The sequence below is a fragment of the Protopterus annectens genome, chromosome 8.part0 (genome assembly GCF_019279795.1).
Source record: "Protopterus annectens isolate FY-2018-M chromosome 8.part0, PAN1.0, whole genome shotgun sequence".
Lineage (NCBI taxonomy): Eukaryota > Metazoa > Chordata > Ceratodontiformes > Protopteridae > Protopterus > Protopterus annectens.
Window position 1 is genome coordinate 85,798,509 of NC_056741.1, and position 72,089 is coordinate 85,870,597.

Consider the following 72,089-nt stretch of genomic DNA (forward strand, 5'->3'; position numbering starts at 1 on the left):
CCTTTGTACCTTCCCTGCCAACTCAAACTTCTAACTTTGTCCACTAGGTGGTGCCCTTTACTTGATTGTCTTATCTTCCCCCTCTTTAGTTTCCAACCCCTCACTACTGCTTAATTCTGACGTCTCTTTTCCTAATCTCCCTGTCCTATATCTGACTGATCTTGTACCTATCCCTTATCACCCTATCTCCCTTTCCCCTCACCTCTATTCCCCTGTAAAAAGATTCTTGTAGAATCATTACCCACTCACCTGCAACTGTCCAAGAGATCCTCTAAACTCTGTAGTTTACTGATTGTCTCTTAGATTCTCATCCTTTACCTGCTCTAACCCACTCCGTTCACCCTGTGGGCTCACTCCGCTCCTCTCCCTACCTCCAATTCCCACCCACCCCCGGAGTCCTAATCTTATACTTCTCTCGCCACTCCCCCTTCTTAGCTCACCTATCACACACTACCTCACCCTCCTACCCATCCATAACCTATCCTTGTCTACTAGAACACATACTCTTTTTTTCCATCACTCCCTCTCTTCCTCCTCACCATTTCTTTTCTATCCATGCCACCACTACTAAGCTCTAATAATTTAAATAATATACTCCTTTCCTCACGTCTTCCTTTCCTTATACTATCTTACCTTCTAACATCATATGAACAACTTAGCCTTAAAGCCACACACTCTTTCACCCAATACACTAGCCAAACTTCCCAAATCACATTCCAGCCATTTTCAAACTACATCTCTTCTCCTAGCTACCTTCAACCAAGATTTCATAGAAAGTTCCATATTACCTACAATAACCACCCAGATAAAAAAAATCTTACTTCTACTCCAAACCCTCTGACACCAAAATTAGACTACTTCTCTCTCTCATAGCAGATGGCATTCATCCCAACCCTGGCCTAAACAATACTCCTACTATAAATCCCCATACTCTCTCCACCCTCCTGCTCTACCTTTCCATCCAAACCCCCAAACTCTCTCTCTATAGCTCACCTAAACATCTGCAGTATTAATAATAAAATTGCCCAGCTCCATGCTCTGCTTGATATCCACTCATTTGACATCCTTTGCCTAACTTGAAACTTGGCTAAAACCAACAATCCAAGACAGTAAAATTACTCCCCCAGGTTACAACATTTTAAAACTAGACAGCAAATCCAAAAAAGACAGTGGTATAGCAATTCTGTATAAAACGGGCATGCAAATTACTGTTATCCATGGAAAACCTCCCTCTATTAGCAACTCTGAAATCCTTATCACTAAACTACACCTTAATACTCACAAATCTATTAATATTATTTGCACCTACCTTCCTCCTGGAAATAATGTTAACACACTAGAAGAAATTCTTAATTGGCTCTCTATTACATACCCCCAAGAAACCATACTACTAGGTGATGTCAATATAGACTGGAAAACCTGCTCCTCAGGAGTTCCACCCTCCCTCCTAAATCTCAATGGCTTCTCACAAACCATTAACACCCCAACCAGAAAAACAAATATAGCAATAAAGAAAGCATATTGGATTGGATTTTGATTAACAGTCAAGACAAAAATTACATAGTAAAAACTTTACCTGATGACTTAAGTGACCATGCCCTCACTTATTTAATAAGACATAAAAGCCCTACTCCTCACCTTACTAAATATAAACAAATCAGAACAAATAGAAACTTGAACCCTGAATCCTTCCTTGCTGAATTACAAACTACAAATTGGTCTCCCCTTAAACTTCTGCCACTAGATGACACTGTTGCATACTTCAACTCAAAATTCCTATCTATACTAGACTCTCTTGCCCCTTTAAGATCTGTCAGAATTTACTCAAAATAAGCCCCTTGGCTCTCAAAAGATACATGGCATAAAATAATTATGAAAAATAAGCTTTGGACCAAATACCATAGCACCAAAGATCCCAACGACCATCTTAAATTTAGACAAATAAGAAACATTACAAAAAAAGCCATACTTCTAGACAAAAGAAATTACTACTGCCACCTACAACAAACTAACCAGCTAAACCCACAAAAGTTTTGGGCAGGGATTAAAAGACTCTTAAAACCCGGCCACTTCGACACCCCACACACCTTAAACTCTTCCCATAACAACCCAAAACAAACAGCTGATGCCTTTAATATATTATTCACTGAAACTGTCTGGTCTCTATCTAAGCAACTATCCCCTGATATATCTTCTCAGCCCACCTCCCCTTCCACTTCTATTCCCCAATTTCAACTTCAACCTGTACCCACATCCCTCATCTGCTCTCTTCTCCACAAACTTAAACCCTCCTCCCCATCTGCAGACCTTCTACCCCCCCCCAATATCTACAAATTGCTACCAAACCATTGGCCTATCCTATTTCCATTCTGATTAACAGAACCATTACTGAAGGCTACATTCCCTCAATCTGGAAAACCTCACATATCATTCCCCTACATAAAGGTGGTGTCTCAGTAGAGCTTTCTAACTACCAACCCATAGCCCTTCTCTCTCCCTTGCTAAAATAATGGAAAAATGTATCCAAAAACAGCTTTTTAAACACCTGTTAAATAACAACCTCCTATCCATCTGTCAGCATGGTTTCAGACCCTTCCATATCACCCCTTCTGCCCTCCTTTCCTTCACTGACTGCATCAACAAAAATCGGAACAATAATATCCTCACTTCTGCTCTCTTCATTGACCTATCCAAAGCCTTCTATATGGTCAATCACCAGATTCTAATACATTTACTGAAAACATTAGCCTTAGACTCTAGTGCCATAACTTGGTTCCACTCCTACCTTCAAAATAGACAACAAGCAGTACTCTGGCATAATAACTTATCCAACCACCTCCCCATTTCCCTAGGAGTTCCCTAAGGCTCTATTCGTGGCCTCCTTCTGTTTTCTATTTTTAGTAATGATCTGCAAACTAGTATTCCCTTAGCTACCTGTATACAATACGCTGATAATTCCACTCTGATCTGTTCTGCCTCATCTGCCTCTGAACTACAATCTGTCACCCAGCAGACTTTTCTAACCACAGAAACTTAGTTCCTTAAACGATGTCTAATCTTAAACCCTAAAAAACAAATTGTTACTTTTCTCCCCCACCCGCAAGTCTCCTCTTCTCAACTCCTCAGTCCTCTCTAATAATGGCACCAGTATATTTCCAGACCCCTCCACTAGGCTCCTGGGAGTTGAAATAGATAACAATCTATCCTTTGATTTTCACATAAATAACACTATTAAACAAGTCAATAGAAAACTAGGCTCAGTTTATAGAATCAAATCATTCCTTACTCAACTGGCCAGAACTTCCATTGCCCACTCCCATCTGGTTTCAACCCTCCTTTATGGCTCACCTATTTATACTAACCTCTCCAAATCTAACCTCAAGAAACTGTCTACTGCCCATAATAGTATCGCCAGATTTGGCTCTGGTTCTACTTTCAGAACTCACCATTGAAAAACCTTAAAGGAATTAGGATGGCTAGAATTGCAAAATCTGATCTTGTTTCATCAGCTCTCCTTAGCCCAAAAAATTCTGTACAAGCCCACTAATACCCCTATATTCACTTCCCTTATAACTCCTTACTGCAACCTCAAAAGCCTACGTTCTTCTAACAAACATCTCATAGCAACTTGTAAAGCCAACAACTTGGCAGGTAAATCCTTGTTCTCTAACACCAGTGGAAAATCCTGCAACTCTCTTCCTGGCAATCTCTCTTCCATTTCCTCTCCTCACTGCTTTAAAACCCAGCTCAAAACTTTCCTTAGAACCCGCTGGCTCTGCCCCTGCATAAACCCTGACTAACATTTCCATCTAGTTCTAGTACTTCCACCTTTTCTGCCTACTAATTTTTAGTCCACAAGTAAATTGACTGTTAGTATTTTAATGTCCTAACTTTTGCACCTGACAGAACTTGATACTTTAAATGCTCATTAAATAAAATGTTACTCTCTGTAATTTCTGTTTATCAATGAAAAGTATTTTTGGAGCTTTTCTCCCCGGGCCTCCACTGAAAATGGACTCAATATCAAGTTGGACCAGCCCGGTCAACAAATGTAAAATAAAAAAATAAACATATAGATGTGTGGTCTGCATTGCTCTGTGTATCACTCATCTCCACATGTAATTTTGATTTGAAGCTCTTTATTTAAGCTTTGATGACTTCTATTTTGTATCTTATTCTAGTATTACATTTGTTTTAAGTATTTTCTTCAGTTGAAGTTTTAAGAGTTCTTGGCTAGGGTCAGTTAAAAAGTTACCAAAGAATTCCTTTGCAACATGTGAATAGCATCAGTTAATTCATGTGAGGAGCTGAGAGATAGCATTGCTCTTTTATTTAGAAATATCTGTAGTTAGCTGAAGTGTTTGTGTGGTTTGCATTGCTCTGAGTATCAGTCATCTCTGCATTTAATGCTGATTTGAAGCACTTTAGTTAAGCTTTGATGACTTCTGTTTTGTATCTTATTCTACGATTACATTTGTTTTGTTTTAAGTATTCTGTTCTGCTGGAGTTTTAAGAGCTCTTGGCTAGGGTCAGTAAAACGATACCAAAGAAATAATTTGCAAACTGTGAATAGCATCAGTTAATTAGTGGGAGGAGCTGAGAGATAGCATTGTTCTTTTATTTAGAAATGTCTGTAGTTAGCTGAAGAGTTTGTGTGGTCTGCATTGCTCTGAGAATCAGTCATTTCTACATTTAACGTTGATTTGAAGCTCTTTAGTTAAGCTTTGATCACTTCTATTTTGCATCTTATTCTAGTATTACATTTGTTTTGTTTTAAGTTTTCTGTTCTGTTGGAGTTTTAAGATTTCCTCCTTGTTGTTTTCTTATATTTGCTGGCTTTTGAGTTGCCCACCCCTACTATAAATCTCAGTTTGGAGACTCCTCCCAGTCCCATCTCATCAGCTTGTCCTACTGAGTAGACAGCGATCATTTGGGAGGCCTCACACCCCTTATTTTCTCAACCTGAAATTATTGTGTTTCATCCATTCCTACTTAACCTAAAAACAAAAAAAGATTTTACTTTATTTGTGTTTCTTACTACTTAATTACTTTAATTTGCTTTTGCTGCCTGTTCTTAAAATGACTCAGTTGCACTTATTCTGCTGCATTTATTACTGCTTGTTAGTCACCTGAGTTAAATGTAACTGTTATTGTAAGCCTTTTGGTTTAAGCACATGGGCTTCAGGCCAGTTGTTTTACATTAAGGTTTGTGATCTGCACTCTTGTAGCAGGACAGGTAGCTTACATCCTTCTAAGTTGGGAGTTGCTGGTTGAACGCTTAGTGTCTGTTATTCTAATATTGTCTTAGTTCTGGTTGAAGCACTTGGGCTTCAGGCTAGTTATTTTAATTAAGAATGATTGTGGTTTGCACTGTTGTGGGAAGAGAAGGTAGATTATGCCCTTCTGAGCTAGAAGTTGCTAGTTAAAGGCTTATTTTGACTGCTTATTTGAACTGTCACTTTCTGACATTGGTGTGCCGTGTTTGCTGTAGCGTAGACTAGATCCTGACCTGTTGAATCTAGCTTTGTTTGTATAACTTGAGCACTAATGCAAGCCATCTGTTTTGGAGAGGGTTCCCCTGCACCCTAGTGGTAGGAGTGTGCAGTTAGAGAAATTGTGTGAATGAAGACTGCTGGAACAGTTTTGATCTTTAGTATTGGTTAATCGGTTAATCTGTTTAAATCTGTTTGCACTTGTTTGCTACTGTTCTGTTTAAGTGTGTATCTGTTCACCAGTGCTAAATTACCTAAACAGACTTTAAATATCTTTAGCATAGTCTGGTTACAGGTTTTGCTGCATTCACATCTGTTTGCTTGATTCCTGTGTTTCCTGCTATGCCATCTTGTGTTGTCCAGGGCCTGCCTGCACTTACTGGGAGTAAGTGAACTGATTGGCACTGGTCTGGCATAGGGTGTTGATCTAAGAGCTCAGAGACAAGGGTTGATTGGTCAGTCCCAGTGTTCCTATTTTACCTTCATTGTTGTGGTATTTAAATCCAGCATGTGTGTGGGTTTGTGCTTGTGTGCTGTTTTAACCATTTGCAGGGTATCTCAGTTGCATTTTTCCCCTTACCAGCACTCCTGTGTGAGTGAGGTATTCGCTTGCAGCTACTGTATTGATTTTATCCAGCCATACTAACACCTATAGGTACTACCCTCAGATATATTCACTCTACTATCTCTGACCTCTCTTCCACAGATTCTGATAACCATGTACGGACAATTTCCTGTGCTTTCACCTGCAAGTCTGGTTAATATGAGCATCCTGAGACAGTGTATCAACTGCCTTAAGCACACACGCAATCCTCTACTCCTACCACCAAGGAACACAATATGTGAGATATGCAATCACATTAAGAACCAAGAATTCTTGCTGTCTCGGTCACAAGCCAGTACATGATTGACAGACCCAAATGCTTGCCAGAGATGGACTTTATCTGTCTGTCCTGGGGTTTAGGTTTCTGGCAAAGACACTTGCCTCCCCCATAGTACCTTCTTTAGGCAAAGTCATTAGCACAAAATTACCAGCATGAAAGCGTATTATAAATGAAATTTAAAGGTCATGCTGCTAAATGCTAGGAGTCCTAGCATGAAACTGCAGTCACTGCAAACATTCTTTGCCCTGGAGGAAGCTGACATTTGTGCAGTTACTGAAACCTGGTTCAAAGCTGTGGATAGCATGCTAACCTTGCCAGATTACTCATCCTACCATACTTTCAGACCCCAAACGGAGGGCTACAAAGCCAAAGGAGGTGGAGTTTTAATATTTATCATAGGCATAAACTTCTCCAGTCTGTTCAAACAGTATGATGCACAGGAGACACTCCAAGTGCAGTTAACTGTTGACAAAACACCTATTCTAATCATAGCTAGATACAGACCTTCAACTATGACTCAGGATACCCACTCTACCTATATGGACTTACTTGAATCCATCAAGATTCAACCCTCTGCCATGACCCTGGGTGACTTTAATTACCCAACCATAGAGTGCAAGACCTATTCTACCCAAACATGAATGCAAAGAGATTTCTCAGCTTTGTCAGTGCCAGTGCATTGGATCAGCTGGTCAAAACCCCTACAACAGGTGTAAATATCCTGTACCTGGTCCTAAGCAACATAAGTAGCCATTGTAGTACTCCTACAGTGTCATCCTCCTTGGTAAGATTGGACCATAAAGCGATCATGGTTGAAGTCACCATCTTCCCTGCCCCCCCCCCCACTTGTCAGGGTCAAACAAAAACACTTTTCCAAAGCTGACTACAATCTCTTCAGAGCAGGTATAAGCAGATTCACAGCCACCGTTCCTTTAGTTGGAACTAGCAGTAATGTCCAAACCTACACCAAAACACTATGAGTACCTCATAGCTGTATACCTGACAAGACCAAATTATCTCCCTCAAAGTAGAGTAAACCTGTCTAGTGGACAGCAGCAATAGACAAGCTGTTTAACCAAAGGAAATATTTGCTGTCCTGGGCCAGGAAGGAGCAGGTGCCAAGTTGGAAGCAATCTCTCCTTTGTCTGAACAAGCAAATAAGGTGACTGGTGACTTACTCTAAGGCTAACTTTGAGTCCACATTGGCCACATCCACCAAGGACAATCAAAAGGCCTTCTTCACATATGTCTGCAATCTTAGAGGCAACCAATAAGTCTGCTCTGAACTGGTGGTCAATAACACCACATACACATACGCCATAGATATAGCCAACCTGCTGACAGACAGTTTGAGTGAAAACCTCACCCCCCGTCCCCCATCAGTATACCAGGACATTTCCAGCACCTGCCCCCTCCACTCATCATCATGGAGCAGGTCCTTAATGCCCTCTCAAAGGCAAATAATAAAGTCTCCATGATACTTGATAACATCCTTGTCTGTATCTTACATGAACACAGGCATGAGCTCTCAAGTTCCATTAGATGCCCTAATCAACCAAAGCCTGAGCACCAGCTTCATCCCAGCTGAATGCAGGACAGCCACTTTCATCCCTCTACACAAAGGTGGAGCGGCAATTATAGGCCCATCGGCCTAACTAGCCTGATCTGCAAGGCCATGGAATGCATTTTCATGGACCTTATAAACAGGGACATTGGTAACCTCCAAACACGTGAACCCACACAGTTTGGTATTGTCAAAGAGACATCAGGACTGTTAAACTTGGTTGACTTCTTCAAAACAGTCACCAAAGCCATGGACGAGGGGAAGACGGTGAACACTGCCTACCTTGACATAGACAAAGCCTTTGCCACTATTCCCTCTCGGCCATAACACATAAACCTTCCCAGCTAGGTATCAACCCATATGTTACAAGATGGGTAGCGAACTGACACACTGATAGAACCCACTCAGTCAAAGTAGGGGAAGCCACCTTTAGTAGTAGAATCATAACGAGCAGTGTAACACAAGGATTGGTCTTGGGGACTCTACTGGTTGGCATATACTTTCCTGAGGTGCAAGCCAAAACCGGTGGTCTGTGGCTGACCAAGTTTGCAGATGATTGCAAGCTGGGCACTGTCTTACATTCCCATAGTGATGTGAACATCCCCCAGAATGCAAAGAACAAATAAAAAGGCAATGTAGTATACTAGACCTTCCAAATTTATTGTTAGCGCTTTCAGGCGTAACAATGTATGACCTTCTTCAGACAAAAAACATGAAAGAAAAAACTTTCTTGGTTTAAATAAACCACCAACAGTGACATCATTAGATCACCAATTCATAATTAAAGAAACATTACACATAACTAAAACATAATATGTGTATGTATATATATATATATATATATATATATATATATATATATATATATATATATATATAAACATATATATGTATATATGGTTATGTTTAAATAAACACTATCTCTAAAACATATAAAAATTACATTTAACTACAGTATGAAAATCTTTAACCTGTCTCCAAGATAAGGTAAAAAAGTGAGTTCTTAACAAGTTAATGTCTTTCCAAAGATTTTAATCTTAATAAACATTTTAAGGAACATGACTCATTTAAACCTGGGTACATATAAGCATTGGTTAGGACTTGCCACCATAATTCTCTTTGCTTCAATAACAATTGCCATGGCCCACCTGTATACCCAGAATACAGATATTGACTTCTGGACAGTGTGTACTACTCCTACCGTAATGTAGCTGACATGCAAAATAGTTTGCATGGCCAGTCTTGAAACATGGACCCTGTCCACCACAGTAGTGTACTTAGACCACTAAGCCACAACAGCCAACAGTATGTGCTGCCTTCTTCCTGACAGTATTAACCACACATATACACAGCTCATTGACCTCTGCATATTGTGGACATGCAACAAGTTAGCAAATTGATTGGGACATCCCTGGGAATCTGTGCTCTGCTGCTATTACCCTACAAACATAAATGTTACTCTACTTCTATGGGGACATGTGTGTGTTGGGGGAAGGGGGCATAACTCTCAACTGTACACTTTTCCACAGACTGTCCAGATGTTTGATTTACATTTTGGTTCCATTGAGCATAGTATTGTGCTTGTCTTGGGGAATACTGGCATATCACTAAAGACTGAAGGTTAGAAAGTAATGATAGACATTTGAGTTTCAGACTTCTTACCCTTCACAGACTTACGGCAACTGCAAGACCTGCTGTGATATCATTGTGTAAGTTTGTAAGAGGAATATTTCATCATTGTTCCTATTTGTGGGCCTTTGTCACACATTTCTTTATGGCTTTGTACAGCTGACTTGCTGGGAGAGGCTGAGAGGTGTGTATGGGACAAACACATTAACCTCTATGCATGTGACCTATGAACCTGCAGTTTGTTAGTCTCCCACATATACAACAATGGGTTTTGTCACCTGGGGGAGTACTGCATATTCTGGGGAAGCCAGTATTTGGGATACATTTCCTGTTGTCCCACATAGCTGTCAGTTGTCTGCTGCTATCCTGGTAGGCCACCCCATTCCTTTGCATACATGTAGCAAGACCATAGATATGCTACCACAATGTACTACTCCATTCATTTATTGTTAAGAAGAGGGACTTACCTTGTGCCTGCTGCAGTTGTGTGGACGGTGCTTCAGGGGTGACTCTGTCGGATGCATGCAGTACACAGCCTATACATGGTAAGGTACAGGTAGTGTAATCTCTGGCATCCTTTCTACTGTGTGTGTGTGTGTGTGTGTGTGTGTGTGTGTGTGTGTGTGTGTGTGTGTGTGTGTGTGTGTCTGTGTGTGTGTATGTGTTTGTGTGTGATTCGGAGAGGGGTGTCAGTCCCTGGATCCCTAGGGTGTCAGTGTATGTGCTATGCATTGTCTCTTTGCCAAATTCAGGGCATACTGTGTATGCCCATGTCTGCCTACAGGAACAGGCTCAGGGTGTTCCTCCTCCGATTCCCCCTGTGCTTGTGAAGTCCTTGGCAATGGTAGTGGGTCGTGTGCCCCTTCCCTGTGATGTTCCTGCTGCAGCTGTTTCCACAGGATCATATGGCTGACCTATGTCCATGTGGATTCCTTCCCCCTGACAGTAGATGTTCCATCAAAGACACCACCCATTCCAACATATCATTCATCCAGTCCATTGAATTGGCAACACAGTGGAGACATTCAAGCATGTCAGCCTGTGCCACATCTACAGCCCTAAGCATTTCACTGGAGTACCTATTGGAATGTGCCTGTGCCTCCATGATGGCCCTAAACATATGCCGAGTAGTACAGAAAGACAACTGATATCTGGAGAGCAGACATCCTCCAAGCACTCCTAACAACCCTCTTGTGTGATACCTCACCCACACTTTGGCTATGGCCAGAATCAACAGGCACTGAAGCCACTGTAACCACACTACCCTGATTGTGTGTCTCGCCCTGCACCTGTCCAATATCTCAGGGCTCACTGGAATGGGTTGCATAGGCCTATTGGCTATGTCAGATGAAATTACAGGGGATGGCTGAATATCAACCTCAGTGTCATATTCAACCTCTGCACTGTCAGACCATGCTTCTGTTTACCCACCATCATCATCGGAGTCTGCCAATACTCTGTCATTAGGTGGTAGGAGTCCTACACTTCCAATGTTAGGATCATCTGTGACAATAAGCAACAAACACAGGAAATCAATTAAACCTACACTACTATAGTCCAATATATGCTAAGAAACTAACAATGTTTCCTGTATTAAAGGCAGTACACCAATAAGCACAGCAGTTCTGACATTCACATCACAGTATATGTATTCATTTGAACTGCCCATCAGTACTGACATAAAAATGTGTGTCTTATCATGTGCAGATGAATCTATGCTCCCCACGTTGGTTGGTTCTGGAAGAAGTTAAGCAAAAGGTAAGGACACCATCATCACAATGAACAGTACCACAGGGGATTAAAATTTTGCCCATTATATGTCCATTAACTATACTGTTAACAAGGACATGAATGTCATGTCCACCCAAAGCTTATGTGTAATCAGCCAGAATGTGCTTTTAACTGTAGCAATCTTACAACTATCCTCCCCCAAAAATAATAAATGCTACACAGACCTTAAGTATTGCTGTCAATATTTCATGATACAAGACATATTTAACAATTCAGATAGGGAAGCCTAACTGTAATCTCCTCCTGGGACATAGCTGTCATCCCTGAAGCAGTGGAACCAAAATCAATGAAAAGCTGTTTTGCACTTTCCAGTAAGCTGTCTGGTTCCCTGACAATGGACAGGAACTCTTCAGTTGGTGTCAATAGTGCCTCTTTAACAGGGCCCCCAGTAGTCACCTGCTTGTGTCCTACTGCAGCTGCTGTCCTCCAGGCTGATGATATCATGTCAGTGGCCCTATTGTGCACCTGATCATATGTCCTACTATAGCCACCTACTGCATACACATCAGCCACTATCTGCTGCCAAATTTCCATTCTGCCAGACAAATCCCCACACCCCCTCTCAAGCAGATGCTTCCATGATGACTTCATGTTCAGGGTCACTGAAGGGTGGTTTGCAGGGATTGGGTCACCTGGGTGCCATAGTCTTAGGTGGCATAAAACACAACAGAAGGATAATACACATAAGTATTACATAAACAAAAATCCTACTTAGATATCAGTCATAAAAGGTTCACTATTACCCAATGGAGATATATAAAAGAGTCAAGATATTCAGATATAAAAAAGGAATTTTGTGGTTGTAACATATTGCAATCACACACAAGGCAAGGTTGGATTCAAAGCAAGGAGAGTAACAATAGCCACTTTTGTTTGTCCTAAAACATAAATGAAACTTATCTCCCCCACCCTCAGAACGTCAGGCAAAAGATACATGCTGCTTACAAACTGTTACTATCCTAGAAGGCTAACACCCCTGTGTCACTGACAATGTGAAAATAAAAATGGAAGAGTGTAAAGAGAAAAACAGTTGTAGCAATTGTGATTCTGATTACAGTTAATAATACTGTGCATCTGAGAAAGTAATATGACCTGACAAACATGCCTATGTCATCAGGACACTTCTAAGAAATGCATATAGATAAAAGTACCATTTGCTAATGTATATGTGTGTGTGTGTGTGTGTGTGTATATACACACACACACACACACACACACACACACACACACACACACACACACACACACACACACACACACACACACACACACACATATATATATATGAAACACATTTCTATTAGTGACATTTTAGAATATCCAGTATATGTCTTCAATAGTAGATTTAATAGATTTATTAAATCCTATTTTAGATTTCAAGATGACATTAGTATTATTTGGCAAGAAACACAAGACATACTTGAAGAATTCCTGTTATATATAAACCAAACTACAACATTTATATTCAGCTTTATAAAATTACCAAGTAACATGCTGAAAGTAGCAATCTCTGTGATACCCCCACTTGTAAAAATGTTTCTTATCCAAGAAAGACCTGCTGCCTTACACAGCTAACTACTTGTTTCATGGGGAAGACATGATCAAAGTAAAAAATGAACAGCAAACAAGAAACAAGCTCAAGATAAATTGCTTAAAGGATTCATGCACAAGTTATGGACCACACATGATAGATTGGCATTCTGTTTAGTTTATGGGTAAGCCTGCAAAGATGACTGCAAGTCTCCAACAAAAGATGACTGCAAGTCTCCAACAAATGTAATGAGCTTCTGAAAATACTGCAATCCTGTCCTTTTATTACAAATACTGTCATTTGCATTTCAATACCCAAGGCTTATACATTATCTAGTTATGTAAATATTCTCGACATGGCAACAACGAAAAGGCTTTCAATGCTGGTAATTCTTTAACAGTATGCTTATTAAAGCTTACTTGCATCTTACAATCTCTGACAAGCTTACCTGATAGTCATTAAATCATTGCTACTTAAATAGAGCAACAGGGCACTGTGACAGCATGCATTTCCTGAATAATATGAAGCATAAATCAACAGTATAAAAATATGACAGAAAACCAGAACATTCTGCAAAATCAAGGACAGATGAAAAGCCACAGTCGTACTTGTGGTCTATCTTTGATGGGGGAATACTCTGCACACTTACACTGCATAACTGCTCCTTGCCTTCCTTGGACACATCCAGAGACACTACAATGGGGAGTGGGGTGCAACAAGTATGTCACAATTTGAAATGTCTCTGGCTGACAGTGATGGCTCTGACACTCATACCTCTCAACTTCAGAGCAAGAAATCTGGACAAAGCCATACATAGAATTAGAAGTGGGACACAGGCCCAAAAATAAGGACAATTTTTAAATATTGCTCTTATTAACTCAGATAATAGAACAGTAGTAGGTCTTGCATTAGTACGGATTTTCTGAAGGGTATGAAATCTGAAACTCAAATGTCTGTCATTATTTTCTAACTTCAATCTTTAATGACTTGCCACTAATTTGCCAGAAAACCACAATTTTACAGACCAAAATGTGATGCAAAAATATAAAGTTGCCACACAATAAAGCTGGAAACCTGTCAAAAAAGGGACACTTTTTTTAATATTAACACTGTTAACTTGAGCAGCTAACAAAATAACAGCATCTACATGCATTTCTGAAATAAAAGTAATCTATAACTCTGATCATTACAGTTATATAATTGTAAACCCTCCACGTTTTCTTCCAAAACTGCCATTTTGAGGAGGGATTATTAGGGGAGAGCAACATTTTGAGCCACAATTGGGGACAATGGAGATGTTTAATATTCCTAATTCTACAAAGCGATTTGCACATACCCCTCAACCTCTTAATCAGGAAATCTGGACAAGGCCAAATATATTGGGGGAACATACAAACACTACTAAAAATTGCTCTTGTATAAACTTAAGACAGTTGGTAGAATAACAGGTCTTGCATTAGCATGCATTTTTCTGAAGGTTATGACATCTGAAACTCAATGTCTGTCATTTAGTGACTTCATTCCTAAATGCTTTGCTAGAAAACCACAAATTTTATGAGGAACAAACTAAAAATAAGAAGCAAATATCTATTCATTCTGCAAACATATGGACAACTGAGAGATATAGTTCAACTGGGGCTGTCTGAGTTAGTTACCCCCCTCCTCACAAAATCATGGTCAAATGGAGCCTCCCCTTGCAGCCATTCCAAAGATTTCATTTGAAAGTTTTGTTTTGCATTTTACAGCACAAACCCTAATAGATATCTGTTAAACAAAGCAATGCAGTCTCACAATGAAAATAGACTTAGCATTAAAACTTCTCTGCCCTTGAAACTCACATGCATTGAAACAGCATTGAAACCCACATTCAAAGAAAATACATTTTGCCAGTGGCAGATAAATATTAACTTTGGACTGTTTTCAAAATCATAGGCCCCTTGAACATGAAACATACACATGCTCTTTGATACACCTTCCTGACTGTATTACATTATATTCCTTGTACAATACAGTACAGTTGTTAAGAGGGCATTTTAAATTTATTGTTTTGAACATTTTTCCAGTAAACAATGAAACAAAATGCATATGCCAATGACAAAACTGCCCAATTCAGAACATTTCCATCATAAAAAGTCTACTCAACCTTCTATAGTTTACTAGTATCAGTAAATATGCACAATCTCTGAAGTAGTAAAATCCACATTAAAGAAATCTGTAACTAATAAAGAGGTTGCTGCTAGCAAACAACTTTATATGTCATTGTTTCATCTACAAATAAAGTGCATCTTGCCCTTGAAGAATAAATTGCCTATGTTGCATGCATTCAAAAAATGATAAGCTAGTAATACCACAATAGGGAATGGATAGCAAACTGATAACAGGTTCATAGTTACTAGGTATCTTTGCCAAAAAGGACTGCAGCATCCACCCCCTTTACAACACAGTACAGTATAAGCAATGCATCTACCTACTGTTGGAGTAGAACCCACAGTCTTCTGCATCAAACGCAAGTACACTACCTGTTGTGCTATTAACAGTGCAAGCAGACTTAGCATAAGCAGCACTAAACTTTTGTTCTCCTGCAGCTCTCAGCTCCTTGTAAAATCTACTCGACACTCAGCTGTAATTTCTGAACTTTGCAGTACAAGAAATCTGGAAAAAGCCAAAATTTGTTGGGGAGGGGGGGGGGACAAAAGGTCAAAAACCAGGGACCCATTTTAAACATTGCTTGTATAATGTTGGAAAGTTGCTAGAATAAAATGCTGTGTTACCACCATACATTTCACTGCCATGACTTGAACCCAGGGGACTCTGTGCAAAACAGTCAGAGCAACATATCACTATGCCAAATCAGCTGTTTTGTGAAAGAGGAAGATGGAAACTTAAATCACTACCATTTAGTGAATTCAGTTCTCACCATAGCACAGCTGTCAACCTCTTAGCAAAAAACACCTGAACGAAGCCAACAGTGGGTGAATACAGCCCCCAAACATTCAGTGAATTCACTTCTCACCATAGCTCTCAACCTATAAGCAAAAAAACACCCGGACAAAGCCAGTAATGGGGGAATATAGCCCCCAAACATATTCAGTGAATTCAGTTCTTACCATAGCTCTCAACCTTAGTACAAAACCTGGATGAAGTCAATAATGGGGGAATACAGTCCCAAAAATAGGCACAAATGTCAAATATCCATCTTATACACTTAGAAATTTGCTAGAATAAAAGCTTTTGTGTTACCATGCACTTTCTGAAGAATATGAAGTCTGATATTCAAATGTGTGTCAATTTTTACATTTGTTAACCAGGAAAGTCTGACTTGGAACAAAACCTAATTTTTAGCAGAGGCCCATGGAGAAACACTCCAGACAGACACATGTCTTTGTAAGATGGGAGGACACTAGAGGAAACAAAAATAGGGAGGGCATACAGACTCCACATAGAAGGTAAGGCACCCCAGCCAAGAATCAAACCAGAGAACATGTAGCTGTTAGGCAACAATGCTACCATAGCACCAATGCACTACTGGCTTTGCAAGGACACAAAAGTACAGAAACCACAGATTTTATGAGGAAAACTCAGAACAAGTATGAGGGAAAAATCTGCAGCATTTTTACAAATGGTGGTGGGTAGGGAATTCAGGCTCTTCCCACTTGAGCCCATGGTGCAGGGTTCAAGCCTTATTCTCTACCCACCCCCATGTAGTACCTGGGGCATTACACACACCTGGATAGATGTAGTAGATCCCTTCATTGCAGCATTGCATTAAATCCACAGCCATTGCACTGCAAGCCTGCCTGCGCCCTATGTCCATTGGAGCATTACAGCCCGCGAGATGTTCTTCCCCTGACAAGACTCCAGCCTGCTGACATTGCAGTCCGATCCCTTCCCAGCAACAGTCTATGCAGTTACAACTGCATAGACTTCTGGGATCTCTGCTCTTGAATGTTTCCTAATCCAGCCTGCTGCTGAGACAGTCTGCGCATGCTCAAGACTGTCTCAGCAGCAGTCCGGATATCGGAAATGCTGCTAGTGCGCATGCGCAGGTCCGCTATTTGCGATCATTTTTTTATTTTATTTTCTTCTTTTCTATTTTCTTTTCTTTTTTTACAGCTGGGGGGCTGCAGTCTGGCAGTCCAATAGCACAGGCCGCCCCTGGTGGGGGGCATAGCCCCCCAATGGGGGGTACAGGGGAGCGAATTTATTTGGTGTTTGTGTGGTTCATTTTGAAACTTCGATGTTCTGAACATCAATGTTCTGGTCTCGATGATTAGAATGTCGATGTTCTGAACATTCATTGTTTCAAAGTGAATATATTTATATATATATATATATATATATATATATATATATATATATATATATGTATCTATATATATATATATATATATATATATATATATATATATATATATATATTTATATATATATATACATATATATATATATATATCTTCTTTACATGATTCCCTTTTTATGGTGTAGATTCAGGGCTGTGAGAATGATGAAGAAGCAAATGAGGTGTGAACTTATTAGAATTGCTGAATCTCAAATACTTGGCTATGTACAGCAGATGCAAACTGAGTTTAGGTACTTCCTTAGAGTTTGTTGCAAACAGACTGCAACTGTGCATGATTACTGATAGAGAGAATGAAAATACAACAGCAGTTCTGACTCCTTACCTCCAGTGGGTGTGTCAGCCAGGTTAGACTTACAAAGTGTAGAAGTAATTGTATCAGTATTTGGAATATAAGTAAGCAACACAAATTTCACAGTTACTGTTCAGTAACATCTGACCTCTCCTTAATTTCTTGACAACTGTATATTACTGCCATTTAATATCCTCATACAATTTAATGACAATTATATTGAATGCCTTACAGACTGCACATCTCAGATTACTGGTCAGATAAAAGAAGAATGCACAACAAACACAGAGAAATAAGACAGGGCTGCATATATGTAAGCAATAGTCAGAAATGGTTGTGTAATCACTCAGTACACTACATCTGAAATTAATACATGTACAAACAATTGTCAAATGTTCTGATAGTACTCTGAATTATGTTGCAATTGTTTGTATGCACACTGATGTTCATTCTCTACTGAAAACCTGTTTCTGTGGCACAGAGGGATGAGGCACCCTTAATGTGTTTTGAAAGTTCACTGGACAGAGAGTTCAACTCCAGCCATGTGTAGAAATATGTCATGTGTACCAACATACATTGTTGCAGTGTTGTTGATTTAATGTATTTATTTTCATTTGTCATAATTTTCCTTTTTTAAAGGCAGTGTTTGCATGGTGTGAGGCTTAGCTCAAGCAAGGGAGATGGGGAAACAATGAATATCATGTCTAGCTGTGCTTGCTTCATTTGCGCACCATTTAGCAGTGAGGAAACGTGGACTAGTGGCCTATACAGGAAGCAGACAGGGCATAGACAGTGTAAAGGTCAAAAAGGATATATTGTTGCAATTTTTTGCTTTCCATCACATGACACCACTTAGCAATGTTGTGTGGCTCTTAGCAAGTTTCCATAACACCTGCAGCTTTTAAACACCTGAAGACAGGAAACAGACAGTAAACAATTTCAAAATAGATTCATCCTTTTAATTCTGTTGAGCACCATACAAACATGCTAAGCAGCATTGTACAGCAGTTAATATACAAAAGTTAAGTATGAATAGGGAATTATGCAACTTTTATTTAACTGTCTGTCATCTATGCTATATTCTACTTACTTATCTTCATCTCTTAAGCTTCTACAAGCAAGCTCCTAAGGTGAAACACCACACATTCAAACATTTTGGTCATAGGAGATACAATTGTGAGTCACACGTACACCCCCCCCACCAGGTTGAATAAAGAGAGGGTTACAGTCAGTTACCTGTCAGGGCTAGGATTCTCCAGATCATACAGGCACTCAGGTCACTCATCCACAAGTACCAGTATAACTCAGTCATAGTCCATGTGCATGTGAGTGACCGGAGATGCCTCTGGACTATATGAAGAGATATAAAATGGACCTCTCTGAATACGTGTCACAGGCAGGTTTGAACCTTGCATTGAGCAACATTCTACCCTCACCAAGAATGCTACCACAATACAGACAAAACAATTGACTTAAATAATTGGCTTAGCTCCTGGTGTCATTCCAAATGGATCCAGTATTTGTCAGCCTGGTATGACATGATTGACAGACCAATCTGGTTCTCCAGAGATGGTATTGTCTCTGCTACACGTTTGAATACTGGCCAAGGTATTAGCAGCCCCATAGTGCCTTTTTTAGGCAGTGCATAACCAACAGACCTACCAATGTAACAAATTATTTTAATGTCAAGCTGTGGGCACTACTGCTCAGTGCTAGAAGTATTAAAAAGAAACTGCACCTCTTGGAAGTTCTCCTTGCCCTGGAGAATGCTGATATATGTGCAGTCACCAAGAAGTAGTTCAATGCTGTGGACACAATCATGACAGTGCAAGCCTGCGATGCCTATTACACATCAAGGCCACCCTCTGAAAAGGAAAAAAATAAAACAGGAGGTGTCTCCATTTACATAAAAATAATCACACCTCAAGATTGGCAAAGCAGGATGACTTCCATGAGCTACTCCATATCCAACTGACCATAGGTGAAATATCTCACCATATCATTGCTAGCTACAGGTCCTCAACCATGAAACCCACTCTGCATACTTGAAGTTACTAGAATCACATGCCATTCAGCCAAGCACATTACTCATGGGTGATTTTAACTACCCCTCCATAAACTGCGAAACATACATGACCACTAACATGCAGGCTTAGAGATTCCTGGACTTTGACAATGGAAATACAAATGGTCTAGAACAGCTGGTCTGCATTCTCACTAGGGCTCAAATATCCTTGACATAGTACTCACAAATGTGGGGGAGCAGTGCACTCCCTATTGTGATGCCCTCATTGGTAAGATCAGATCACAAATTGGTCTCCTTTGAAATAAATGTAACGGTAGGACCCCCATCGAACCCTAAAACTCTAAAGAATATTTCTAAGGCAAATTACCTTATATTAAGTAATAGCACAGATAATGTTAAACCTCCCCAACCCCAAAATACAGAGGCCTATACAGAAGTATAGAAAAATGTCCTGCACAATTAGTTAAACAACTGCATAGAAATGTCAGTTCCTGTCCACACTAAACCCAAGCCTAACCAGCAAAACAAGTCACCCTGGTGGACCCTGGCATAAATAGACTATACAACAGAAGGAATAAATTCCTGTCTAGAACTAAGTGGGAGGGTGCACAACAGAGAAAAAATCCCTCATTAGTCTTAACAGACAAATCAGGGATCTAGTCAAGTCTTCAAAAGCTAAATATGATACTAAAATAGTTACCCAAGTAAAGGATAACCACAAACCATTTTTAATTATGTCCAGAATCTTAAGGGAAACACTACACAATGTGCTTAGTTAGTGGTAGATCTACTTATACCAACCAGAAGAAATACTACTAGTAACATGACTGAACATTATTAAGTCAAATTGGTCTATATTGAGCTTAGACAATGATATTTCAAAAGTTGTTGGTCATTTTGCTTTTAAGAACAAGAAATATTGTCATTATATGTATATTTATTAATACATCAGCATGTTTGTTCACCCAGTCACTCAGTTTGAGTATAAATTTGAAGTTAAAGCTAACTGTCGAATCAGGAATTTGATTTATCTGGCGACATGCACAGTTTGCCACTGTTTCTATGCAGGAAAAACTAACAGGTCACTGATGGAACGAGTCAGGGAGCATATGCACTGTATTAGGAATGGTGACACCAAAAATGCACTAGCCAGACACTGCATGCAGAATGAAAATGAACATGGCTTTAGATTTCACGTTGTTGAAATTATTTCTGAAAATATACATGGAGGTGATGTGAAAAATTTCACTGAAAGCAGAGAATTGCATTGGATTATTTTATGGCAAGCTGATAAATACCCATTTCTAAATGACAGGGTTTCTATTAAACCTGCACTGAAAGCACAATGTCCCTTTAAATGATACAAGCGGTAGTTAAGTTTTTAGTCTTCTTTGCTGTTTATTGGCTGCTTTGAACTAGAATGAATATATTAAAAGTATTTGCTGATGTAGTTTTTTATATGGTCTGAAGAAGCACTAGTATTTGGTGTGAAAGCACTTACCTCATTAAACTTTTAACATTTTAGTCTTCCAGTCGTGTTTCTGTGCCTTGATTGCTTCAATTAAATTTGTTGTTGGCTTGCTGGCACAGTTCATTCCCTGGGGATTTTCTTCTTTGTTTTTTGGCAGTTGTTTTCCAAGTATGCTACCTCTCAACGAAAATAGACTAGATATTTGATCTCTTTATTTTTTACATTAGTCTACCTAAAGATGGCTCTCTCAAGGACATGTTTCATAGCCTGATGAAGTTTGTCATTTCTTCTTTGTTTATCTTGACTTTCTGTTGTTATCATTTGTATCTGCTATATACAGGCTCTTTTGTACTTGTGTACATGACAATTTATTGAATAATGGCACTTCAGAGTTGTGTACTGTTAAATGTTGCTAGACTAATTTTATATCATTGCTAGCTGACTTCAGAGTTGTGCACTGTTATTTTTGTTTCATTGTATAGTTTTTCAAATCTCTGCTGAAGGTGTTTTTCCCCACCTACCCCTATTTCTGCTGTGTCTTAAGTTGATATAACTTGTTTTACATCCTGTGTGTTATATGACTATCTCAAGGATTACGTGCATAAAATTAGACCCTGTTAGTAACAGCCTGCATATCATTGCTGGAGCCTTCCTGTGTCCTGACAGAGTGCTCTTCAAACTATCCGGAGATATTCAGAGCTAAGTATATTTTTCTGGTACTTCAGAGTTGTGTACTGTTAATTGTTGCTTGACTAATTTTATATCATTGCTGGCTGACTTCAGAGTTGTGCACTGTTATTTTTGCTTCACTGTATAGTTTTTCAGATCTCTGCTGAAGGTGTTGGTTTCCTCTATCCACCCTCCCTATTCCTGTCTTGTTGTTTAAATTTGGAGGCTTTTGCAGCTGCCCGTCCCCACTGTAGATTTGATCTGGGACACTCCCCCCAGTCCCATCTCTTTACCTCATTCTATCAAATAGACTCCTTCTGCACTTGTTTTTAGTCATTTTTAATTTAATTGCATTTTTTAAACTCTTTAGTCTAACATTGCTACATACTCAAGTGTGATAGCTTGCACTGCATTTGAATTGTTTTTACTGTTGTTTTAGCTACTTTTCTGATTTAAGAAAAATCTAAGCTTGTTTCCTACCTTTCCTGTAACTAGTGTAGTGCAGATTCAGATTTGCTGTATCCAGGACTGTATGTAAGCTTCTGAGCCCCCCAAGCTTTCTGTGTTGGAGGGAAGCCTTCTAGCTTATCAGTGGGAGTGGTAAGCACAAGGTAACCTATCTATCACATAAGGAGTGGTTCTGGCCCAGAAATTGTAGTTATTGGCCATTTGGGCAGTTTTTCCATCTCTCTCAACTTTCTGATTTAAAAGCCCACGTTTGCACTTGTTTCCCCCTTTTTCCTGTAACTAGTTTAGTCCAGATACAGATTCTTAGTTTTAGCACTTGAGTTTGCTTATTTGTGATCAACATTTGTTCAGAACTTGTTGTAAGCACTAAATAAGCTACTAATTACTACAGCACTCAACCTTCCTCATTACCTAGAGGAAAACAGTTTTGGTACGTACTTTCCTCACTTGCTTAGAGAAAAACAGCTCTTGTACTCACTTTCCTCACTTATCCAGAGGAAAGTATTTTTTTATTCAGGCATGTCCAAGGGTCAGCTCCCAGTGTTCTCTCCTGTCTACCTGATGAATCTGGGCATATTGGGGCAATGTAGAAATTGCCTCAAGTACACAGACAACCCTCTCCTCCTACCATCCAGCACTACAGCCTGTGAGAGATGCACTTATCTAGGCAAACTGGAGATAAAGCTCTCTCCAACCAAGACTGAACTTAACAGTCAAGAGGAGAAGGTAAACACTTGCACCACACCACACTCATCACCTAGTCTCACTAAATCTACACCACCAAAATCCACACATAGAAACACAAAAGCATTCACAGAGGCTCTCAATAATAATCTGCTCAAGCAACAGAGACCTCCAAAGCAGAAATGCAAGCAACCTCCACTGCCCAACACAACCCAAATGACACATAGCCCGCAGACTCAGTGTGCCACCCAACCACAGCCAATAAGGCAAAACAACGTACCCAACACACTAGTCATAGGTGACTCTATAGTCAGGCACACTGGTGTCCCACTCACCAGGATAAACAAGGAGAAGGTTACTGTCAGCTGCCTGTTGGGTGCTAGGATCTGCCACATAACCCACACACTCAGGTCACTCCACAACAAGTACAAATATGACTCTGTCATTGTCCATGTTGGTGTGAACGACTTGAGACATACCTTCCTGAACTACATGAAAAGAGACATGGAAGAGCTCTCTGATCTTGTAGCCCAGGCAGGTATGACCCTAGCCCTGAGTAGCATTCTGCCATCACCCAGAATGATGCTGCAGTACAAGTACAAAATGATTGACTTCAACAATTGGCTAAGCTTCTGGTGTCATTCTAAAGGTATCCAGTATCTGTCTGCCTGGGATGACATGGTCGACAGACCATGATGCTTTGCCAGAGATGGCCTTCACCTGTCACCCCTGGGATTCTGGATACTGGCTAAGGTTCTTGCCACCCCTATAGTGCCTTTTTTAGGCAAGGTTCAAATGACAAATTCACCACTGTAACAGGAACAGGCAAGCAAAACCTGAGGGTGATGCCACTCAGTGCTAGAAGTCTAAATCTCAAAATGCACTCACTCGAGGCACTCCTTAAAATGGAGAACATTGATATTTGTGCAGTGACTGAGACCTGGTTCAAGGCTCCAGAGAGCACCCCTGCACTACCAAGCTATAACTCATACCACACTTTTCAGCCATGTAACCTGGACCGGAACACCAAAGGCGGAGATGTGTCCATATTCATTAAGGATATCCACACCTCCAGGCTAGTTGATCATCATAATGCATCTGAGGTTATCCAAGTGCAACAAACTCTGGACAAAACTGCAATCCAAATTGTAGCTTGCTACAGATCCCCCACCATGTCCCAGGATTCCCACTCCTCTTTTCCTGATGTACTGGAAAATATTAGGGTTAAACCAAACACCCTAATAATGGGTGATTTCAACTACCCCACCATTAATTGGGAAAACTACTCATGTACCAACTCCTTCACTCAACGCTTTCTGGAATTCATAAACTCCAGTGCCCTGGATCAACTTATCCACACCCTCACCAGGGGCAGCAATATCCTAGATCTAGTCATTACCAACATGAGTGACCAGTGTTCCACACCTGAAGTCAATGCCTCATTGGTCCGATCCGACCATAAGCTAATCACCCTAAATATCCACATCCTGCCCCCACCCCCCATTAAGGAAATCATGGTAAAAAATTTCTCCAAAGCCAACATTATGCTTCTTAAGACAGAAGTGGTGAACTTCATGACACCCATGCAGATGGACAATACAGTTATGACTACTGAATCCTACACAATTGCACTTTATAAGCACTTACACGAGTGCATGGACTGTGCTATCCCAAACAGAACCAAGACGCTATCCTGCAAAAAAAGGAAGACAATCTGGTGGTCCCCTGCCATAAACAAACTGTACAACAGAAGGAAGAAACTGCTGCAAAAGAGAGTAAAATCCCATGAGTGGAGGAGCTCTCTGGTCAGCCTCAGTAAGAAGCTGCAATCCCTGATAAAATCCTCCAAAGATAGTTATGAAAACAAAATCACCACTGATTCTAAAGACAACCACAAAACATTCTATAGCTATGTCAAGAATCTCAATGGCAACACTTATATCTGCTCTGAGTTACAGCACAATGGCACTAAATATACAGACCCAACAGATATTGCCAACATCCTGGCAGATAGGGTCAGTGCTAGCATTACCCCCCCTCTCACCCCCTAAAGGGCCTATCTCTATACCGGAAGAATGCAAGGTTCCGGTAATCACGGCTGCACAGGTAAAAACACACTCTCCAAAGCCAAGAACACAACATCCATGGGACCAGACAACATCCCAGGCTGTGTTCTACATGAACTACAGAATGAACTGGCATCCTGCCTAAGTACCATGTTCAATCATAGCCTCACGTCAGGCTTTGTGCCCACTGAATGCTGCACAGTGACAGTTATCCCACTCTGCAAAGGGGGAGCCACCACGAACCCCAGGAACTACCACCCCATTAGCCTGACGAGCCTGGTCTGCAAGGCCATGGAACATATCATCATGGAACTTATAAACAAAGACATTGGTAATCTCCAAACTATGGACCCCACCCAGTTCGGGTTTGTAAAAGGCAGATCATGTCTCCTAAACCTGATAGACTTCTTTGAAGCAGTCACCAAAGCTGTAGATGAGGGTTAGGTGGTTCACACAGCCTATCTAGATCTTGCCAAGGCTTTCAACACCATCCCCCACTCTGGAATTATAGATAAACTCACTAAACTAGGTATAAATCCCTATGTCACAAGATGGGTTGCCAACTGGTTCACTGACAGAACCCACACTGTGAAAGTAGCAGACTCCAAATCTGACTTCAGACAAGTGACAAGTGGAGTACGACAGGGTTCAGTCCTGGGTACTCTCCTGTTTGGTATCTACTTCGCTGAAGTACAGGCTAACACAGAAGGTCTTTGGCTAACAAAGTTCACAGATGACTGCAAACTAGGAGCCATAATCGAAACCCTAGGATATGGACATCCTACAAAAGGGCCTCACTGAGACAGATGCTTGGTGTCAAAGCCATGGCCTCAAGCTCAATGTCAAAAAGTGCATTGTTATCCCCTTTGGTAGAAACTCTGTACCCATGAACTACAACATAGGCGAAATCACCGAAAGTGTGATAAGAGACCTTGGGATACAGGTGGACGGTAGTCTCTCTTTTGATAATCACATCGCCACAGCAGTCAGGAAATCCTTCTAGGTGGCACACCTCATCGTAAAAGGTTTATCATCCAGAAAAAAAGAGGTCATTGTTCCCCTCTACTCATCACTCATTAGACCCATTATAGAGTGCAACACCCTTTTTGGTATGTACCTCACAAGATATCTACAACAACTGGAAAGGCCGCAGAAATACCTCACAAAGAGGATTATCGGCCTCAAACAGATGCCCTACGCAGACCATCTCAAAAAACTCCAGCTTTACTCCGTTGCATATCGCCTACTTAGAGGTGATCTCTGCCTAACATACAAAGCTATGTCAAACCCAGAGCTGGTGGACATGCTCCACTTAAAGAAATCCCAATACCTCCTATACATGCTCTAGGGACCTAAACCATGTCACCACAATAAACAGAACATGCCGGAGGGATAGATTACTGTCCCAGAGACTTCCCATACTCTGGAATAAACTACCTATCTATATCAAACAAAGCTCCTCATTAGCACTCTTCAAGAAAAATCTTGATGATTGGATGGGATATAGGAAATTCACCCCGGGGATCACTTCTGTGGCTCTGCTCCACAGTGGCACAGGAAAAAAAATATCTTGGGTGGCAAAAGCCAGGATACCTTTTTGGCTGGGCTTGTATGGCCCTAGGGCTGATAGCCTAGTACCTACCTATGAACCTATGACTTAAATTTTTTATATATTTGCTGACATTATATTCTGATCTGTGCTGAAACCTTGTTTTTTGTCCCAGATTATTGCTGTGAGTTGGTAAAACTGGTCTAACAGCTTTTGTGTTATCTGATTGTCTCAAGGCTTGCTTTTATAAAAAATATTCCCTTTTTGTAAACCCCTGCATATCATTGCTAGAATCTCCTTGTGTTCTGACTGAGAGTGCTTCTCAAACCATCTGGAAATAGAGAGCTGATAAGTATATTTTTAGCACTTTGTTCAGAGTTCTGCACTGTCTTATTTTTGCTTGACTGAATTATTTATATATTTGCTGACATTGGATTCTGATCTGTGTTGAAACCTTGTTTTATCCCAGACTATTGCTGTGTGTTCTTAAAGTTGGTTAAACTGGTCTAACAGGTTTTGTGTTATCTGATTGTCTCAAGGCTTGCTGGTATAAAATATTCCCTTTTTGTAAACCCCTGCATATCATAGCTAGAATCTCTTTGTGTTCTGACTGAGAGTGCTTCTCAAACAATCTGGGAATAGAGAGGTGATAAGTATATTTTTAGCACTTTGTTCAGAGTTCTGCACTGTCTTATTTTTGCTTGACTGAATTATTTATATATATATATATATATATATATATATATATATATATATATATATATGTGTGTGTGTGTGTGTGTGTGTGTGTGTGTGTGTGTGTGTGCTGATAATGTGTGCTGATTTGTGCTGAAACCTTGTTTTTTCCTCCACCTACCCTAGTGCTGTTGTGTTTTTAAAGTTGGTGGCTCTTGCAGTTGCCCACCCCTACTGTAAATTTTATCTGGGGCACTCCTCCCAGTACCATCTCTTTAGCTCATTCTACCTAATACAGAGATCATTTGGGAAGGCCAACCCCTTAGTCCCTTAACCTTGAATTATCTTCTGTTCCTGCTGTCTCCCTTTTTACTTAATATAAACAAAAATTATTCCGCTGCTTATATTTTTCTAATTTGTGTTTCTTCCTACTACTGTTACTTCATCTTGCTTTGCTTCATCCTGCTACTTGTTGCCTGTTCACTAAAGTGTTCAACTGCATCTTTTTTGTTGCATTTAAAACTGACAGGCTTGGCATAATGGTTAAGTGTTTACTTTGCAGACACAAGGTACAAGGTTTGATCCTCACATAGGATAACTGGCTATTGCTTGTTTATAGCCTGTCTAAATTGTTAAGTGTTATTCTAAGCTATTAGTTTTGGTTTAAGCACTTAGACTTTAGGCCTAACCCTTCACTCTCCCTGGCCTTTCTCCCTCAGATTCTGATAAATATGGATGAACAATTTCCTACAGTTTCTCCTACCAGTCTGATTGATATGGGCATCCTGAGACAGTGTAGCAACTGCCTCATGTACACAGACAACCATCTACTACTATCACCTAGGAACACAATTTGTGAGAGATGCAATTACATTAGGAACCTAGAGTCCAAGCTTTCTCCCCCTCAAGCCAGTATATCTGGCACTGGAAATGTTGTCAGCACAATCACTACACCTCAAGCACCATCCACACCTAGACAACACACACCTACATATGCAGAGGTCCTCCACATAAACATACCCAAACAAAGGAAACTTCCGAAGCAAAAACACAAGTGATCTCTACAGCCCTCCACACTATATACCATGCATAGTCCACACACCTGTGCCTCACAACCACTAAGGCTTCACCATAAGCCAAACATATTAGTCATAGGAGACTCCATTGTGAGCCACACAGATGTGCTTCTCACCAGGCTGGATAAGGAGAAAGTCATGGTTAGTTGTCTGTCAGGTGCCAGAATCCACCATATCACACACGCACTCAGGTCTCTCAACAACAGGTACTGTTACAACTCTGTCATAGTCCATGCTGGCATGAATGACTTGAGATGCACCTCTCTGGACTACATGATGAGAGACATGATTGAGTTTGCTGATTGTGTCCCAAGCACATATGTCCCTAGCCTTTAGCAGCATTTTGCCATCACCCAGAATGATGCCTCAATACAAACAGAAAATTATTGACTTTAACAATTGGCTTAGTTTCTGGTGTCATTCCAGGGGGATCAGGTACCTGACAGCCTGGGAAGATATGATCAACAGACCATGATGCTTTGCCAGAGATGGCCTACATCTGTCTCACCTGGGCTTAAGGTTTCTGGAAAACGTTCTTGCCTCCCCTATAGTGCCTTTTTAAGGAAAAGTGATGAGGTTAAAACTACCAACATAAAAATTTCAACAAAACACAAATTAAAGGTCATGCTGCTAAACGCTTGGAGTCTAACCATGAAACTGCACTCATTGCAAGCATTCCTAACCCTGGAAAATGCTAACATCTGTGCAGTCACAGAAACCTGGTTCAAAGCTGTGGAGAGCACACCAGCCTTACCTGGTTACTCATCCTATCATACATTCAGAACCCAAACTGTTGGCAGTAAAGCCAAAGGAGGTGAAGTTTCAATATACATTAAAGACATGCACACTTCCAGGCTAGTCAAACAGCATGACACACAGGAAACACTCCAGATGCAGTTAACCATGCCAAGACCCCTATACAAATTATAGCTAGCTACCAGCCCCCAAATTTGACTCAAGATGCCCAATCTGCCTATTTGCACCTGTTTGAATCTGTCAAGATTCAAGCCTTTACCCTGATCCTGGGTGACTTTAACTTCCCAAACATAGACTGGAGTAACTACTCATGCCAGAACACAAATGTTCGCAGATTCCTTGATTTTGTCAATGCAAATGCCTTGAAACAGCTAAGTGATACCCCCACAAAGGGTATAAAATTGTTGACTTAGTATTAACCTGCATAAGTAACAACTGCAGCATCCCTACAGTATCATCCTCTCTGGTAAGATCCAACCACAAAATGGTCACTTTTGAAGTCACCATCTCCACCAACTCCCCTCTAGCTAAAATCAGACATAAAAACTTCTCCAAAGTTGATTACACCCTCCTGAGGGATGTTATAAACAGTTTCCCAGACTCCTCCCCCTGTGTAGGAACTGGCACCAGTATCCAAAACTATACCAAAGCAATATAGGAGCATTTATTTAGATGCATGGAATCAGGAATACCCAACAGGACTAAATCATCCTCCACAAGGAAGAGTAAACCTGTCTGTTGGACATCTGAAATAAATAAACTCTATAACTAAAGGAAAAAAATTGCTGTCCGAGACCAAGAAGGAGCAGGTACCAAGCTGGAAGCAACGTTTCCTTAGCGTGAACAAGCAAAATAATAGCACTAGTGAAATCCTCCAAAGCAAACTTTGAGTCAAAATTGGCCACATCTACTAGAAACAATCATAAGGCCTTCTTCACATATGTCCACAGCCTCAAAGGAAGCACTCAGATCTGTTCAGAACTGGTGGTTAAGGACACCACATATACAAATGCAGTAGATATAACAAACTTCTACTGTTACTAAATGAGGCAAAAGAAACAGAAACTAGTAGTTCTTTTGCCTCATTTAGTAACAGTAATAGGTTTTGTTTTGATTTTATTTAGATATAATAAACTTGCTGGCTGACAGATTCAGCAGAAACTTTACCCCTCTGTCCCCCCATCAGTAAATCAGGATATATCCATTATCTGCCCCTTTCCCTTATATCTATGGAACAGGTCACCACTGCCAACTCAAAGGCAAAAAAATACAGTCTCCATGGGACCTGATAACATCCCAGGCTGCATCTTGCATGAACTCAGGGAGGAACTTGCAGTACCACTAGGCATCCTTTTCAACCAAAGCCTGAGTACTGGCTTTTTCCCAGATGAGTGGAGGACAGCCACTGTCATGCCTTTGAAAAAAGGTGGAGCATCCACTGGTCTGGAATATTATAGACCCATCAACCTACCTAGCCTGATCTGCAAGGACATGGAATGGATTATCATGTGCCTCATTAACAAGAACATTGGCAACCTCCAAACACTTGATCCCACACAGTTTGACTTCATCAAGGGGAGGCCATGTCAGCTAAATTTGGTCGACTTTTTTGAGACAGTCACCAAAACAATGGATGAGGGGAAAATGGTGCACACTGCCTACCTTGACCTGGCCAAAGCCTTTTACACTATTCCCCACTCAGGCATAATAGATAAACTCTCTCAACTAGGCATCAATCCATATGTTACCAGGTGGGTAGCAAACTGGCTCACTGATAGAACCCCACGTAGTCAAACTAGGGGAAGCCACCTCAAGCATTAGACTTGTAACAAGTGGTGTACCTCAGGGTTTGGTCTTGGGGCCTCTGTTATTTAGGATATATACTTTTCTGAGGTGCAGGCCAAAACCAGTGGGCTATGGCTGACCAAGTTTGCAGATGACTGCAAGCTGGGTGCTGTCATCAATTCCCCTACTGATGTGGATATCCTCCAAGAGGTCTCACTCAGAAAAATGACTGGTGCCAGTAACATGGCCTCAAGCTGAATACTAACAAATGCATCATCATCCCCTTTGGGGGGAGTGAGGTCCCCACAAATTATCACATTAATAGCAATGTCTTAAGCACTCCATCAGTCATGAGGGATTTGGGCAACCAGGTTGATAGCAACCTGACTTTTGGCCATCATGTTGCTTCCATTGTATGGAAAGCCTTCTACATGACCCACCTAATAAGTAAGGGTATCTCATCCAGGGACAAGGAGGTTATAACATCCTTATTCTTTGCTTATAAGGCCCATTATTGAGTACAACACCCCTTTTGGCATGTACCTCTCAAAGCACATGCAGTGGCTGGAGAGACCACAGAGGTTTCTCACCAAGAGAATCCAGGGTCTCAAACATCTACCATACACATATAGGCAAAAAGCCCTATCCCTCTACTTGGTTTCATACAGACTCCAAAGAGGTGACCTCTGTCTGGCATACAAGGCATTCATGGACCCCACCTTGATGGGACTGCTGCATATCTACAAGTCAAGTTCCACTCAAGTAACCCACATGCGTGGCCTCAACCTGGTCTGTGACATAAACAAGACTTCATGGCAGGACAGATTTGTGTCCAAGAAACTCCTCCATTTATGGAATGGATTCCCTCTCTACATTAAGCAGAGTACCTCTTTACCCCTTTTTAAGCATAACCTGGATAACTGGATGGGAAACAGAAAATATACCCCTGGGACTCCACCCATGTCCCTGCTGGACAGGGGCATCAGGTGCTGATTTGTCTAAACATGAGCTAAACTCTTGGCTAGGCCTATAAGGGCCTCAGGGCCAATAACCTAGTAACCTCTTATGATCCTATGAGTGGCGTAGTAGAAGTCTTAATGCAAAAATCCTGAAACGTCAAAATGTCAAATTTTTACAATGTTGAGCTTAAAATACCAAACAATAGCATACACATAGAAAATACATGTACTGTGCCAGAAAACAGGCAGTTAGTAAACAATATCACTCCTCTGTTAGTGAAATTTGGAAATTAATGTTATCATGGGGCCTGCGGGGTGGGGTGGGTTGACTCAAGTACAGCTCTTTATACATGCAGAGGAGAAGATATTTTGATTTCAACATTTTAATAATTTCAGAATTTTGACATTTCAGTATTGTAAATTTATTATTATGACTTCCAGGATATTACTTTGAGTAAGTTGACATGGATCCTTTGTACCTTAGTGTTGTCTGCCTTTGCTTCTTTGCTTGTCCTGATCAGTTGCTGTTATCCATTGTATCTGCTGTTGATATGCTCTGTTGCCTTCCTTAATTCATTCAGGGGTTAATTATTTTTCTCCTTGCTCTCAAGACTGTGGTTTTCCATAAAATTCTGTACTTGGTCCACTGTTATTTGCCATAAATATGCTTTCCATGAAGGATGTAATGAAGAATAGAGGTTTACATTACCATTGCTATCACAGTCAAGAAGTAAAATAGTTTTTACCGAGAAATAAAGAGCTTTTTCTTTTTTTTTCAGAGCTCTCTACTAGGGCCGATTTAATACAATATTCTACAGAAATGATGTTGAAGGAGAATACAAATCTAAATTTATATATGATACAAGAGTCCCCAAAAATGAAACGTGAAAAAATAAAGACAATGCTTAAGCTGGGAGTTATTTGGGTATCTCAAACATGAATGGAACAGTCTAATTGTGATTGGCCGTAAGCCAGACAGCTTCATAACAGTTTTTGAAAATAAAATGACACATTCTGATTTTACACTTATCAAATGCCTACAGTAGCTTATAGAGAAGCTAGTCAGAACAAGTGTTTTAACCACTCCAGATTTAAGTAATTAAGCCAAAGAAAAAACAGTATTCTCTACTCATGAAGATCTTTTTCACTATACTGTCTTACCCTTCAGACCTTACACTTAATTACTCATAAACTGTACACCATGTCATGTCTCCTTAGATAGGTTGTCTTGTTCAATTCAATCTCTTCATCTACTGTAAACTATAAAATAGACAGTAATCAGTACTATGTATTCCTCACAACAGATGGCAATCAGAGTAACATGGAAAAGTCAGAATGTACAGTGACAAACCAAGTACTGAATGCTTATGTTAGAAAGTTGGATCCATCTCCCCAACTTGTACCTCTCAAAGGAGGAGCAATAGGTTTGGGAGGTGCCTCTGCAGGTCACTTTATCTGTGCCTGCACTGCTTGCAAGAAAAGGTGATGCCAGTAGCATCACTTAATGCCATGGGAAGCTGTTGCAGGCCATCGGACTTGTAGACCAGGTCATTACAGTGGTCTGACAGGTACTATGTATAATTTGTCTATATCAGGTAGAGGAAGATTTTTGTTTATGGACATCAGCAGGAAGGAATCCTGCTGATATGAGCACGGTAAAAGATTGTGTTTAGTCTGCAAATCTGAACAAAGAGGAAAAGTGTAGACCTCTGTGTACAGATTCATGTAGCAGACATCACATGATGCCCATTATCAGGCAGCATGGATGGAAAATGTAAAGTATCACTAGCATGAACAGGCAGCTTTAGAAGGTTTGTAATATGTATGAATGAATGCACTTTGTGCATGATGTCCCACCAGGACACTGGCATGGACAAGCATGGTAGAGCTGACTGTGGCTGATAACACAGGAAGTTATTAAAACAATTCACCTTCTAGCATGCTACAATACCTTATAAGTATAATCACTGCTCTGAGTCCTGCTATAGCATGATCAAAGAGATTGTTCACCATAATGTGTTAAGCAACCTTAAGATAAGCAAGTTAGGAATCCCATTACAGATACTCGTTATAGTCATATTTGTATACCATAAGCAGAACACACAACTAGTAATGCACTACAGGACTGCATGGTCACACATAGGGCAAGGAAGCAACAATAATAGGGTATATGGGGTAACACAGCTCAAGGCCAGGACATCTCTGTCCTGCTGTGGGGAGTGATCCTGACAGGGAATACAGCACAATGGCAGAGACTAGAGCACAAGGGCAGGACAGGGTATCAGATGCACAGAAAAGCAAGAAATAGTACAATAGACAAGTGGACTCCTGCACATAAGACACACCATGTCCTGTGAGCATTGTAGGGAAGAAGGGGGAAAAGTACAGAGACATTGGGTCCTACCAAGGACAACTTTGCATACAACCATAGTAACATGTATTTGTCAACCATGGCAGTACGTGTATTATGATGGGAATGAGAAAATGGAAAAGAGTGGAAACGTTCAGCGCATCAGCGACAGAGGTGCTACTGCAGGCCCTATACATACATTGCACGTATATCCTTAAAAAGGGAAACAGATGAGTCTTTCTGAAAATGTGTGGCAGGCTGGGGTGCAGGAAGTTAGTGGTATGGGAGCCATTAATAGGACAATAGTACAGATACATTACAGAGTCACTGATAAGATACTGCATTTCAATACCAATGCACAAGAGATTGCTGGAGGAAAGATTCACGATGAAAGGTGGATCTATGACTTAAAATCAGCTCACAAAGGTGAAAGAGTTCTTGGTATCTCTGCCTAGAAATGGAGAGAGAACCACTATACCTAACTGTGTCTTGGATGTGGGAACAGGGCAGGTGATGATTAGTGTACAATAGGTTAGTCATTGCTGTTTCAGTTCTGTTGTAAATTGACCATGTGTGACTGTAGTTATTCAGCAAAACACATATGTATATCTGTTCTTTAGGTGCGTCAGGCATACAAGTACCTCAAATTGCCCACAAGATATATGTGTGCTCATTCACAATGCAAGTAATCAACATAACTAATACATATGATAGATATTGTTGAACTGGCAGCAAATAATTCAACTCACTACAGGCATGATAACTTTGTTTTCACAAGTTAGAATGGTGAAGGGTGCAGCACAAAAGGTCTACACTTGCCTAATGTCAGTAGGCCTCAATCACTTATGGGTGGCACATGGATACTAACTCCTGTATGGTGTTTCTGTCTACATGGTAGCATTTTACAATGTCCTGATCATGCAGATGAGAGTATCTTAACATCTGACAGACCAGATTCAACACTCTGGGTGATGACACTATGCATTGTGGACAATAGCTTCAATGCTGGCCACTAACACTTATTGCACTGCTAATAGTGACACAACTTTTGGCATCATAATCTGATTGAAGCTACTGTACATGGTTTAATTGTGGTGCTCAGTACAAATGATCACCATGGCTCATTGCACATATTTGATATTTTTTTCTGATTCATTCCGTCATGCTTTATGTAACCATTAGCATATGTGAAGGCATTCATTTGTACATTAACATACATTTGCAAGCCATTATGACATCATTCGCTTACTGTGCATACAGTACTATTTCTTTGGTAAAGCGATTGTGTAATGTCTGAAGTTCCGAATCCTCTCCTACTTGTGCACTGTTGCTTGCTATATAGTTTTGCATATTGAGGTGTGCTGTTTATTTCTAAATACCTTCTAAATGTTTTCTTTCACTTTATTTGCTTCTCTACTATAGTTATATGGCCCTTCAGTCCTCACCATTGCTTATTCATTGTAAGTTCCTCCTGACTTTAATGGCAGTAGTTTTAGTTGGCTTTCAGTGAAAATAGTATGAGCAGCAGCTGATTTTGCATTTGGGTTTACTGTTTAGCTTATTAATTTCGTCTGACTTTATCCATTGTGCTTAGCTGGTAAGCACCTAAATAAATATTTAATTTGAACAGAAGTGCTATTAAAGTAGGGAGAAACTGTGGCATAGGACATGAAAGCAACAGTACTAAATTAGTAAACTGGAGTCATGTGACAGGATCACATGAAGAAGCATAACACACAAACCCAGCTGCTGCTTAGAGAGGGAAAGACCCCACATTTCATTCAGCTACATTGTCTTTAATTACTCTTCTTTCTATTGCATACATGAAAGCTGCATCTAATCACTGTCAGTAAACCTCTGTAGCCATTATGACAGATTGTGAATTGGAAAAAAAAGATATATAGAGCTGTAGGGCAAAGTCAGTTTATTAAAAATAATTGTGTATGTGTGTGTGTGTGTGTGTGTGTGTGTGTGTGTGTGTGTGTGTGTGTACACTTGTACACTAAACACCAAAAGTGTGATAAGAGACTTAGGGACACAGGTGGACAGTGGTCTCACCTTCAATAACCACATCACCGCAACAGTCAGGAAATCCTTCTATGTGGCACACATCATTACTAAGGGCTTTTCAACCACAAAAAAGGAGGTCATTGTCCCACTGTACTCATCCCTCATTAGACCCATTATAGAGTATAATGCCCCATTTAGTATGTACCTCAGAAGACATTTGCAACAGCTGGAAAGGCCGCAGAAATACCTCACTAAAAGAATCAGAGGCCTAAAGCAGATGCCATATACTGACCATTTAAAAAAACTCCACCTATACTCTGTGGCATATCGTCTATTCAGAGGTGATCTCTGCTTAACATACAAGGCCATGTCAAACCCAGAGTTGTTGGACATGCTGCACTTAAAGAAATCCCAATCCCTCAGAGACGCACGCACCAGGGATCTAAACCTTGTCATCAAAATGAACAAAACATGCTTGAGGAATAGGTTCCTGACCCAGAGACTCCCCAGACTCTAGAATAGACTGCCCATACATGTCAAGCAGAGCGCCTCTTTGGACCTCTTCAAAAGGAACCTTGATGGTTGGATGGGAGATAGGAAATTCACCCCGGGGATCATGTCAGTTGCCCTGATAGACAGGGGTCCAGGGAAGTAAATACTGTGGGAAGAAATAGCCAGTGACTCAATATGGTGAAAATAAACTTATAAATACCAGGAAAGAAAGACCAGGATCCACACTATCAGTAGATTTAGCGCTTTTGTTTTTTAATAAAAACTTCATCAGAATAACAAACAAGACAAAACTGACCCTTTTTATTCATACATACCCTCCCAATTCACATAATAAATTAGTGACATCACAATTAATTAGTGAAAACCAATTAAAATCCCATAAGGTAGAATCAATAAATGCAATAAAATGACTAGCTGTACTGAAACTTGTGAACATCCAGCCCCACATTACATAAATACAAAAATTATTACATTGTGAACTTTGTTTTTATCTGTTTTTATAGGTAGCCTTCTGTTTTTAATCTAAGAATAGAACTAATAGATATATTGGTGTTTAAACCTGGATGTTGTGTTGCATTAGTTCTCAGCTGCCACCTAAGTTCCCTAGTTTCCAAATAATCATTGAGGGGCCCACCTCTATCCCCTAACGTAACTTGTTCAAGGACTGAGAACCTGAAATTGTGTCCTGCATTGTTTTTAATATGAACAGCCAAGACATTTTTCATATCCTGTGTTTTGATGTCTTAAAAGTGCTGGTACATTCTACTCCTGAGGGCATTGATCGTCTTGCCAATGTAGAAACAGGGGCACTGAATACACATCCCTATATAAACAACCGCCTTACTGCTACAGGTATATTTCTTTTTATGTATAAATTTCCCAAAGTTTTGAATACGGATTTCAGTTCCCTCTATTATATGATTACATTGTAAACAAAACCCACACTTATGCATGCCCTTATTCCCAGAACAGACCTCCTGTGATCTTTCTAACATGTTTTTAATGGTGGTGTTCTTTTTATAGACTATGTTAGGCCCCACTCCCACTATGTCCAAATACTCCTTACTGGTGTTGAATAAATTCCAGTTATGTTGGATTATGTTATTAATACTCGTGAACTGTAGATTGTATTTAAAAATAGCTGTTCTGTTAAATGTTTTACTCTTTCTGTGTTCCCCTTCAAAAGGACTGTCAAGACCTTTTTCTAATAGCGGGAAAAATAATCCATGTTCCCTCTTGGTGACAACCTCCTGTAATATATTGTCCACAAAATCTAGGGGATAACCCCAACTTACCAGCATTCCCTTAAGGATGTGAATTTGACCTAGAAAATCATGATAATCTGACACCATCCTTGCCAGTCTCACCCCCTGCCCTTTTACTAGTGACTTTTTCTGATGTAGAGGGTGAAAACTGGTGAAATGCAAAAGTGTGTTAGAATAGGTGGGTTTCCTAAAAATAGTGGTCTCAAAACAATTGTTCGGTCTATTTTTACTAATGGTGAGGTGATGTCTAAATAATTTATCTTATCATGAGAGATAGTATGTGAGAAGTAAACCTTGTCATCACAATGAGCAAAACATGCTGGAGGAATAGGTTCCTGACCCAGAGACTCCCCAGACTCTAGAATAGACTGCCCATACATGTCAAGCAGAGTGCCTCTTTGGACCTCTTCAAAAGGAACCTTGATGGTTGGATGGGAGATAGGAAATTCACCCCGGGGATCATGTCAGTCGCCCTGATAGACAGGGGTCCAGGGAAGTAAATACTGTGGGAAGAAAAAGCCAGGGAATTGTTATGGCTAGGCTTGTAGAGGCCCTAGGGCCGATAGCCTAGTACCAACCTATGAACCTGTGTGTGTCTGTGTGTGTGTGTGTGTGTGTGCGTGTGTGTGTGTGTGTGTGTGTGTGTGTGTGTGTGTGTGTGTGTGTATGTGTGTGCATGTGACTGAGACACAGTGTATCAGGGAATCATTTTGTAAACACAGTAATATTTCTAGTTCGGCATTGTACACTACAATGGACTTTCTATCGGTGACAATATTTTTACATGCACAAAGTTTCCATTACACACCATGAAGTTTAATCTTCATACTTGTTGATGGGTGGTGCTTTAGTTGCATCTTAGGTGGCATATTTTTTTATTTTCCTGCCTCTAGTGTTGTTGTCTGCTAGTAGTAGTGCACAGTGACAGTTTTGATAGGCTGATTGAGTTCTATGCTCTAGTGAACAGCAGTACTGCAGAGCATTTTTCTTATTGGAATGGCAATTAGTTGTCCAAATGGTATGTGTAACAACTGCTTTGTGATAAACAGAGTTCATTTTTTTTTAATTATTTTTTTCTTCTGGAACAGTTTTGCTAACTTTTTCAGTCACTGTGTTAAGCACCTGTCATGTGGAATGCCATTGCTCTGGATTAAGCTACTCTACAGTCAGAAATCTGTTTGAGAAACCTCTTTGCAGTGACTTAATCCTAATATACAACTGCAGAGCCATCACTTCCCTATGATGATGCAGGAAATCATTCTTGACTTAGCAGTCAGACTTACTAACAAGTCAGTCCAGAATGTAATTACGGCAAAAATTATTCTTCAACTTTGGAAAGGAGGGAAGTAGAGCAGATAGGCTAAATATAGTATTAGGTCATTGGGATAAACTGGATAAGTAAATATTCTGACTGTAAGATAGTCAGTCCATGCTGGAGCTAGGTTTACCAGGTGTAGAAAATGACCTTAGCCAAGACTCTGTGAGATGTTTCTCTACTTATCCCTCAAAGGATTTAATATTTTCAATTAGTTTAGAGCAAGACTGATGGAATTCTAGATACTGAAGACATAGGATGAGTACATGGAGACTCCAGTATAGTGAAGTGCTTTGCATGGTGCATAGTGAAGGAAATGAGTTAGACTGGTACACTGATCAGCTTTGTGTATGAGATTATGGATGGTGACTAGTTGTCAGAAAGTTAGGTAGTGTGTTAGTTCTATCCAGTGTAGCTGCTTAAGAGGTAAACAGCATTGCTGTTCTGGTGGCACAGAGGGATAAAGTTGCAAGTATGGCCAAGCTGACCCAGGTTCGATTAGCTGCTTGGGTGACTGATGGAGTGAGAGAGGGGGATGATTGTGCCCATCCTGGAGAGAGAGTTCTTGTTTGTGACACTCCCTAAGGGGAGTCATGGTTATAGGCAGTAGCCCTCTGATGCAAAGAGTGAGCATGGGAGAAGGGGAAAAGTAACTAGGGCATATAAAAAAAAACACCAGATGGAAGCAAAGATGGCCAAACCTTAAGACACCCTTAAGATCCATGATTGGTCCCAGCCACACTGGATCAAGTCAGGAGGGTCTAGGAGGATGCTGGTAGACCCAGCATGGACATGGGGTACTGAGGGTTGTGCCACTATAAATGAGGTCTGAGGCAACCAAAAAAAAAAAAAAAAGAGATCCATTGGAGAGCCATGTGATTTTAAAGCAGATTTACAGTAAATTTAGTAACTTTGTTGTAGCATTGCTGAAGCAAGGTAGTTGGAGTAATTTGCAAATTAATGATTAGAGAAGAGGTAGGATTAGGAAGACTGCAATATTTTTCCAGCATTATCGGTCAAGTAAGGTTTGACCCTGTAGAGGACCTGGGGTTTTGGTGCATTTTTTTATATGTAGTCAAATTTCTGGTTTTCATCACTGATAACCAATAAAGGCTTAATATGGGTTACTGGTTCATCTTTGGTGTAGTAGAAGATTATAAAGAAAATATTTTTTTATTTGAATATTTGCTGGTGGGTGTATATAATCAGCTTGGATTATTTTGGGGTAAAGGAGTAATTATGAACTACCAAGCCATGTCTTAATGGAGGAGAGGGATTCTTGGGTTATCTCTTGTAGTTTATTCAGGTTTTTGGCAGGGCAAATAAGAGCCAAGTCATCTGCATACTTGATAATGGTGGCATGTCTGGTTGTTGTGTGAAGATATTTTTGAATATGCTGAATAGCAAAGGAACTAAAACTGAGCCTTGCAGGATGCTCATGGATAGAGAGAAAAGAAGAGATGTCACCTTACCATTTTACAGCTTATGGTCTGTGAGAGTGGTCATTTGTAAGCCAGGGCAGTTAAGATGTGTCATGTTCCAGGGGAGACAATTTATGTAGTAGTTTCAGGTGTAAGTTAGTTCCAAAAGCCTTACACAGGTCAAGAAATATTGCTAATACTAACGTACCTGTGTTTCTTCTTTAGTTTACAGGGGCTATGAAGCTGAGGAGGGTGGAAGTAGTACTGTAATTTAGATGGAAATCATTTTGTTTATGAGGTAACAGATTGTTTTCAATAATGAATGTAAGCAGTTGGGGTTGTATACATTTTTCAAGTACTTTAGACACAGGTGATAGAATGGCTATGGGTCTATAGCCGGAGAGAATGGTATAATTATCACTATGTAAATGTACGATAGAAGATTTTTTCTACAGAGCAGGAACATAACTTTCTTTAACAGAATGGATTATTAAGATGGAAACTGGATAACCCATGGCATCAGCCCTGTTTTGATATATTTTGCTGGTGCATCATCAGGGGCAAGAATAGCAGGTTTAAAATTGAGAAGCCTTTTATAGTGGAAGTGGGTATGGGATGGAATGAGAGTGAGAGTACAGTGGTGGTGTGGGGGTTCTGGGGACACTGACGTGGTCAAGGTGGCTGAGTTGTTAAGAAAGGGCTACTGTTTGCATGTAGTAAAAGGATAGGCTGGTAATGCTGTCAGTCTGAGCTCATCCGTTCAATGTTGCTAGTTTGCACTTTGATTGCACACCCCTACACTTCACCCATTTCTCCTGATCTCTTGCTGTACAAAAATCCTTGTTATGTTAGGTCACTGGTCCGTTGATCCTGCCTTAACCATTTTGTTTTATTTATCTCCCGATCTGTAGATTGTCATGTTCCCCACTTATTACAATTATATCAGCTGAGTGCAGAGGATTAAAGCTATGAGTTAGTGAGAAGCTTCTTATACTGTTTACTTTGACTCCTACTGATTTATGCTTCATATCTTTGGTCTTTCCCACATAAAATGTGTGGTTTTCTGGCAAACCATTAAATAATAACACTGGAACAACAGGAACCAAGTAGAAAGTAACAAACAACAGGAACAAGTTCCACCAGGATTTATTTAAAAGCACAAAATCTTTCTCTCTGACGTCTCGGCCAAAAGCCTTCAAGGAGAATAAAACACTTGCATGCAGCAGCAGCTTATATACATGGCAAATGAGATAATTACATAATTAATCAATTAGTACAACAATTCAACAAACTAATGTTCTCCAGTTGAGCTCTTCATTCAGCCCAAAAGGAAACATGGTTTTAAATTTTAAAATATATACAGTTTCTTTCTGCACAAATCTAGTTTTGACATCAATATCATTGTACATAGAAACACAAACTTGTTCTAAAATAGTTCCTTTCAAGCCCGAGATTACATTTATCATGTGCTTCCAAAAATGTGCTGCAACTGGGCTGTCTTCTTTACCATTTTGATGTCTCTTAAATGCTCCAAAACCTTATTTTAAAAGCCCTCTTTGTTTCCCCGATGTAAAATTTGTTACATGGGCACTTTAGAGCATAAATGACACCCTCAGAATTGCAACTAAATGTACCCCAACTATCAAATTTAACATTATTAATAAAATTAAAATTGGATACAATATGTTGACAAACCTTACATCTCCCACAGGAAAAGTCCCAATTTTAGCAGGTTCCATGTATATTTGTGATGCAGGCATCTTAATCTTAGATCTTACAAGAAAATCTTTTATATTCTTGCCTTTACGGTAAGAAAACTTCATATTTACATCAAGCCATTGTTGAACATTTCTAAGTGAACAAAAATAAAGCCAATATTGGCTGACAATATCAAGGAACTGTTTTGTAAAACTACCATAAGTAGTAACAAAATAAATGTTTTCTTTAGTAGAACCTGAGCTGTCATGTTGTATTGTATTACACCCCCTTTGTTGAATAGATTTTATATATCTGGGTTTACCACCTGTACACAATCTTAAGAAGCTCTTATCTGGGTCTAAGTATTTTCTTCATAATTTAGGTGTATTTTTGCATCACTTTTTGTATCCCTATGTTATTAGGTTGCCTTCCTATATAAGTGATGTCTGACTTTCTGGCTAAAATAAAAGATGTCAAAGTAAATAGGAATATGGTTTGGGTCAGCATTGATGTAAAAAGTTTGTATACAAGCATTGGACATGAGTATGGATTGGAAGCCCTTTGGTTTTTCCTTGGTAACTCTCCTGCTTCAGAATATGTTATGGAAATGGTTTATTTTTGTTTGACACATAATTTTTTTGAATTTAATAATATTATATATCATCAGTTACAGGGCACGGCTATGGGGGCTTCATTTGCCCCCATGTATGCAAATCTTTTTATGGGTTTTTTTGAATCAAATATTATTTATAAGCATAGATTTTTCAGGAACATGTTATTTATTATTTCAGATATGTTGATGATTTAATATTTTTGGTAGACAGTGACAAAGATACAATTATTGAATTTTTTAATGAAATTAATGTTAATAAATTTCATATCAAATTTGACGGCCTTAATATTGGTCACATTATTCCTTTTTTAGATATAGTATTGGATATTTCAGATGGTGAGAATATCATTACTCGTCCTAATAAAAAATTTGAAGGGACTTGCCAGTATTTACATGCAAATAGTGGCCATCCTTTACATGTTATTTAGGCTCTACCTTATGGTGAAATGCTACGTATTTCCAAGTTATGTAATAGATCTGATGTATTTCATGAAGAAATGTGCCTTTTGGTGCAATCTTTTTCTACTAGAGGCTATGGCACAAATATTTTGGATAAGAGCTTCTTAAGATTGTGTACAGGTGGTAAACCCAGATATATAAAATCTATTCAACAAAGGGGGTGTAATACAATACAACATGACAGCTCAGGTTCTACTAAAGAAAACATTTATTTTGTTACTACTTATGGTAGTTTTACAAAACAGTTCCTTGATATTGTCAGCCAATATTGGCTTTATTTTGTTCACTTAGAAATGTTCAACAATGGCTTGATGTAAATATGAAGTTTTCTTACTGTAAAGGCAAGAATATAAAAGATTTTCTTGTAAGATCTAAGATTAAGATGCCTGCATCACAAATATACATGGAACCTCTTAAAATTGTCACTTTTCACTGTGAGAGATGTAAGGTTTGTAAACATATTGTATCCAATTTTAATTTTATTAATAATGTTAAATTTGATAGTTGGGGTACATTTAGTTGCAATTCTGAGGGTGTCATTTATGCTCTAAAGTGCCCATGTAACAAATTTTACATCGGGAAACAAAGAGGGCTTTTAAAATAAGGTTTTTGGAGCATTTAAGAGACATCAAAATGGTAAAGAAGACAGCCCAGTTGCAGCACATTTTTGGAAGCACATGATAAATGTAATGAGGGCTTGAAAGGAACTATTTTAGAACAAGTTTGTGTTTCTATGTACAATGATATTGATGTCAAAACTAGATTAGTGCAGAAAGAAACTGTATATATTTTAAAATTTAAAACCATGTTTCCTTTTGGGCTGAATGAAGAGCTCAACTGGAGAACATTAGTTTGTTGAATTGTTGTACTAATTGATTAATTATGTAATTATCTCATTTGCCATGTATATAAGCTGCTGCTGCATGCAAGTGTTTTATTCTCCTTGAAGGCTTTTGGCCGAGACGTCAGAGAGAAAGATTTTGTGCTTTTAAATAAATCCTGGTGGAACTTGTTCCTGTTGTTTGTTACATTAAATAATAACAGACAGCTGAGTTTTGGAATTCATATCCTTCATAAAGGAGTCATCATAATGACCTTTAGAGAGTCCTTCTGAGTTTTCAGAATGATCTTGGACATTACTGGAAAAGCATACAGGAACATTCCTGCCCACAGTATCATGCATGGAGTCCAGCAGCAGAATTTTGCCAACTGACTGCAGTGAGTCGAGGCAAAAAAGATCTATTTAAGGATTTCCCACCGATGGATAAATTCCTAGAAGACTTCCTGATTCAATTTCCATTTGTGAGAGTCTGTCCTGGTCTTGCTCAGCTTGTTTGCTACAAAATGTTGCTCTGATTAAATGTAAGATGTCTACAGAGTGACATTGTGCAAAAAAAAAAAACTATTTTGCAGGCTCCCATGGCTAATCTACACAAAGGGTACGATCTGCTACCCTGACATTACCTTACTCATAGTGTTGACTGTATACACTTGTAATGGCCCTGGTCCTGGGGACCATAGATGTTTGAGAATGTTGAGATAATTTATAACAGCCAACGTCACTTTTAAATTTATATGTGTGGGTCCATCTTTTCTGTTAAAAATACCCTGCACTTTCATGTCCAGAGAGACTACTCCCCAATCAAAGTCTGAGGTGTCTGTTCTTATAGACTATTTTGAAACTGGAAGGGAAAATGGAAGATCTGTATTCTGACAAGACTGATCTCGCTACCAAATAATCTATATTTTCAGAAACCTCAATACTGGAACCCTTAATATCAGGGGCTGTTGATACTGGTGTCATACTACTAAATTTGTCTCAAGTGGAGTTTTGCCAGAGGAATCATGAGAATCATTGATGCAATGAGGCCCATTATCCAGAGAAAATCACAGACTAAGAGAGAAGTCTGAGCAGAGAAACTCATGAACAGATTTTGAACTAAAACATTTGGGAGACACCTCAGGAAAACAATCCTGTGAGGAGGATTTAAATAAGACTTTTACACAGACTGGGGTTCCAGGAGAACATATAACAGATTTAACTCGAGAGAGATTCCTGACACTTTGAAAAAATCTCTGCAAAGATGAGCAAGTCATTTTAATAAGAAAACCATGTGAATAACTTGCAGTTTGCTTCTGGCTATTACTGTTGCTAGACACTTTCCCCAGGGTTTTGAAAGCTCTGCATGGTGTACAGGAATATTGCAAGAGTTGCTGCACACAATATGGCTGACAAGCGATCCAGGAATGAGCTCCCAGGACGTGCACGAGCGCTCCTACACTATTCCTGCATGGATACAACTCTTGTATGCTAATTACCCCATTTGCAGGTGAAAACCATGAAAATGAGGTGAATTAGTGATCCAGGAAGAAGGCAGGCATTTGTGCAGGAATAGTGTAACCTGCAGAAATGTATCCGGCTACTAACCAACTACATTTCTGCAAATTATAAAATGGAGGCATGACAGCTCAAAAGAAAGCATGTATTCAATGTAGTAGGCACACCAATGGCCAAATAGATGGCCATTGGCATGGTAAATAGTTGCAAAATTATAAAAAATAACTTTTTTTGGCCGATTTCGGTTGTTTAAGCATAAGGTAGCAGTGCGCAAAGGGGATCGGCCTGAAAATAAAAAAAAAAGTAGGAAATAAGCTTTTAAACCTTAATCAGCATTCTGCCATAATAGTCAATGTCATGCAGAAGACAACAATACCATTGAATAGTGGTTGCTAAGGGGGAAGGCTGAGTGTCCGTCTTGTAACCATGCATTAGCAGTCAGCTTTATGCAAATGAGGGGACTGATACTGAATCACAGATCTCCCCTCAGTGTTAGCTAGCACCCAGCCATGTAAGTGCAGCAACACCATGGTACAAGCTTAAGATGTAGATGACCTCATAAGGGGGAGTGTCATGTATGCTATAAGCTTATTGGAGCTCTGTGGCCCATGTTTGCCCTTTGCTAAGCACAGCTAAGGAAGGGATGTGTCTGAGGCTGCCTAGCAGTGTTTACACTGCCTAAACAGGTGTGCATGCTGCACACCGAGTTTTAAACAAAACAAAAAAAAATAGGAAGTAGCAGGTCTGTTCATATCTGAGCATTGGGTATGCTCAGCGTGCCTCACGGCTTAAACAGGAAGGCAATGGGAAGGGAAAACAGCAGTAGGAAGGCAATAAAAGAAAACTAGCATAACTGGCAGGTGAAATGTATCAGAATCAGCCAATTACATAGGCAGCAGCCCAGCCCAGCACACTACTATAAACTATGCAAACTTCTTTCACTCTGTTTTTTCCCACAAACTCTACACCACCGGTGTACACAGATGGGGAAATTTTGCCAGACAAAACTAACAAAATGACAGAGGCTGCTGTCGGTCTCATTCATCAATATGTGGAAGAGGCTGAGGGTGTTAAAGATGAGAATGCTGACGTCCAACCCACAATGAGGAGAAGGAGAAAAAAGTACAGACCCAGGATAACCTACCAGGGGCTACATGAGCTGGAGATAGTGGAGAACTATAGGGTAGACAGTGACATCCTACAGCAAATTTTTGAGCTATGCTGGCCACACCTCACACACAGAACCAATAGAGGGGAACCTATCCCAGTGAATACCAATGTATGTGTAGGCTTAAGAATACTAGCCACAGTTACCTTCCATAGGCCAACTGGGGATATCATGGGGATCTCACAGGCATCAGCATCCAGGGTACTCCACCAGTTCCTGGATGCCATGTCAGCACATGCCAGTGAGCACATATATTTCTTCAACACCCGTGAGACGTTGACCAGCAATATGCATGTCTTCCACCAAATAGCAGAACATCCTGAGGTAGTGGGTGCTATACACTGCATGCACATACACATCAAAGCACCACCTGGTGAGCAGGGTAGAGTCTACATAAACTGTAAGGGCTTCCTCTCCATCCACTGCTAGGTTATGTGGAATGCCCAGGGCATTATAATGATTGTGTGTGTTGGCAGCCCTGGAAGCTATCACGAATCCTATATCTGGTATTTAACACAGCTGTACCACAGATTTGCCAGTGGGGACATCCCATATGGCCACCTAGTGGGGGATGCTGGTTATGCACTGGAGCCGTGGCTGATGACACCCATCAGAAATGCACACACACACCCCCTGAACAAGAACTCCATAATGAGGCACATGCACAAACAAGAATCATAATAGAGCGTGTGTTTGGATTGCTCAAGTCACAGTTCTGGTGCCTGGACATATCCGGTGGAGCCTTGCAGTACTCTACAGCTACATGTACACAAATGTTCATTGTATGTGCCATGTTACACAATATGATCCTGTGGAAACAGCTGCAGCAGGAACAGAATGGGGCAGAGCCACACAGCCCCCCACCATTGCCAAGGCCAGCACAGGCACAGAGTGACTCAGAGGAGGAACAACCTGAGCCTGCCCATGTAGGCAGAAGGAGGCGTGCCCAGTATGCCCAGGCTTTGGCAAAGAGGCAGCACATAGCACATATACTGACATGGTAGGAACCCAGGGAATGACACCTCTCTCTTATTTGCACATACAGTAAAAGGAATGCCAAACATGACACTACCTGTGCTTTACCATGTATAGGGAGTGTACTATGTGCATCTGACATAGTCAGCCCTCCAGCACCATCTTCAATACTGGCACAGCCACAAGTAACTCACTCCTTTCAATTGCTGAATGGAGTAGTATGTTCTGCTAGTTGTAGCTATGGTATGGATGTGAGCATGCAATGGAATCCAATGGCTGAATGGGATAGTAGCAGATTGTGGACACCTATGTGGGCAGCATGGAATCCATAACAAATACTGGTGTCAACAAAGTAGGCAGTACTAGACAAGGTGACAAATCCCACTGCAGTACATGTGGTGGCCCAAATGTGTGTCCATAGGACACACACATGCATGTCAGTGAGGTTCACATACCCAACAACAGCCTCAGCTAGCAGGACAGGTGTAGATGGCCAAAAAGAAAGGCTGTGCTAAGGCCTCCAATTAATGGCAATGGATAACAGCCCCCCTCCAGACCTACACAGACAGACTACAACAGGTGAGGTAGTTTTATGTTGGTTCTGCAGGGTATGAAGTCTGAAACTGAAACGTAGGTCAATAAAACCTAAGATCCGTACTCCACTGATATGCCTCTAGTCTGCATGATAGGTCAGAATACAAAATGAAAATGAAGCCTACAGAGTACCTGAAATACCAGTACAGTCATAGCAAATGTTAGAGTTGTCAGGTGTGCCCCCTCCCACAATCCTATGTAGAAATGTAGTAACATGTACGAGTGGGGTTAATAACAGTGGAGCACAGATTACCTGAGCTGGCCCAATTTACAGGATAGATTGTTGCATGTGTACAATATGCAGGGCTCTCTGTGTTTGGTTGTTGTGTGTTGTACATTGTGTGGAAGTGGTCAGCATGTAGGCATGCAGAGTTGTGTCCTGGTGACCTACGGCCAGTACTGTCGAAGACGAGGCCATGTTCTGACAACTGCAGTGCCAACCACAATGCATCTCAGGAAGACCCAATTCAGCAGTCATCCATACTCATTGTTCAGATGTCAATATCTGTCACCATCTGAAAGATGGACATGCCATGAAAGTGGGCCCAAACATACAGACAGTACACAGGTCAAACATACACACAGTACACAGGTGGAAGTACCCTAGACAGAGTACATAAAATGAAACTGTCAACTGTACACACCTTTGGAATTGTACATAGAGGTTAGCAGCACATTAGTTGTCTGGGTAGTAGGGAATACTGATGTATTCTGGCTAATCACTGGCAGACCACAAAAGGAACAGTTATGAAGTAATGAGAGAATGCCTATGTCCCTGCACAAGGCAGCATAAGGGGAATGTCCCAGGTATATCTGTGAGTCAGCTGCAAGTAGCTTCCATATCACACATGCACTCAGCTCACTCCACCATCATCCACAGGTTTAATACAGATCATATCCTTGTTGTTGGGAATGAGTACAGTATGACCCCCACTTCTGTATGGGAATACCCACAGAATGCAACACACTGAAGAGGTGTCCTATGCAAGTGTGTCCCTAGCTGTAAGCAGCACCCTGCCAGCATCCATACCAATGGATTAATATGAACAGGAACTATTGCCGTTAACACCTCACACACTTACCCTGTCACCCCAGGAGAATCCAGTGGCTTGCAGCCTGGGACTGTAGGGGTAACAGAATGCACTGGCCTGCTACAGATGGTCTGCATCACTACCAAATGCCCTACAGTCCTTTGTCAAAGGCTTGTGCCTCACACGTTCTGTCAATGTATGTTATCACATGGTGTCACAACTAACAACATAATACAGTCCACAGAACACACATGCAGGGCTATGTCGACAAATCCGAGTAGCATGCCCACTGTGTCCTACTGCATGAACTGTGGACCAACCCCTAAATAACACTACGATGAAGGGACAATTATAGGGATACTTTGCAGATATCACTCGCATAATATTAGGAAGAGGATAGAATAACAGAATGGGGGGTGTAGAAGCATGGACACAGTGGAGTGTGTGAAGTCTGAAACTCTGATGTGTGCCCATACTACCCTGCTGGCAAACCCAGTAATGGGTGGCTATAAACCTGCTCATAAACCACAATGTGAAGATGAAATGACCCAGATATATGAGCCCTGCCTCTGGGGAACCAGGCTAAATCTGTACAGCTGAGAGGTTTGGCCACATCAGGATATGACCATTCTGTTATGTTGATAGATGTACAAGCAGGGGATCCTTAGCCACCACAGTAGCAAGTTGCTGGACCATTTACACAGATCCATCAGCAAGTGTCTGCAGCTCCCTTTCCAGAATGGCATTATTGTGCAAGAATATGTAGGCTGCAGACCACCATACTGGACACAGCTTCATTCATCTTGCATTTCTCAGGAAATAACTGTGAGCAAATAAGTATATCTTTTGGTAGTTGATGACATAATATATTACAGTGTAAAACAGTGCATGTCTGAATATCTCTGCTAACACCAACCATGTACCACAAGCAGCACAGACAGCAATACTTACAGTATCCCACTATCCTTCACCCATTGTGACTCCATATTGCCAACCTATCTACATATATCCTTCAGAAACAGGTTGCTAGCTGTAAATGTAGAACACAAAATCCTGCACTGGCGTACAACCTACCTGGAATGGATTCACACACGCAATACAGAAGGTCATACTGGGCATGCTCCTAAACTTAGAGAAATGAAGCCCATGTCTGACAACAACAGTGGACTATACATATCTGTCAGTAGCAGATGTCTGTGCACACACACCACATTGCACACCATTCATGTTTTGCACACACATTGGATAGGAATACTCACACATATCCAAGGCCAACACACTATAATAGGTCAAATATACACACACAGAGATGTGGGGAAGAGAGGCATACAGTGACAAAGAGATTGCCATCATGAGGCCTGTTCCACCCACCACACATCCATTTGGCCAATATCGCATGATGTGCCAATGTCAATCACTATAGACATTTGCTTTTGGTAGCCCTCAGCCCTATAGTGTCTGTGGTGCTTGTGATAACTGTGTAACATGATAGTACAACTCAGTATTCATCTAGCATTTGTATACCCAGTCCTGTCAAATGTAAAGTTATATGTGACTGAGTGTTGTGTGTGTGTTTCCAGAGGAATGGTTTCTGGTCCATTCACATACATTGTACTTCCCATAGCCCATGTTAGCACTCATGCTGATGTCAGTCACCTTGAAATAACCCTCTGATCAATTATCAGCCCCATAATCTCCATGAAGTGTGCAATAATTGTGTAATGCTATAGTGTAACGTACCTAGTCAGGTAGGAGTTCTAATCCCAGACATGACAACTGTGAAACTGTGTGTGTGTGTGTGTGTGTGTGTGTGTGTGTGTGTGTAGGGATTAATGATTTTGAGGCTATTCACAGTAACTACACCTCCCATTGCCCTACTTTAGCAAGCCTGCTGATGTCAGTCACCTTGAAATACTCCTTTGGAGAAGGGTGAACCCTATAAACTCTGTGGCACGTGCAATAATTGTGTAATGCTATACTGTAACATACTAGTAAGCTAAGAGTTCTAATCCCAGGTATGACAACTGTGGAACTCTTTTTGTGTGTGTAGAGATTAATGATTTTGAGGCCATTCACAATCACTACACCTCCCATTGCCCTACTTTAGCAAGCCTGCTGATGTCAGTCACCTTAAAATACCCCTTTGGACAAAGGCAAGCAATGTAAGCTCTGTGACGTGTGTGATAGCTGTGTAATGCACCAGTATAACATGCTAGTTAGGTAGGAGTTCTAATCCCAGACATGCAACTGTAAAACTGTATGTGTGTGTGTGTGTGTGTGTGTGTGTGTGTGTGTGTGTGTGTGTGTGTGTGTGTGTGTGTGTGTGTGTGTGTGTGTGTGTAGGGATTAATGATTTTGAGGCTATTCACAGTAACTACACCTCCCATTGCCCTACTTTAGCAAGCCTGCTGATGTCAGTCACCTTGAAATACCCCTTTGGAGAAGGGTGAACCCTATAAACTCTGTGGCACGTGCGATAATTGTGTAATGCTATACTGTAACATACTAGTAAGCTAAGAGTTCTAATCCCAGGTATGACAACTGTGGAACTCTTTTTGTGTGTGTAGAGATTAATGATTTTGAGGCCATTCACAATCACTAAACCTCCCATTGCCCTACTTTAGCAAGCCTGCTGATGTCAGTCACCTTAAAATACCCCTTTGGACAAAGGCAAGCAATGTAAGCTCTGTGACGTGTGTGATAGCTGTGTAATGCTCCAGTATAACATGCTAGTTAGGTAGGAGTTCTAATCCCAGACATGCAACTGTGAAACTGTGTGTGTGTGTGTGTGTGTGTGTGTGTGTGTGTGTGTGTGTGTGTGTGTGTGTGTGTGTGTGTGTGTGTGTGTGTAGAGATTAATGATTTTGAGGCCATTCACAGTCACTACACCTCCCATTGCCCTACTTTAGCAAGCCTACTGATGTCAGTCACCCTGAAATACCCCTTTGGACAAGCACCAGCCTTGTAAGCTATGTGGTGTGTTTCATAAATGTGGAACAATGTAGTAGCAGTAACTACACAGGTATGGGTTTGAATCTCATCTGTGGCAAGTGTTTGTGTGTGTACACATGTATGTGTGTAACCCAAAGATTTTGGCCCCATTTACAGCCAGTACACATCTCACAGCCTGACTTTAGCAGTCCTGCAGACATCATCCACATTACAAGTACCTATTGCCAACACTAAACCATGTCAGGTCAGTGGTGCATGTAGTAAATGTATAGCCATAATGGTCCATAAAAATTGTTAGCTAGAGGTTTGAACTTCACCCCTGGTAAATGTGTGCTTAGGGTAAATTATTTTTGGGATCTGTCACCCACTCCATCACCCAATGCCAGTATTTACAAGGGCTGGTGATGTTCCTCATCTTAGATATACCTTGGGACAACTTCCATCCAATAAGCTCCATGGCGCATGTGATAAATGCGGTGCACTATAGTAGCAATACATAGCTAGGTAGGGGTCTGAATCTCAGTACTGGCAAGTGTGTGTGTGTGTGTGTGTGTGTGTGTGTGTGTGTGTGTGTGTGTGTGTGTGTGTGTGTGTGTGTGTGTGTGTGTGTGTGTGTGTGTCTGTCATCAGTATCCTGTGTGGAGGTTGCTGTAATTGTGCAATAACAGGATGCATTGCATTGTAGGGTGGGTTTTGCTAAATTATTATATTGAGGACCTACTATATGTGACAATGTCCACCTTACAAGGACAACAAATGTCAAACACCAGAGAGGCTGGTGTAGACATTCCATAGCCCTACATGTGACATCATGGATCGGTGAACAATATAGGCAAACCTTGTCAGTCATCTTGAACACTCTCCACCCATGTCTCATACACAAACAAACTTGGCTAGGCAACAGCTGCTATATTGGTAGTTCCTTGCATATTGCCTCACAGATAATAACCAAGGTGTGATTGCAGTGAACTACATGCCTGTTGACCACAACAGTGCCACTGACATCAGAAAGTACTGTGATGTGTAACATCTCCTGACTGAGTGTGTGTTATCCAGCAAGTAAAAGGACATGGTATCCTGTTCCATCCCTACAGTAGGCAAATAAATGCTTACAGTGGTCCTTTTGCTATGTTCCCCACTGGATGCCTGCTACAACTGTAGAGTTTGCAAATGTAACCCACAAAGGGAATACCATGCCTTTTACACATGCCCTGTATGGGAAGATGCCACAAACTCCACTGAATACCTGTATCATGCTGTCAATGTAGGTGCAAGCACAACCTCAATTCCATAGCCAGATCTCCCCAAATTAGGTCAGGAATGCTACATCAGAAGATAACAATCTGTCCACATAACATGTCCCAGAGACCTCAAGTACACTTCCACATGTCAAAGAATATGCGTGTGGGACATGTGCATAACCCAGACACTGTCCATGTTATGGAATATAGATCACATACATGGGAATCAGTGCACATCACTGGCTCCCCACAATAGTAACCCAGATGAGTTGACGGTAAATACAATACCCACCTGTGGGGACCACTCCAGGGAATACACCCCTGAGCCACACTGGAGACCATTGTCATGTGGCCTGATGCCAAGGTATTACCTTTGTCTAGCCTTGTACAGCCATCAGGTCCATTCACCTACTACACACCTGTGAAGCAATCAACCTATGCATCTCAGTACTGGCAAGTGTGTGTGTGTGTGTGTGTGTGTGTGTGGAGATTAATGATTTTGAAGCCATTCACAATCACTACACCTCCCATTGGCCTATTTTATCATCCCTGCTGATGTCATTCACCTTGAAATAACCATTTGGCTATGTATCAACTATATATGCCCTGTGATGTTTGTGATAAATGTGTAATACTGTAGTGTAGCAAACTAGTCAGTTAGGGGTTCTAATCTTGATCCTGCCAACTATGATGATGTGTGTGTGTGTGTTTTCCTGACAGAGTGTGTGTGTGTGTGTGTGTGTGTGTGTGTGTGTGTGTGTGTGTGTGTGTGTGTGTGTGTGTGTGTGTGTGTGTGTGTGTATGTGTGTGTGTGTGTCTATTGACACATGTTTTTGTGGACATTCACATGCACTATACTTCCTTTATCCCTTCTTTAGCACTGTTGCTGATGTCACTCATCTTCAAAGATACCTTAGGACAGCTCTCCAACGTGTAAGCTCCGTGGTGCATGCAGTAACTGTATAACACTGTAATAGCAATACATAGTCAGATAGGGGTTTAAAACTCAGTACTGGTAAGTGTGTGTTAGTGTGAGTGTCATCAGTATTCTGTGTGGGTGTTGTTGAGTGTGTACTTACAGAAACCATTGCAGTGTGGGTTTTGCTACATCATTATATTGAGGACCTATATGTCCCATTGTCCACATTACAAGGCCAACAGTTTTCAAACACTGTAGAGGTTGTTGTAGACAATCCCACAAGGCTAGCCATTTTCAAACACTGTAGAGGTTGTAGTAAATCCTCAGCCATAAATGAGTACAGCCATGTGCAATTAGTATGTAACAGTATGGATTAGTAAACAATACAGGCAACTGTTATAATACCCAAATACAATCTTCACCCATGGATCATACACAAACACGCTTGGCTCTTACACTATTACAGCCTTCTTTTCTTACTTTGTCTCTGTCTCTGTCTCTGTCTCTCTCTCTCTCTCTCTGTCTCTGTCTCTGTCTCTCTCTCTCTCTCTCTCTCTCTCTCTCCATCTCCCTCTCTGGTGGATGTGGAAAAATACATCTGTTTTGCATAGGCAGCAGGTTGAGTTTTGTAAGGACTGCTCATGATCAGTTGATGGCCTGTGCACGAATTGCAGTCCCCCACTTGCTAATTGCATGTGGAACAGCTGTTGAATCATTCCTATAGCCAATTGCATGAAAACACACTCCTATAACTAAGCACTGCATGTGGGTGTTGGCCATTTTCCTTCACTGTGAGCAGGACTTCATGTGGGTGTTTGACAAGCAGCATCACAGAGGGTAGTTGGAAATACCTCTTACAACATATACTGTGGAGACAGGCCAACAAACAGGAGGGGGATGTTCCAGACATGGGGACAGAATGTAAGTAATGCTGTTCTACATTTGAAGTAATGTTGGTTTAACAGGGTTTGTGTGGCTATGGCTGTTCTACATGATTTTAAGTCTGGCAAGACAGTGTTATGTGGCTGAGAAAACACTTACCTGTATGGCTATCTGCAGACTGTCAAGAGTTTGGAGTCTTACATGTGTTGTGTTACTTACACGTTTCCTATCTTTAGATATGCAGTAGCATACTCTGATGATTGCAGTGAATACATGGTGACATCCATGTGAGTTACTGACTTCATATCCCTCAGAAGAGATATGTCACAACAAACCCTGTTACACCAGGACATTTCTCAGTTTATCACAGCAATATGTCAATATTGGCCCTGTGTTTGTGCCTCTGTCCCCCAAGTCTGTCACCCTTTGTCCATATGTCATGCAGTAAGAGGTGCATATGTACAGTACATCATTATTTACTGACATCATACCTGATAACAAGCCAGTGAGATATCAGACTGCTATACATGTTATGTGTAGTAGGCCTTATATTTGAGGACAAAACCTGGACGTTCTGTTGTAGTGTGTACAGTAGTGAGGTCTGTGTAGTTATGGTAATTGTTGCCAGAGTGTGTATTGTGAATATATTACTTGGCCTATGTACAGACTGTGGTAGATGTCATAGTTCTTGGCCCTGTTCTATCTGATGTTGCATGCTGCTCCAGTATATGATACCCTATCAGCATACATGTTTGTAGGGCCAGATGTCCACATGTCCCATATCACTGTCAGGCATCAGACTACACTGTGTATTGGCCTAGTATATGTAGGATTACTGAGGGTGGTTTTGTTCATACAGTACATATACTGTAATATTACTTAGGCTTTCCATAATGTGACTGTGACTGTGTTTAGATTGGTTGTGGGTATGCACTTTCACACTGGTGTCTGTTAATCCATGCTGTTACATGCCTGCAATACCTGCTATATTTGCAGGTACATGTATATTCCACCATAGGAAACTTGGATCAGTGTTGTGGCCATCTGCCTGTAGTTTCACAGTGCTTTGTGACATGGCTAGCAGCTCAGTGTATTTATCTAGTGTGATGTTATGTCCAGATATTTGTCAGATGTACTGTTGCCTGGCCACCATAACTGTTGTGTATTTCTCGTATTTAAAAAGTTTTCCAACTTTGGGGTTTTTTTTACCTTCCCCCTTTTAAATTTTAAAAAAAAATTTAATCTAACTTTTTTTATTCCATTTTTTTTGATATCCCCTTTAATGGCTTTAAAAATATTTGCGGTTTCCCTCTTCATAAGGGTTTTTATCCCCTGCTCCTTTGTCAACTTCCCGTTTTTGGGCATTTCCCCTTTTTTGGTCATTACTGGTTTTTTCTTCCTTGATGATTTATTGTTTATAATATATTTTAGTATCAGGTGCTTTAAAAAATTGTTAAAAACCCCTTTATTAGAAATTTATTTATATAATATTAATAATTTATAATATTTATATTTATATACCCAACCCCGGATTTTTTTTTTTTTTTATAAATTTTTTTATATTTTTATTTAAAAATTTTTTTTTTTTTTTATTTTATTTTTTTTTTTTATTTTTCAAATTTTTTGGGTTTCAATTTCCAAAAACCAAAAAAAACCCCCCTTTTTCAAAACCCCAAAATAAAATTTTTTAAAAAGGTAAAAAAAATAATTAAAACTAAAAAATTTTTCATATACCAAAACAACCCAAAAAAATTTTCATAAAAATTTTTAAAGGGTTTTAAAAATTTTTTTTTTTTAAAATAAATTTTAATTTTCCAAATATATTTAAAAATTTTAAATGAAAAATTTTTAAAAATTCAAAATTAAAAATTTTAAAAATCCCCATTTTAGTTGAGGGGGGTTTTCCCTTTTTATTTTGGGAAAAATTTTTTTTTCTTCCAAATTTCCCTTTTTTTTTAAAAATATTAAATAAATTAAATTTATAAATTTTTAAAAAATTAAACAACCCCTTAAATTTAAATTTTTAAACTTATTTTTTTCTTCATGTTGGGGAAAAAAAAATTTTTTTTTTTCCTTTCCCCTTTATCTTTTCGCAAAACCCCCTATTCCCTTTTCCCCTCCTAAACCTTATTTGGTTCCTTTTTTTTGGGGAAATTTATTTAATTTTTTATTTCATTTAAACATTAAAAAGTTCTTTTTTCCTTTTTCTAAATTTAAAATTACCCCCCCAAAAACTTTTTTAATTTATTAAAAATAAATTTTAAATTTAAAAAAACTTTCCCCCTTTTTTATATTTAAATATAAATATTTAAATTTTAAATTTTTATTTCTTTCGCTGACAAATACTTGAATCAAACCCCCCCCTTTACTCAAAAAAACCCCCCCCTTCCTGAACTTTACCCCAATATTTTAAATCATCCACCTTACCCCTTCCTTACCTAACCCCCCCATTTTCCTCTCATTCCCCCCCCCAATTTTTTACCCCCTTTTCCCTAAGGGATTTCCACCCCCACCTTTCCCCCTTTCCCCCCCACTACGACCAAGTACTAAAAACAACCCGGGGGTTTTTTTTTTTTTCCCCCCAAAAAAAAAAAAAGGTTTGGGTTTTTAAGTTCACCCCCCTTTAAAAATATTCCCCCCCAGTCACTGTTTAAATATAATATTTAATTTTTTATGCCTCTTTAAATACCCCAATCTCTAGGACCCCAAAATCTTTTTCAAATCCCAAAACCAAAATTTTTTTACCCCACCCATCAAACCCCAGGAAAAAAAAAATCTTTTTCCCTTTCCCAGAAAATACCTAAACATTTATTTTTAATAGTTTCCCCTTTTTTCTTATTTGAGACAATTTAAATTAGTTTTTTTTAAAAAAGGGACCAAAAAAATTTTTTATTTCAGGATTTTATTTCCCGATTTATTCAATTTTTAAAAAAATTTATTTACCTCATCCCTGTTAATAGTATTGGAAAACCTTTTTTTTATTTTATATATTTATTTTTTTTAATCCCCTATTTTTTTTTATATCCACACACACCAACCCCCCCCCCCCAAACCCCCAAATATTTTTTTTAAAAAATTTTTTTTATATTTCATTTTCCTTTTTACCCCCACCCGCTGTTTATTACTTCCCTTTTTACCAATTACGGTTTTTTTTTTTCCAAAACAACTCTTCATACATTTTCCTTTACACTTTTTCACTCTTTTATTTCTACTTTTTTTTAAAAAACCCCCTTTAAACCTTTTTTTCTGGATTATTTCCAGGATTTTGAGTTTTCAGGATTCTGATTTTCAATATTTTGAGCTTTTGTATTATGAAGCTTTCTCATTTTCAGTGTTTTGATATTTCAGTATTATGAAGTGAAACCCTATATATATATATATATATATATATATATATATATATATATATATATATATATATATATATATATATATATATATATATATATATACACACACACACACACACACACACACACACACACACACACACACACACACACACACACACACACACACACACACACACACACATATATATATATATATATATATATATATATATATATATATATATATCCATATCCTTGTTATGCATAAACATGACTGTTGTATATACCTTCCAGATGTATTACACCATATTTACCTGATTTGTGTATATTTAGATATAACAACATACTTGATTCAACACTAACTTCACTAACAAGTACTGCACAATTGTAAAAGTCAAAGCAGTTGTTCACTACTATTCAGTATGTGTACTGACAGATATACTGGAAAAAAAGAACAGCCATCTTTACAGCTGTGATGGCCTAGTGATTAACTGCTGTGATTATTGTGTACAGGGTGCTGAGTTAAAGACCTGCAAGGGGTGTTTATTTTGTTGCTAGGCAGAACAAGGACTGCTGGATACAGAGTGTTTAAGGCAGTTTTGAGCAGCTTTAAGCGGGTTTGCATGGGTTTGCCTGAAGGTAAGCACGACTAGCATATGGTTAAATGAAAAGCCGTTTACACAGTGTAGGCTTTGCTTACCAGTGCGCAAGTCTGCTTAGCATTTATATTGAAGCAATGCTTACACCTGCTAAGCATGACTCAGCCCTGATAACCACTGATCACATTCCAGTCTTATGAAATAGCATGATAATGACATAGGTTCATAGGTTCATAGGTAGGTACTAGGCTATTGGCCCGAGAGCCTAGGTAAGCCTAGCCAAAAAAGTTCCCTGGCTTACGCCAACCCAAGACAGTTAATTTCCTGAGCCCCTGTCAAGCAGAGCCACAGAAGTGATCCTTGGGATGTATTTCCTATTTCCCATCCACTCATCAAGATTTTTCTTGAAGAGTGTTAATGAGGAACTTTGCTTGACATAGATGGGTAGCTTGTTCCAGAGTATGGGAAGTCTCTGGGACAGGAATTTATCCCTCCAGCAAGTCCTGTTTATTGTGGTGACAAGGTTTAGGTTCCTAAAGCGTGTAGTTTGGAGGGTTTGCAATTTCTTTAGGTGTAGCATGTCCAACAGCTCTGGGTTTCACATAGCTTTATATGTTAGGCAGAGATCATCTCAGAGTAGGCAATATGCTATAGAGTAAAGCTGAAGTTTTTTGAGGCGATCAGTGTAGGGCATCTGTTTGAGGCCAGTAATTCTCTTTGTGAGGTACTTCTCTGGCCTTTCCAGCTGCTGCAGATGTCTTGTGAGTTACATTCCAAAAGGGGCGTTGTACTCTATAATAGGTCTAATGAGTGTCGAGTAGAGAGGAACAATGACCTCTTTTTTCCTGGATGAGAACCCTTTTGTGATGAGGTGTGCCATGTAGAAGGATTTCCTGACTACTGTGGCAATGTGATTATCAATTGATAATCCACCTGATTGTGATTGCCCACCTGGGTCCCAATGTCTCTTATCACACATTCGGTGTTAAGAAGACTGCCGCCTATGTGGTAGTTCATGGGTACAGAGTTTTTACCAAAGGGGATAGCAATGTACTTTTTAGCATTGAGCTTGTGGCCATGGCTCTGACACCAGACATCTGTCTCAGTGAGACCCTTCTGTAGGATGTCCACATCATTTGGGGACTAGACTATAGCTCCTAGTTTGCAGTCATCTGTAAACTTCATTAGCCAGAGGCCTTCTGTGTTAGCCTGTACTTCAGAGAAGTAGATACCAAACAGGAGAGGTCCCAGGACTGAACCCTGTGGTACTCCACTTGTTACTGGTCTGAAGTCAGATTTGGAGTCTGCAACTTTTACAGTGTGGGTTCTGTCAGTGAGCCAGTTGACAACCCATCTTGTGACATAGGGATTTATACCTAGTTTAGTGAGTTTAGCTATAATTCCAGAATGGAGGATGGTGTTGAAAGCCTTGGCAAGGTCAAGACAGGCTGTGTGAACCATGTTACCCTCATCTACGGCTTTGGTGACTGCCTCAAAGAAGTCAACCAGGTTCAGGAGGCAAGATCTGCCTTTCACAAACCCGAACTTGGTGGGGTCCAGAGTTTGGAGGTTACCAATGTCTTTGTTTATGAATTCCATGATGATACATTCCATGGCCTTGCTGACCAGCCTCATCAGGCTAATAGGGAGATAGTTCCCAGGGTCAGTGGTGGCTCCCCCTTTGTGGAGTGGGATAACTGTTGCTGTGCGCCATTCAGTGGGCACAAACCCTGATGTGAGGCTATGAGTGAACATGGTATTTAGGTGGAGAGCCAGTTCATTCTGAAGTTCATGTAAAATGCAGCCTGGGATGTTGTCCGGTCCCATGGATGCTGTGTTTTTGGCTTTAGAGAGTGCTGCTTTTACCTGTATCGTTGTGATTACAGAGACTCTGTATTCTTCCTGTATAGATATATATGGGCCCTTAAGGGGGTGAGAGGGGCATAAAGTTAGCACTGAACCTATCTGCTAGGATGTTGGCAATATCAGTTGGTTCTGTAATTTTTGTGCCATTGTGCTGTAACTCAGAGCTGATCTGGGTGTTGCCATTGAGATTCTTGACATAGCTATAGAATGTTTTGTGGTTGTCCTTAGAATTAGTGGCAGTCTTGTTTTCATAGCTAGCTTTGGAGGATCTTATAAGGGATCTTAGCTTCTGGGTGAGACTGACCAGGGAGCTCCTCCACTCATGGGATTTTTTTATTTTATTTATTTATTTATTTATTATCATTTGTTGACCGGGAAAGTCCGACTAGGTTCTACAGAGCCTGTTTTCAGCGGAGGCCCGGGGAGAAATGCTCCAGATGCATGTCTTTGGAATTTTACTCTCTTTTGCAGCAATTTCTTCCTTCTGTTGTAGAGTATGTTTATGGCAGGGGACCACCAGATTGGCTTTCTTTTTTTGGAGGATAACATCTTGGTTCTGTTTGGGATAGCACAATCCATGGACTCATGTAAGTGCTTATAGAGTGCATTTGTGTAGGATTCAGCAGTTGTAACTGTATTGTCCATCTGCATGGGTGTCATGAAGTTCACCACTTCTGTCTTAAGAAGCATGAAGTTGGTTTTGGAGAAATTATTAACCGTGGTTTTATTAATGGGGGTGGGGGCGGGATGTGGATATCTAGAGTGATTAGCTTATGGTCGGATCTGACCAAAGAGGAGTTGACTTCAGGTGTGGAATGCCTGTCACTCATGTTGATAATGACTAGGTCTAGGATATTGTTGCCCCTGGTGGGGGTTTGGATAAGTTGATCCAGGGTATTGGAATTTATGAATTCCAGAAAGCACTTAGCTAAGGTCTTGGTACATGAGTAGTTTTCCCAGTTAATGGTGGGGTTGTTGAAATAACCCAATATTAGGGTGTTTGGTTGAACCCTAATATTTTCCAGTATATCAAGAAAAGAGGAGTGGGAATCCTGGGGCATCATGGGGGATCTGTAGCAAGCTACAATTTGGATTGCAGTTTTGCCCAGAGTTAGTTGCACTTGGATAACCTTGGCTGCATTATGCTGAGCAACTATCCTGGAGGTGTGGATATCCTTAATGAATATGGACACACCTCCACCTTTGGTGTTCCAGTCCAGGTTAGATGGCTGAAAAGTGTGGTATGAGTTATAGCCTGGTAATGCAGGGGTGCTCACTGGAGCTTTGAACCAGGTCTAATTCACTGCACAGACATCAATGTTCTTTATTTTAAGGAGTGCCTCAAGTGAGTGCATTTTGAGATTTAGACTTCTAGCATTGAGTAGCATTACCCTCAGTTTTTGCTTGCCTGTTCCTGTTATGGCAGTAAATTTGTCATTTGACCCTTGCCTAAAAACGGCACTATAGGAGCGGAAAGAGCCTTTGCCAGTATCCGGAATCCCAGGGGTGACAGGTGCAGGCCATCTCTGGGAAAGCATCGTGGTCTGTCGACCATGTCGTCCCAGGCAGACAGATACCGGATCCACATAGAATGACACCAGACACTTAGCCAATGGTTGAAGTCAATCATTTTGTCCTTGTACTGCGGTATCATTCTGGGCGATGGCAGGATGCTACTCAGGGCTAGGGTCATACCTGCCTTGGCTACAAGATCAGAGAGTTCTTCCATGTCTCTTTCATGTAGTCCAGGGAGGTATGTCTCAGGTCATTCACACCAACATGGACAATCACAGAGTCATATTTGTACTTGTTGTGGAGTGACCAGAGTGTACGTGTTATGTGGCGGATCCTGGCATCTGACAGGCAGCTGACAGTGACCTTCTCCTTGTTTAGCCTGGTGAGTGGGACATCAGTGAGCCTGACTATAGAGTCACCTATGACTAGTGTGTTGGGTACGTTGTTTTGCCTTATGGACTGTGGTTGAGTGGCAGACAGAGTCTGTGGGCTATGTGTCATTTGGGTTGTATTGGTGGTGGGAGGTTGCTTGCGTTTCTGCTTTGGAGGTCTCTATTGCTTGAGCAGATTATTACTGAGAGCCTCCATGAATGTTTTTATGTTTCTATGTGTGGATTTTGGTGGTGTAGGTTTAGTGGGACTATGTGATGAGTGTGGTGTGGTGCAAGTGTTTACCTTCTCCTCATGACTGTCAAGTGCAGTCTTGGTTGGAGAGAGCTTTACCTCTAGTTGGATAGACAAGTGCATCTCTCACAGTTTGTAGTGTTGGGTGGTAGGAGGAGAGGGTTGTCTGTGTACATGAGGCAATTGCTACATTGCCACAAGATTCCCAGATTCATCAGATAGACAGGAGAGAACACTGGGAGCTGACCCTTGGACATGCCTGAATAAAAAATATTTTCCTCTAGACAAGTGAGGAAAGTGAGTTCAAGAGTTGTTTTTCTCTAAGCAAGTGAGGAAAGTAAATACCAAAACTGTTTTCCTCTATGTAATGAGGAAGGGTGAGTGCTGTAGTAATTTGCAGTTTATTTAGTGTTTACAACAAGTTCTGAACAAGTGCTGAGCATGGATAAGCAAATTCAAGTGCTAAAATTTAGAATTTGCCTATCAATCTTGTTGTAGATAGGCTACCTAGTGCTTACCACTCCCACTGATAAGCTAGAAGACTTCCCTCCAACACAAAGGCTTGGGTGCACAGAAGCTTACAAACAGTCCTGGATACAGCAAATCTGTATCTTGGCTAAACTAGTTACAGGGAAGGTAGGAAGCAAGCGCAAATGCAGGCTTTTAAACAAGAAAGTTGAAAGAGATGGAAAAACTGCCCAAATGGCCAATAAACTACAATTTCTGGGCCAGAAACTACTCTTGTGGTAGATAGGCTACCTAGTGCTTTTCACTCCCACTGTAAGCTAGGAGACTTCCCTCCAACACAAAGGCTTGGGGGCACAGAATCTTACAAACAGTCCTGGATACAGCAAATCTGTATCTTGGCTAAACTAGTTACAGGGAAGGTGGGAAGCAAGCACAAATGCAGGCTTTTAAACAAGAAAGTTGAAAGAGATGGAAAAACTGCTCAAATGGCCAATAAACTACAATTTCTGGGCCAAAAACTACTCTTGTGGTAGATAGGCTACCTAGTGTTTACCACTCCCACTGCAAGATAGAAGGCTTCCCTCCAACACAGAACAGCTTGGGGCACAGTAGCTTACAAACAGTCCTGGATACAGCAAATCTGTATCTGGATTAGACTACTTACAGGAAAGGCAGAAATCACAAGCTTGGGATTTATATATCTATCTATCTATATATATATATGTATATATATATATATATATATGTATATATATATAAATGTATATATATATATATATGTATATATATATATATATATATATATATATATATATATATATATATATTTTTTTTTTTTTTTAGTTTAGTTTAGTGGGTTGGCTTTCTCAAAAAGTTCTCTCTGTATTAGAAAGGTTGAGCTAATGACAGTAGCAAAAACACTTTAAATGCAGTACAAGCTAGCACACTTGAGTGTCTAGCAATATTAAGGCAAATACAGTTTAAATAAATGCAGATACGTTAAAAATGACAAAAACAAGTTTATGAAAAATCAAATAAGAACACTTGAACACTTAAAAGCACACATAACAGCAAATTAAGGTATTAAGGTAGAAGACAGCTATGTAAGAGCAGCTCAGAAAACTATAAACATGAAGGTCCTACCGAACACCCTGATCTTGGGAGATTTCAATTACCCTACCGTTAACTGGGAAAACTACTTGAGTACAAACTTCCAGGCTCAGCACTTCCTGGACTTTATCAACTCAAATGCCCTGGATCAGCTGGTAAACTCCCCTACCAGAGGCCACAACATATTGGACCTGGTCATCACCAACATGGGCGACAGGTGCTCCTTACCGTAGGTCAACCCGTCACTGGTTAGATCAGACTATAAACTAATCACCCTGGATGTCCACACCCCACCACCACCCCCAACCAAGGAAACCATAGTGAAAAACTTTTCTAAAGCAAACTTTACCTTACTTAAGGTAGAGGTGGTAAGTTTCACAGCCCCCACACTAAAGGATAACACTCTCCAAGATGCAGAATCCTTTACAATTGCACTCTATGAGCACCTACAAGAATGCATGGATCGTGCCATCCCTAGCAAAAGCAGGACTTACTCCCCTAAGAGAAGGAAATTAGTCTGGTGGGTCCCTGCCATAGACAGGCTATACAACAAAAGAAGGAAACTATTTCAGAAAAAAAGCAAATCCCAAGAAGGAAAGACATCCCTGATCAGTATCAGTAAGAAACTAAGGTCTCTCATAAAATCATCCAAGGCTAACATCGAAAGAAAAATAGCCAAGGATTCAAAAGATAACCACAAAGCCTTCTTTAGCTATGTCAATAATCTAAGTGGCAACTTGCAGATATGCTCTGAGATAGTGCAAAATAGCACAAAATATACTGAACCTACTGATATTGCCAACATACTGGCAGATAGATTCAGTGCAAACTTCACCTTCCTCTCTCCTTCAAAAGGGCCGACAACAATACCAGAAAAGTGTAGTGTCCCAGAAATCACAGAAGCATAGGTGAAAACAGCTCTTTCAAAAGCCAAAAATACAGCATCAGTGGAGCCAGATGGTGTCCCAGGCTGCGTCTTGCATGAACTACATAACGAACTAACCCCCCACCTAAACACGCTGTTCAGCCTCAGCCTCTCCACAGGCTACATGCCCATAGAATGGCACACAACAATGGTTATTCCACTCCACAAAGGACGGGCCACAACTGACCCTGGTAACTATTGCCCCATTAGCCTGACTAGCCTGGTCTGCAAGGCTATGGAGCGCATCATCATGGAACTCATTAACAAAGACATTGAGAACCTCCAAATACTTGACCCAACCCAGTTTGGCTTTGTTAAGGGCAGATCATGCCTACTAAACCTGGTTGACTTCTTCGAGACAGTCAACAAGGCCATAGGCATGGGAAAAGTGGTTCACACAGCCTACCTTGATCTCACCAAGACGTTCAACACCATTCCTCACTCGGGTATTATAGAAAAACTCACCAGCCTGAACATAAACCCCTATGTCACAAGATGGGTTGCCAACTGGCTTACAGACAGAACTCACAAGGTAAGAATAGCGGGCTCCAGGTCCGACCCTAAACCAGTCACAAGTGGTGTCCTGCAAGTCTCGGTTCTGGGACCCCTACTGTTCGGCATATATTTCTCAGAAGTATAGGCAAACACAGGATGACAATGGCTAACCAAGTTCGCCAATGATTGCAAACTGGGAGACATAATCGACTCTCTGGCTGACACGGACATCCTTCAAAAAGGCCTTACTGAGACAGACACCTGGAGTCAAAGTCATGGCCTCAAGCTAAATCCCAAAAAATGCATAGTCATCCCATTTGGGAAAAATAAAACACCCACGAATTACCACATAGGCGGCAGCCCCCTTAATACAGAAGAGGTAATAAGAGATCTGGGGACCCAGGTAGATAGTAATCCCTCCTTTGACAATCATATTGCCAAAGTCGTTAGGAAATCCTTCTGTGTGGCCCATCTAATTACTAAGGGGTTCACATCTAGAAATAAAGAGGTTATAGTGCCACTCTACTCGTCACTCATCAGACTCATCATAGAGTACAATGCCCCATTGGGATGTACCTCACAAGACACTTCCAACAGATTGAAAGACCTCAAAAGCACTTCGCCAAGAGGATTACTGGCCTCAAACATATGTCCTATGCAGCCCGACTGAAAAAACTCTGGCTGTACTCAGTGGCATATTGCTTACTCAGAGATGATCTCTGCTTGACTTAAAAAGCCATGTCCAACTCAGAATTGATGGACATGCTCCACCTAAAGAAATCCAAGTCACTGCGAGCCACGTGCTCTAGTGAGCTAAACCTCACCACAACAATAAATAGAACTTGCTGGAGGGATAGATTTCTGTCACAGAGACTCCCCATGCTTTGGCACAAAATTCCTAACTACATTAGGCAGAGCCCCTCACTAACACTCTTCAAGAGAAGCCTTGACAAGTGGATGGGTAGCAGAAAATACACCCCTGGGATCACTACATTGGTTCTGCTTGACAGAGGCTCAATTAATTAATCAATGGGGTGGCGAAAGCCACTACACTCTGACTAGTCTTATAAGTGCCCTCAGTCAGATAGTCTAGTACCTACCTATGAACGTATATGAGTAATTTTTTTTTTTTTTTTGTGGAGAGGGAGGGAACAGAGCAGATTAAAATGTTATAGGGGATGTCCTTCCCAAGTGCTCTCTCTGTACACAGCATAGAAGATGGGACTGGTAGGAGTGTCTGAAATCAAAATATGATCTCACTGTACTCAGATGAGTGAGCAAATGACATGGGCCCAGTAGGAGTGTCCAAAAACAGATTTACAACAGGGGTGGGCAATTCCAAAGCCACCAAGATTAACACCACAACAAGAACAGGGAGGGGGGCTGGGAGACTAACTGCAGCTTTAGACAGGGAGTATTATCTCCCGGTATTTAATTATATATAACAATTATCTACAAATTTCTAATCTTAAATACGTGCAGAGAAAAGTATACTTAAATCAGCTTTTGTCAGTTGATTTATGCAGGTGAATCTCAGCAGCCAACATCTTTAATACATGTATTCAATTCCATGTACATAACATGCTTCTATGTCCTGTCATTACAGTAGCAAGAGGTATACTGTCTGGGACACCTGAGCATATTTGGCTAGTACAACAATCTTTTCCTTTTGTATGTGTTTCATACATGGGTAGTATCCCAAGTTATAAGCAGTCACACTTGCATGTATTTTATCATTACATTACTACTGTTAACAGTGCTTTCCCATATATAAGTCAGCACTAAAAAATTAAAAGCACTACACCTTCACAAACTCCCCTTAAGTACTTTGTTCCCCATTGGCCCTTTTTTTCAATTATAAAGGAATTCCCAATACTATTCTAGATTGTCCAAAGGTCAGTTGTCAATCTCCTCTCCGGTCCAGCTGGTGAATCTGGGAATCTTGAGACAATGTTATAACTGCCTCATGTACACAGATAACGCTTTCCTCCTCCCAATAAATTCCAACACAAGTGAGAGATGCAACCATATAGCCAAACTGGAGGATTAGCTCACTCAACTCAGTAATGGCGTAACCAGTCAGGAGGAGAAGGAAACCACACTCACTACAATTCCAGTCTCACATAGACCTACCACGACAGCAAATCAAACACATAAATACACAAAAACATACTCGGAGGCTCTAAATAAAAATCTGCCTAAGCAGCAGAGACCTCCAAAGCAGACACCCAAGCAACCGCTACCCCAAAACAAAACACGTGCAACACATAGCTCACAAAACCAGTGTGCCGAACAGTCACAGCCCTTAAGGCTAAACAACACACCTGATACACTTGTAATAGGTGACTCTGTCATCAGGCACACTGACGTCCCGCTCACCAGGCTGAACAAGGAGAAGGTCATGGTGAGCTGCCTGCCGGGCGCTAGTATCCTCCACATAACACAAGCACTCAGGTCACTCCAAGGTAAGTACAAATATGACTCAGTCATTGTCCATGCTGGTGTGAATGACCTGAGACAAACCTCCCTGGACTACATGAAAAGAGACATAGAGGAGCTCTCTGAGCATGTAGCCCAGGCCGGTATGACCCTGACCTTGAATAGCATCTTATCCTCACCAAGAATGATGCTACAATATGAAGACAGGATGATCAATTTCAACAATTGGCTTAAGTATTGGTGTCATTCAAATGGGATCCACTGCCTGTCTGCCTAGGATGACATGCTCGACAAGCCACGATGCTTCACTAGGGACGGCTTGCACCTGTCACCCCTGGGCTTTCGGATATTGGCAAAGGCTCTTGCCACCCCCATTGTGCCTTTTTTAGGCAAGGCTCAAAAGAAAAACCCACCTCCATAGGTATCACAAGGGATAAGAAACTAAGAGTAATGCTACTCAATGCCAGAAGTCTAAACCTCATGATACACGCACCTGAAACTCTCCTTAGCATGGAGAACATCAATATCTGTGCAGTAACAGAAACCTGGCTCAAGGCTCCCGAGAGCACCCCAGCACTACCAGGTTATACCTCATACCATGTTTTTCGTCTCTAAAATTTGGACCGAACCACAAAAGGAGGGGGAGTATCAATATTCGTCAAAGATACCCACACCTCCAGGTTGGTGGCACAGCACGAAGCATCAGAGACTATCCATGTACAACTAACAGTGGGTAAAACTGCCTTCCAGATTATAGCCTGTACAGACCACCCTCCCAAACCCAGGAATCCCACACAGCCTTCCTGAGAACACTGAAAAATATGAAGGTCTCTCAAACACCATTATATTGGGCGACTTCAACTAACCTAACATAGACTGGGAGCATTACTCTAGCTCCAACACCCTAGCCCAAAGGTTCCTAGAATTTATAAACTCAAATGCTATGGAACAGCTTGTTGCCACTCCCACAAGAGGGAAAAACATACTGGACCTGATCATCACCAACATGGGGACTCTGTGTTCCAGACCAGAAGTGTATCCCTCACTGGTAAGATCAGACCATAAACTAATCTCACTAGATATTCACATCCCAACCCCAGCCCCTGCCCAGAAAACCACAGTGAAAAACTTCTCTAAAGCAAATTTCACACTCCTCAAAACCGAGGTGGAATCCTTCAAAGCCCCCGGGCCTGGGGAAAATACAGCCCAGACCGCAGAATCCTTTATAAATGCATTCTATGAACATCTTCAGGAATGCATGGATCATGCAATCCCAAATAAAACCAAGACCCAATCCTCCAAGGTTAGACGTCCTGTCTGCTGGACCCCAGCCATAAACAAACTATACAATAGAAGGAGGAAGCTACTACATGATAGAGCAAAATCCCAAAAAGGGAAGACATCTCTGATCAATATTAGCAAAAAACTACGCGCACTCATCAAATCGTCTAAGGCCAGCTTCGAGAGAAAAATTGCACAGGACACTAAGGATAATCACAAAGCTTTCTTTAGTTATGTTAGGAACCTGGGTGGGAATTCCCAGATATGCTCAGAATTAGTCCAAAATGACAAAAAATACACCGAACCCACAGACATTGCCAACATCCTAGCTGACAGGTTCAGCGCAAACTTCTCCCCCCCCTTCCCCATCAAAAGGGTAAATACCTATCCCAGCAGAGTGCTGCCCCCCTGACATCTCAGATGCTCAGGTAAGAGCCGCCCTCTCCAAAGCAAAAAACACAGCATCAATGGGACCAGATGGTGTCCCGGGCTGCGTGCTACATGAACTCCAAGAAGAACTAAACCCAAACATAAAACTACTGTTCAATCTCAGCCTTACTACAGGATATGTACCCAAAGAGTGATGTACATCAACAGTGGTCCCTCTCCACAAAGGTGGTGCCTCAACAGATCCTGGAAACTATCGCCCCATAAGCCTGACTAGCTTGGTCTGCAAAGCTATGGAAAGGATCATCATGGACCTCATAAATAAAGATATTGGGGACCTACAGACACTGGATCCTACCCAGTTCAGCTTTGTTAAGGGCAGATCCTGCCTCTTAAACCTGGTCAATTTCATTGAAACAGGCACCAAGGCCATTGACAAGGGGAAGGTGGTCCACTCAGCCTACCTGGACCTTGCAAAAGCCTTCGATACAATACCCCACTCGGGCATTATAGATAAGCTCACCAGCTTAAATATAAACCCCTATGTCACTAGATGGGCTGCAAACTGGCTCAAGGACAGAACCCACATGGTTAGAATTGCTGGAGCCATGTCAGACTCCAAACCAGTTACAAGTGGCATCCCACAAGGCTCAGTCCTGGGACCTCTCTTGTTCGGTGTATATTTCTCGGAGGTACAGGCCAACATGGAAGGACTGTGGCTGACCAGGTTCACAGATGACTGCAAACTGGGCACCATAATTGACTCTCCAGCCGACACAAGCATCCCACAAAAGGGCCTCATAGAAACAGACAACTGGTGCCAGAGCCATGGCCTCAAGCTAAACGCCAAAAAGTGTATAGTCATCCCCTTTGGCAAAAACAAAGTGCCCACAAATTACCACATAGGTGGTAATCCATTAAGTACGGAAGAAGTAATTAGGGACCTGGGTACCCAAGTTGATAGCAATCTCTCATTTGACAACCACGTGGCCAAAGTGATTAGAAAAACATTTTATATAGCCCACCTAATCATGAAGGGATTCACATCTAGATCAGAGGAGGTCATCGTGCCTCTTTACTCATCCCTCATCAGGCCCATAACTGAGTACAATGCCCCTTTTGGGATGTATCTTACCAGACACCTGCAGCAATTGGAAAGACCCCAAAAGTACCTCACCAAGAGGATCAAAGGGCACAAACAGATGCCATATGCTGCCCGGTTAAAGAAACTCCAGCTCTACTCAGTGGCATACCACCTGCTCGGAGGCGATCTGTGCCTGACGTATAAAGCCATGTCCAAATCGGAATTAATGGACATGCTGCACCTCATAAAATCCAAATCCCATCGAGCTACATGCTCGAGAGACTTGAACCTCAGCACTGAAATAAATAGGACATGCTGGAGGGACAGATTCATAACCCAGAGGCTCCCTTCACTCTGGAATAAAATCCCAGTCCAGGTTAGGCAGAGTTCCTCATTGACTCTCTTCAAGAGGAATCTTGATGAGTGGATGGGAGATTGTAGGTTTACCCTGGGTATCACTTCTGTGTCACTGTTAGACAGAGGCAGAGTATACTAA